The sequence below is a fragment of the Prionailurus bengalensis genome, chromosome A1, assembly GCF_016509475.1.
Source record: "Prionailurus bengalensis isolate Pbe53 chromosome A1, Fcat_Pben_1.1_paternal_pri, whole genome shotgun sequence".
In the NCBI taxonomy this organism is placed as follows: domain Eukaryota; kingdom Metazoa; phylum Chordata; class Mammalia; order Carnivora; family Felidae; genus Prionailurus; species Prionailurus bengalensis.
The window spans coordinates 222,699,274-222,771,362 of NC_057343.1; positions in this window are offsets into that span (position 1 = coordinate 222,699,274).

Genomic DNA, 72,089 nt, shown 5'->3' on the forward strand with positions numbered 1-72,089 from the left:
ACTTCATACACTTCTGCTCTTTGTCACATCCATTTGCCCATTTTTATATACCTATTAAGTCCGAAACTGAAGAGTTTAAGATGTTACCCTACATGTAGAGATAGACGATAGATAGATAGATAGGTACACATACACACAAATACACTAGCAGAAACACCATATACTAATCCAAGACAAAAGAAAAAAAAAACTTTTTATTTATTTCCAGAAATCCTAGGTCTCTTGCTGTTTCCCCATACCCCAGTCCTCTGTGGGGCTATGGAATAAAAGCCAAATGTACCATGAGTATACAGAGTGGTCTATACCACAGGGTAGACACTCCAAAATTGTGCATCTTGAAGCTTATATAGGTGCTGACACAATCCTCAACCCTTCTGGAGTTAAGAGAAGGAGCTTATCTTTTATTCTGAAATGTAAACAGACCTTCTTTTAGGGATGGAGGAGAAATTTTATAACCAAGAATGTAAACCTTGGCTCTCGAGAAATAAGAAAGGCTTTATTATACTTTGAACAGGAACAGATGTCTTTGGTGAAAGGAGAAAACAGATTCCATATATCTACCACCTTTAAAATACAAAGAGCAGATGGTACTGAGGGAAAAGAAAAGGAGACATTTTCTATCATTACGGTATGTAAATTTCTGTTGCTTAGGAGGTCTAGACCAAGCAGAAATACCAGCCAATCCAGAGAGGACTGTCTTACAATACATCTTATTAGATGAAATTTTTGTCTGAGGATGTAGATAGTGTGAGTCATACTCACAGTGCTATTATTTCTAATTTTGTGACTGATAACTGGAAATAATATTAAAGAGAGAGGAGGGATGGGAGCTTGGTGTGAAGCAGCAATCCGAATAAGATGTTTTATCCAGGCTGATTTTTACTGTTTGGCTGAGAACTCCTAACACCAGGTGCTGGAAAAAGCCCTGAGGCACAGCCTTATCTCCTGCTAAGACTCCACCTTAAGAGCCAGTGCTTAGGGCAGTTTCACTGCTTCCTGCAGCAGCTGTTGACTTCCCCACCCAGCAATGCGCCATATCACTGAACTGCTGTTAATAGGTATATGCTACCTTCAGAGAAAGCCTTCTTTAGCATGACTGTATTCCTCTGCATCTCTCTCCAGAACTGGTTATCTATGTGCTAAATTTTCCTCTTTCTTATGGGAAGTTCCTAATAGTGGCAACAGGAGTTAATACACAATATAAATTTGATGATCTCTGTAATGGTACCACAGCCTGCCTGTCTTAAACAACCAGAATTTATTTTCTCACTATTCTAGATGCTGGAAGTCCAAAGCCAAGATGGTTTCTCCTGAGGCCTCTCTCCTTGGCTTGTAGATGACTGGGTTTTTTTTGTTGTTGTTGTTTTGTTTGTTTGTTTCTTCTGTGTCTTCACTTGGTCATCTTTCTGTTCTTAGTTTCCTTTTATAAGGACACCAACCATCTTGGATTAAGGACTATACTAATGACCTCATTTTAAGTTAATTACCTCTTTAAAGACTTTATCTCCAAATGCAGTCACCTTCTCAGGTACTGGAGTAGTCTCCAGTACTTTATCATAAGAAGCTTGGAGAGATACATTTCAGCTCATAGCAATTTCTGATAATTTCTTCTTGTTATCCAACTTCACCAGTACCTGATCTCTCTTATGAGGTAAAACAGGGACTTTTAACCATATTTTGCTACTGCGTTGTAAGTCCATAATGTGAGTCCTTGCCTTCTTCTGCTGGATAACTTCCATTAAACCAATGACACATGTTCTGTTACCAACCCAGTTCAAAATTATTAAAAAATCGTTATTACTCAAGATTAGTTTCATATGTGAATGGCAGCGACTCCCAGTGAAATGTGGTATAAATAAGATACGCACTTCTCACTTAAAGTTTCTGAAATAGGGAGCACAGAATGGCTCAGCTCCGTGTGTTCCAAGGGACACAGGTCCTTTTTAATTTTGTTGCTTCTCTGCTAGTGGCGCCATTTCTGAGTTTGACATTATGTCTGCATTCCAACCATTGGGAAAGAATAAAGGGTAAAAGGGACTTTCCTATTCCTTTCAGAGACTATCTGTAGAACCTCCTACATGATCCTGCTACTTGTATTTTATTGGCTATATCGCCATAACAGAGCCACACCTAGCTACAAGGAGGCAAGAGAGTGTTGCTTTTCTTCTGGGTGACCAAATGCCCAACTGAAGAAGAGGAGGATGAATATCGTGTGTTGGGAAGCAATCAGCAGACTCTCACATACTGAAATTTATATGCATGTTGGAGAAGAGAGATTACCAATGATTATTCATTTTAATGTCATGTTGACTCAGAGAATTCAAGGAAATTAAAAGAGAGAATATAAGGTTATTTGAGATGACAAAAGCTAAAATAATAAAATTATTTCAGGTTGTGTGTAGACAGCGAGAGCGACTAGAAGAACGTTTATTTCAACCAGATTGCCTTAGTCCTCGTTGCCTTCTGATGCTGATCTCTTCAGCTCATCCCTGTACCTTTATTGTTCCTTTGTACACCAGAAACACCGAACAAGAAAATAACCTTCCCCCCCACCCAATAATATTGATATGGTTCTTTGTTCCAATGATATGTTGACAGAGATCCTTGGTGGAATATTTTAAATACTATTTTTTGTTTGTTTGTTTTTATAAAGAAAGATAGCAGAAAAAAATTCAGTGTAAAGAAACTCTACAGGGGCACCAGAGTGGCTCAGTCAGTTAAGCAAATGACTCTTTTGATTTTGGCTCAGGTCATGATCTCACGGTTCGTGAGATTGAACCCCATGGTGGGATCTGTGCTGACAGCGTGGAACCTACTTGGGCTTCTCTCTCTCTCTCTCTCTCTCTCTCTCTCTCTCTCTCTCTCTTTCTCCTCCCCCCCCCCCCCCCCCGCCCCACCACTGCTCAGGCTTTCTCTCTCTCAAAATAAATAACCTTAAAAAAAAAAAAAAAAAACAAAGAAACTCTACAAAAGGTGGGAATTCACCACCATCAATACAAACCAATCTAACTCTCATGAAGATGAATCCAGTAGAAAGTGGAAGATAGAAATGAAGTAAGATTAATTTAGAAGATAAGGGTTGAGATTAAAAACAGGAAATGAGTTAGGCCTCTCTGGGCACAAACCACATAACCTCACTATCTCTTCCTTCTTAGTCTCCTTCACTAGCTCATTCTCCTCTGACAGTATGTGAAATGCAGAGGTACTTCAGGGAAGACTCTCTTCTCACTTATTAACACCATTTGAAATATGATACCTCAAATAGTCTGTATCTGTAAAGATCATCTTTGTCTCACTGTCCCCTACATTTATTTTTCCAGGATTGGCATTTCCACTGATCTTTTACACCCATGTAACAAACTGCTTACCTGCCATTCTCACTCTAATATATTAGAGACTCTTATATTTAATATTTCCGACATAAATGATTGATTCTGAGCTCCAGATAACAAAAATATCCCATCTCTGTCGTGTTAGTTCAGGCTCTCAGAGAAATAGAACCCAATAAGAGATTAAATATGCAAAGATTTCATTAGAGAGGATTAGTTTCTTGTTGCTGCCATAATAAATGATCACAAACTTGGTAGCTTAAAGCAAAATGAATTTATTCTCTAAACATTTTGGAGGACATTAAGTCCAAAATCAGTGTGTTCACAGGGTCTCACTACCTGCAGACACTGTGAACAAATCCATTCATTTTCTCCTCCAGGTTCTAATTGCCACTTACTTCCTTGGCTTCCTTAGAATATGGCCACATCACACCAGTCTCTGTCTCAGTGGCCACATTGCCTTCTCCTCTTCTCTCTTTTTCTCTTCTATCTGGCTCAGATTCCTCTGCCTTTCCCTTGTAATGACACTTGTGCTTTTGGAATTAGGCCCTATCCAGATAGTCCAGGATTGTATCTTTATTGCAAAATCCTTATTGTAATTACATCGACAAAGGCTTTTTTTCAAAAATAAGTTAACATTTACAATTTCCAATGGTTAACATGTGGAGATGGGAGCCACTCTATTACCCATTACAGTCTACCCTCTGGCCCCTCAAAATTCATGTCCATCCAATACCTAACATCCAACACATCCCTCAAATTCCCAGAAGTCTCAACCCACTGTAACATAAACCCTAAATTCATAATATCATGTACATATCGTGAGCTTAAAAATAAGAATATATATATCATTTAACTCCTAAATCAGATATGAATAAGACTCTGATTGGGTATGGTACATCCAGAGGCAGAAACTGTTCTCCATTTGTAGACCTGTCAAACTAGAAAACAAATGATCTGCTTCCAAAATACAGTGGTTGGACTAGCATAGGATAGACATTCCCATTCCAAAGGGTAGAAATTCTAAGTAATAAAAAGGTCACCAGTCCCAAGCAATTTTTAAATCTAGCAAGACAAGTTCTATTAGGTTTCAAGGTCTGAGCATAATCATTTGTGACTTGTAGCTCCACTCTCTGGACATGTGTCTCCACCTTTTAGGGCTGATGCTCCATCTGTTTCTGCCGCAAAGTTGATCTTCCGTTTCCTCATGGGATGACACACGTTTGCAGCTGAGTAGCTCTATATTCTTGTTGCTTGCCTGTAGAATTTTGGAAGCCCAGCAGCTTTCTATCATATCCCCCTCTCTTGTTCCTTCCGGTTCACACTGGCAGTATTCTTTCTCAACAAATTTGTGTATGTCACAATAATCCAGACCAGTGGACAAGAGGGTCCTCCTCAGATTATTCCTGGATAATCTCATCTCTATTCCTGGCTTTTGCTAAAGTCTTTGAAATGATCCATCATTTATAAACTTTCAGCATAAGGCTGTCCAGCCACAATCTTGGATCTCTCTCCAGAAGTCCACTTTCCTGAGAGTGAATTTTCTCATTTTAACATTCTTTGCAAACTGGACAGGCCGAAAACTTCTAAAGTCTAAAAATGGCTGGTTAATTTTTGAACAGTTCCTTCCTCAATTTCTCTTTTTCTCTCACATTTTATTGTGAGTAGCAAAATAAGTAAGTAAACCAGGATGCATCCTCAACAATCTGGAAATCTCCCCAACTAAATATTCAAGTTTATCACTTAAAAGTTATTCTTTCCATCCGATAGGAGAACATAATCCAGTCAAGTTTCTACACACTATATATAACAAGGCTTGTCTTTCCTCTAGTTTCCAATTACGTGTTTCTCATTTCCTCCTGAGCGCCTTCCTGCAGTGCATTTAACATTTGATGTCCACCAATACTCTATTTATGAAAATATATTTGTTCTCTAAAGCATTACACACTTTCTCTGCTTTGCTCTGTAATTCTATCTAAACCTTCAGCAGAACTGACTTTAGCATCCATAGATCTACCAACTATCTTTCAAAAGCAATCCAGGCATTTCCTATCATGCTTCTCCAAAATCTTCCAACCTTTACTCAGAATCCAAGTCCAAAACCACATCCATATTTTTATATATTTGTTACAGGAGTATTCTGCTTGCTAGTACTAAAATTGGCATTAGTTTCCTGTGGCTGCTGTAACAAGCTACCAGAACAAATTGGCGGCTGAAAACAAGAGAAATCAACTTGCTCACATCACAGTTTTGGAGGCCAAAAGTTTAAAAATAATGTGTCATCAGGGCCTCATTCTCTCTAGAAGCCTAGTAGTGTTACCAGTGGGAGAGATTGCTTCCAGTCATTTGGAGGACTCCTCCCCCAAGTGGGAAGGGGGCATTTTGACTCTACTAGATTAGTACTGGAACCATCATGACAGCCTTTCTCCATGCAAATGCACTATAATGACTCTAGGGGTCACCCTGGGGCAGAGGTCGAAGACAAGAGTACGTGCTCTGCACCTTTGGCCCTTGAACTGTCAGGCCCAAGGTCTTGGAGACAACAAGGTAGGGATGTTGTGCCACCAGGCTTCCAATGTGTAACTTCTTTATCACCATCCTTTCCTCCAACCCATGTCTCTTCTCATTCCTCTTCAAGAACTTGGGACTCTGTCTCTGGATCTTCCTTCCACTGCTCCTGTCTAGCTTCTACCTAAAAGTAGATACCTAACAGTAGAAAATTCCAGTTTCTGTTGGCCACCAGAATTTCTGGTTTCTTTGACTTATAGCCACATCACTCCAATCTCTGACTTTTTAGTAACATCACTTTTTCCTCTTTTCTATGTCTTCTACTCTTCTAACTCATACTGTCTCTACTTTTCTGTGACAAGGGCACCTGTCATTGGATTTAGGACTCAGGTAATCGAGGATAATCTCCGTATTTCAAGATTCTTAACTTTTAAAAATCTGCAAGAACCTTTTATTCCTCAAAAAGTAATATTCACAGGTTCCAGGGAGTAGGACGTACAGATATCATGTACGTCATGATTTAATAGCCATCATTTAATACCCTTTTTGCCTGTGCAAGAGAAAATAGCCTACCTGCAGGTAGTTGCAAAAGTAATTTAACCACAGGCAAAATCTCTCTCTAATGGTGGAGGGTGGTTGAGAAGTTTGTGAACAATGTAAAGAAGATTTTCCAAACCTGTCTCTCAGTCACATGCGGTCTACTGATGTCCAGGCTCATACCAGCATCACCTCCCATCTAGATAACTGCATATCACTCTTCTTCCAACTCCCCTATAATCTAAATTATGTGGTGCATTTTTAATGTTTATTTATTTTTTGAGACAACGAGACAGAGTGTGAGCAGGGGAGGGGCACAGAGAGAGGGAGACACAGAATTTGAAGCAGGTTCCAGGCTCTGAGCCATCAGCACAGAGCCTGATGTGGGGCTTGAACCCATAACCCGTGAGACCATGACCTGAGTCAAAGTTGGAACCTTAACCGGCTGAGCTAACCAGGTGCCCTTGAAGTGCACTTTCTATGGTGGTTTTTAATGAATTCTAATTCCTTTCATTGTTCCACAAAGACCTGACTGAGATGAAGCCTTAGATACCTCTCTGATCTCACAACTGAAGCTGTAAAGTGATGAATAAGTAATGTTTCTTTATTTAACAATACTTAAATAGTGTTCATCATGTACCAAATATGGCCAATCGCTTTGAAAATATTAGTAATACTAATTTCATCTTAAAAAATTAGCTTCATTTTATGGATGAATAAATTGAGACACAGTGAGTTTTATTTTCTTGTCTGTTACAAAGCCAGTAATGGTGCAAAAGCTGTTGAAAGATAGATTCAGGGATCGAATGGATGGAGATCAACTGCCAGCTTTATCATTACTGAAAAAGATTAGAGAATGGAGTGTTAAGTGTGATATGCGGTTTCCTAATATTCATCTTAGAGTAAAATTAATCTACACAACTTCAGGCTTCTCAGCTGACCGGAAGGCACCCTCTATTCAGACAGGCTGTCCACGTTCCTCCCCCCAAGCCCTATTCAGTGTCTACCTTACTTTTCTGGACCAGACTAAATTAAAAGGTAGGACAAGAGACCTAGAGTGGTATCCAAATAAATGTTCCTTCACATGGAAACATGAGGAATGAAGAACTCATTTTATCACCCAACAATCCCCCAACTTGTTCAGTACCTCTTTGTGCCTTTAATTGTTGCCTCTTGCTGAATTCTCAAGTTCTACAATTAAATTCCCTTAAGTTTTGGTCCATAGTATTATTTTTATTAAAGAGAGAGAAAAAGAGAGAGAGAGAGAGAGAAAGAGAGAGAGAAAGAGCAAGCACACTTGCTGGTTTATAAAAAGTGGTTCTGTTTTTAAATTTAAAACGATATGTGTAATATGGACATACCTACTTTCTTAATTTTCCTGCTATTGTTAGTTTTACTTGATTGGATTATATTGGCCATGATATTTATGGAGTGACTATTTGAATTTTTATATGATTTCTTATTTTTAGCTCTGAACTGCACAAGAAAACCTCAGAAACATTCTTTTTTTTTTCTTTTTTTAAAATATTTGACCAGTAATAAACATTTTTATTGGTTATGTAGGAGGGATATTGACTCCATTTATAGTGTATTTTATGTTATATATTTACTACTTATGCATGTAGTTATAAAATATTCAATCCATGGGCATAATAATGAATCAATACAAAAGAAGAGCTCTCCTATTTAGGTGTAGGGTAAGAGGTGTAAATTCAGGGAAGTTTCTTGCCCATAAGGCTCAACATAATTTAAATAAAACAGGGGAGCTCAAATTTCAATGAGTTTTCAGAGCTATATGTACACTCAAATGGCTGGTATTCAATATATATTTGTTAAGCTGAATACTTAATGAATGTTAATAAATTACTTGGAGTTGATTCAAGTGTTTCTATTTCAATTTGCCTTTGGGTTTTGAGTAATCAGTTCCTACTATTTGGAATGACTTTCCTAGATTCTCCCTATTTATCCTTCAGGGTTCATTTTGAATGCCACGTTATATGAAAACATCCTTCACAATACCAGGCCCTCTTTCACAACACCACACATCACTTGATGGTAGAGAAAGGCACAATACTCTGGTCCTAGCACTACCATAGACTGAGATCACTCTGTTAATGGAGTTGTGATTGTCTATAATTAACTCTAGCATAGAGTTTAGCATCATCCCGGCCAAACAAAGTCTGATCCAACTCTGCCTCTTTAGTGACTAAACAATTTTCCACACTAACATTTGAATCATGTTTTTAAGGTTAAGATATTAAGGTTGCTGTTTTTTAAGTACCCACAGTTTGGGGAGCATAATGTATATTTAAGATTGTAGATTAAAAAGTACTATGCTGCAATGATTTATATATAGCCTCATGTGATGCTTTTCATGCAAGTAAGGTTTGCCCTTGTGTTCTTGGCCATGATTCTGTCTTTCCCACTGTTAATATTGCAACTGTCAAACCAGCTGCTGTCCTCGACCAAAAAGATATTATTTTTCAAACTTTAATAATCCACTTTAATAAGTGGATTTTGGGAAAACATGTTTACAGGTATATGCAGAAAAAGGCCAAATGATGTGTATCTCCAAGGATGCTGGAATATTTATGAATCTGTAGCAACACCTATATCTATGTTTTTATATATGGTCTTTAATATTTATTTTTTATCTCAAAACCAATTTTACAACATTATTTGTCATGTTATTATGTAGGTTTTTTAAAAAAATAAGCATTTTTTTAGGAAAAGGAATAGAATTTAAATTGATGTTCTTACCTACATTTCATTTGCATGCCAAAGAGTGCATTCCTATTCTTGTCTGTACTGATATTTCAAGCAAAACTCACTTTTCCTTGAATAAGAATGTTATTTGTCCTTTTACTTAAGATGAATTATGAAGACTACTTATTCGTCAAATGGAAATTAGAACCTCAGTATGACCATACATGAATTTCAAATTTCTAAGGATTCTCTGTGTGTATGTAATGTACACATATATGAAACTTGACAATACATAACGCATTTTGTAATATATAATCTATTTCAGGTTGTTCTTATCTATGGGGTTTTTTCCTTACACAAAAAGGAAAACGAAGTAGGAAAAAAGTGGCATTGCTAAGGTCATATTAATCTATAATAAATTAGCTTTAATGTGCCAAATAGTAAGTCCACCCCAAAAGCTCATCACTTTTCATTTTATGTATTCAGGTAAATGAGTCTGGGAGACAGATAGCCACCTAGGAGGACATCACTCTTGAAAGCCCAAATGTAGCATAAAGGAAATGGACATTAGCTGGAGCTTACAGTAATCTCAGAGGATCTTTATAGGTATCAGCTAAGTCATAAATTGACAAAGAACCTTGTTTGCCCTCCGCTGTCAAGAATCATAGGAAAAGATGTTTAAAATGCCTTGAAAAACTTTAATGGATGGCCATTTGTTTAAACTCCAGCTGTGGTACTTTGCTTGCATTCTTTCCTTTTCTTGGAAGCATTACAAATAATAAATATAAGCCCTCCAGCTATAGATTTTCATAGCTGCTCAGTGCTTCTGTAATCCCAAATATTGATCAAATTGCATTTAAGAGTTATCAGAAGAGTTATATTTAAGTTAACATTTAGATCCTTTCCCAAAAGCATTTTGTATTTAGGTGGTTATATTCTATGTAGAATTAAAGCTACTGTAATTTTAAGATAATTAAAAATTAACTCTATTTTTATGTAACATGACTACTGTAGATAATATGTTATAATTTTTGTGTTGTTATTGACATGCTTCAAATGGAGATATATTTAAAAAGACCTGATATCAAAAAATAATGAATGCAAACATTAAAATACCCTTTTTCCTTGTCTTGGAATTTGTAATCTTCATTAATGTACTTATCAGATTTTAACATGAAATATTTTTTAATCCCTATAATCTCAGGAAATTATGATTATATGTTAGACACTAAGTATTTTTTTATTCTCAAATGAATTGTCATATTATTTCTAAATGTTTAAACACATCTTAAAATAACATGATTTTATTTTTTTGTTAAAATTATAAATTATTATAAATTAATAGAAATGAGTTTTCTGATCTCTTTACCTATATTTGTTTTACACATGAAAATATACTTTCCCATTATATATATTTTGATACTAGAGGGTATAAAGTAAAACTTACATGGATGGAAATACTTATATTTGAAGTCAAATTCAAACCTCCTGCGTGTTCTGGAAATCTGATCTCACAGTGATGTCAACTTCCTAAATCCCTGTAGAAGTGACTCTTTATAGATACATGTAGCTCTTCGTAGATTCCAACTGTTGTTAATCAAAGTTAAATTTACTGGAATTACTGCCATAAAGAAGAATGTCATCCTGAACAGCCTGTTTCTTCAAATGGAAGAATTAGGTAGAATATTTATGGGATTGGTTTTAGAGCCTGGACTGGGGGATTTTAATACTGATTATGCAACACTGATCATTTGCTGCATTAAACAGAGGTTATCACACAATGGCTTTGGATTTGGATGTGGATGAGGTTAGGTTTTTGAACTGAATGTTTTGAAACAAGTTTTTAGTCTCATAAGCTGTTTAATTGGTTCATGTTTTATACTCGAGAAGCTGGTGGTTCTTGGACCAGAGCAGTTAAGGTTTTTGTTTTGTTTTGGTCTTGGGATTATTTAACACAAGGACAAAAAAAAATTCTGCTTTTGTCACTCAGCAGCCCCTCTCCCCAACTTGTAGCATTTTTTAACCTAAGCTTAAAGTATGACACCATAATGAAACAATCAGTTTAGATCTCTACCACTGTATAATGTATGTGTAATGTCTAGAGTGGTCATGTGGTAAGGTTTTGAAGGTAATTGCTCCACTATCTGTGTCGGGGTTTTCTGTTCTCTTTGTTGGAAGATCATTTTTTTGGATCACTTAATTAGCTAGCAGTTGCACAGACACATTGACTTCTCTTTCAGTCTCTCATTTGAGCATTACAATGTTGCACATACCAAGAGAAAGATTATAATCAGAAGTTGTAGTTCACGTCTAAGAAGAAGCCACGAGAGCTCAGTTTAAAGTACAAGTACATATCCTTTCCACCAGTCCAAAGAACACATAAAAGTCCATTTGGGAATATCAGCCAAATTACATAGTTTCATGATTTTTTTTTCTTTTGTAATTGTTTAGCAACATTGAGAGTAACAGATGACTCTGTATGAATGTAAATACAATTATATTAGTCTGAGGTAGCATAAACTTTACCTCAGATAGGCACTATTAGTTCTGTAATTGCCCTATTGAAACACTGCCTATCTAACTTCATGAATCTCTTTGATATTAAGGTCTTAGTGAAAAGATCTAGTTCCGCTATTCTCAGAACTATAGCATGAAGTACTCTGCTTACTTCCATGACTCATAAAACATGAAAAAAGAGCTTTGGGGATAGAAATTGACATTGCAAAATTTCCCTTATGGTTCAAGTTTGTGAACTCAAATGGAGTTGTTTTGCTCTTTAAAAAAAATGTTTATTTTGGAGAGAGAGAGAGAGACAGTGTGAGCAGGGGAGGTGCAGAGAGAGAGGGAGACACAGAATCCAAAGCAGGCTCCAGGCTCTGAGCTGTCAGCACACATCCCGAATTGGGACTCAAACTCACCAATCGTGAGATCATGACCTGAGCCAAAGTCAGACGCTTGACCAAATGAGCCACCCAGGCTCCCTTATTTTTCTCTTTTTAAGTTAGATTACCTAAAGAACACCCTTCCTCCTTCCCCCCACTCTCTCATTTTCAATTATGAGGAGGAGGTCCCAAAATAAATTGCAAGTTATGTCCTGAGATAGGCATCACTCTACGGAGATAACACACCCCTGTCCAATTTGTAGCTGCAGCTAATATACTCCCCTGACACAAACCCAGTGAGGGTCCTTAGAGCCATCAGTGATCTGTTTACAGTCAAAGCCACTCCAGCAAAACCAAAGATAGTTTAGGATTGGAAGACAACTGGTGGGGCGCCTGGGTGGCCGAGATGGTTGAACATCCCATTCTTGATTTTGGCTCAGGTCATGATCCCAGGGTCATGAGATCGGGATCAAGCCCCATGTCAGGCTCTTTGCTGATCATGGAGCCTGCTCAAGATTCTCCCTCTGCCCCTGTCCCCTGCTTGTGCTGCTCGCTCTCTCTCTCTCTCTCTCTCTCTCTCTCTCTCTCTCTCTCGCAGCATAAGAGAACACATTCTTTTATAGACAATACATTTTATTTATTATTTATTTATTTGTTTATTTTGAGAGAGAGTACTAGCAGGGAAAGAGAAGAGAGAGAGGAGAGAGAGAATCCCAAGAAGCTCCCTGCTGACAGCACAGAGCCCAAAGTGGGGCTCCATCTCAGGAAACTGAAATCATGACTTGAGCAAAAATCAGGAGTCAGATGCTTAACTGACTGTGCCACTCAGGTGCCCATACTGAGAATACATTTAAAACACAATAATTTTTAGGAATGCAACTTTTTTAAAGCACTTTTTATTTAAATAACTTAGGAGTATGTTAAAGCTCAAGGAGTTAATGAATATTTTTTGTGTTAAAGGGAACTATTAGCTAGGCACAGGAAAATTTGGCCAGTTTACAGAAAGGAAGCCCAAATTCTAATTTTAATTTCTATAAAAGATCCACTCAATATTTGTACTCAAGCCTTAATGATGACATTAAATTATGAATGATTCTTTTCATATTGAGTCAACTTTGTCAACACAATATAATTCATTGTCTCTCTTAAATTAATAATTGTGTATATTATAAACTTAAGCCAATAGAAGTCACATTTCCAAATATTTTACAATTACCACTTGCCCTCAAATTTGTCTTTTATGATATTTTTGGCTGTTAATATTTTTAATGAACCTCAAAATTCAAATATGCCTATGTATTTAAACATACAAAAATATATAGGTATGCAAATAGGTGGTGTAATTAAAACTTTTAATTTTATACTTAAAATATATCCAATTCCCTCACAATACTGAACAATACAATGTGTGTACTATATTGATGACTTTTCATCTTAATGAATAATAAGAGACAAAATATTTTATATACATATTACAATTTCTCTGTGAAAATATACATATTATCATTTTTAAACATAGTAATGAACTTTTTTCCTGGATACAAAAGAAACCCAGAAAGCAGGAAAGCAAGAATTGTTCAAATAACTCTTTCAAATGAACACATTTCATATCACTGTATTTTTTCAAGGTATATAAAAAAAATTACACTAGACAGAATTAAACAGGCAAGGAAGGCTGTATTTAAAACTGGCAATAGAGGTCCAGACTATTGCAATAGAGAAAGATTGCACTCATCTTGCTGAAATAAGGCAGGAGAGTTTTTAAGAACTGGGATGAGTTGGTAAAGTAATAGAAGAAGTTAGTTTAGAGGTTGATCAGTGTTGTTAGGTCATCTGTTTACTGATTGTTGCTTATGGATCTTAGCCTCTTTTCCTTTCACAGAAATTGGCAGATAGGGGCTCTGTCTCCCTTGATTACATTTCAAAGGGGTAATTCCCAGGCCCTTAAAGGAGACATTCCTGGTTGTTAAATCTGCAGGAGGCTAGGAAAAGATTTACCCCACTAGGAGGAAGAGGAGTAATATTCAACTGAAAGTTCTCTGAAGTAGAGAAGGGAGGTCAGAGAACCAGAATCATAAATAAACCCATCTCAAATGTAGTCAACCTAAGGGGAACATTAAAGCTATGTTGCAAAATAAAGAAAATGATGTAATATGTGTTTGTGTATGTGTGTATATAATGTATGATATATGTTACATGGTAATATATAACTATAACAGATTTATATAAATATATATAATATTTATATACTATATACTATATATTATATAGTTATACACTATATATTTTTGTATATATGTGAATATTTATATTTAAATATATCTGTGTCTTCATGGTCTATTAATCTTTAGCTAACCTGTATATACAAATAAGAAAGATGGGCCTGGGTGGCTCAGTTGTTTAAGCGTCCCACTTCAGCTCAGGTCATGATCTCTGGTTCATTGAGTTCAAACCATGCATCAGGCTCTGTGCTGACAGCTCAGAGCCTGGAGCCTGCTTTGGATTCTATGTATCCCTCTCTCTCTGCCCCTCCCCTGCTCTCTCTCTCTCTCTCTCTCAAAAATAAAAATAAACATTAAAAATTTAAAAAAAAAATAGGAAAGTTGAGCAATTTAAAATTATATACTGTAGCTAATATATTTTTTATCTTACTTGGAAATTATCTAGATATCCAAAGAATTATAATCTTATGTTAGTTTAAGTTCTTAAATTTGACTTAAGACCCTTGAAATAACAATTTAATCCAACATATTAAGTCTTTGTCATTTGTAACATTATAAGAATTCATAAGATTTCATTCACCCTCTTAAAAAAGACATTGCTTAATAAACGGCATACATTATTACAATTGTATTTAGCTTAACATTTTTTTGAAACAAATTTTATTTATTGCTATATTTATCCAATTTGTAGAAACAATGATAGCCTATGGAACCCATGAAACTCATGTAAAGAATTTTAAATATTAAAATCATTTAAAATAAAATCATAGTCTTATTACCTAATTATATTGTACTAACATAATTTTAGCATGATTTTACCATAATACAAAGGAAATAGAGTTGTTTTTAAGTTAAAATTCAGTCACTCTGATTTGCTCAAAAAGTCGTATATTAATCAGGGTTTTTGTATGAACTATCTTTGATGTAAATAAGCCTCTGTACTCATACATCAAAACTTTTGAAGACACGAATTCATGCTAAGAGCTATAAAGAACCAAGGCATTACCAAGCTCACAGTTAAATTCTTCCTTCTGAGCTACGATTTTGGTAATGGATAAAACTACCAAAGATAATTTCTTTGGAAACTGTAATATTTATCTAAGCTGCATATTCCTACCGTGTGCATATAGTAATAAACAAAGTTTCCAAAGAAAGGACAAGAGAGACACGCCTGGTTGGTTTTGTAGGTTGAAAGTGTCTGATTTTGGCTCGGGTCATGATCTCATGGTTCATGAGTTTGACAGCTTCACATTCTGTGTCTCCCTCTCCCTCTCTGCCCATCCCTAGCTTGTGCTTTCTCTCTCTCCCTTCCCAAAATAAATAAACATTACAAAAATTTAAAAGCAAAGATAAGAGAAAAAAAAAAGTGAAAGGATTTAGAGAGAGCTGTCTTCAGACACATTTAGTATGAAATAAAAATCTTATTTTCTCTATGCTTAAAGTTTGGGAGAAAGCATTCAGATGAGAGGGCATGAGGGTGAGTGTGTGTACTTCAAATAAGAAGTTTTGTGTTTTTTTTTTTGCTTATACTTAATCTCTTATAACCATTAAAAAAAATTTAACGTTTATTTATTTTTGAGAGACAGAGAGATACAGAGTGCCAGCCGGGGAGGGGCAGAAAGAGAGGGAGACACAGAATCCAAACAGGCTCCAGGCTCTGAGCTGTCAGCACAGAGCCCAACATAGGGCTCGAACCCACAAACCGTTACATCATGACCTGAGCTGAAGTCCGATGCTTAACCGACTGAACCACCCAGGTGCCCCTCTTAATTTGAAACGTTTCCCAAAATAATCAATGACATTTTGCATTTTTTGGTTAACTTCTTCCAGTTAGGGAAATATACACGTGAATTAAGAAATGCTTTTGGCCTGGAATATTTAGTTATTAAAGAAAATCCAAGAGAAGGAACTGCAGTGCTCAGTAAGAAAAGAGCCCTCATAAATTGAAATTTTATGACCAGTATTTTTCCTACTCTCTAAACGTGTCCTATACTTTAACCAAAGGAAACAATTTACTGATGTCAAACACACAGATAGATGCTCTCTTGCCATACCTTTGCTTATGTTCTCTCAAAATGACATCCCCAAGCATGACCTTCTGTATCTCTACTATACAATAGCTGTCTTAACATTCTCAAAATTCATTATGATTGACACGTTTTCCTAAATCATTTTGGATGATTGTAAGTTTATATCCTACCTGTGTAACTCATTGGATTGGTATTGGCACATTTGCAATGGTATTTCCGTCACTCTTGCTAACATCGTAGTCACTTTGTAGTAGTTAATAAATCTTCCCAGTCATAGTGCTAGTCTCCTGAGAGCAGGCATTCTTATTCAATTTCATATCCTCCATAATGCCAACACACTTTTGGTAATTATTTGTTCAATTATGATTAATACCGAATTTACCCCAAGACATTTGCAGTCTCAGTTCTTCGAAGTAGTATCTATTTTTAATATATTAAGACTGAATTCTGATTTTACTACATTTATAAGATAAAGGAAGGCTTTTGGTTAAAGATGGAAGCTCGTAGAGTGGCATACTAGCCCTTACTCTCTACTAAGACACTCATTACCATGTTTTATTAGTGTTATGAAGTAACTAGCAAGGAATTTAGAGAGGAAACCTTATCAAAAAAAATTTTTTTTTCTGAAGATGCAGTGCAGATGTACAAAGTAAAACTTCCCTAGAGGATCTGAGAAGTTTAAATCTTGAAACAGCAAAGGAAGAGAGACAAGAAGCCTCAAAATGCAACACTCAGTGATTGGTGTCATTGAATGCCTCTGGAGAAGTGACAGGGGCTTACAAGGATTAGTTGAAAAGTCATATATATATATAATCTCCATTAAATTCCTTGATTCTCTTCTTGACTTCATATGAAAGGCTCTCCCTACTCTGGGCAGAAGACTGAAGAATTCTTTGGAGAAATTTCTTCAGTGCCTGTGACTTAGAGAAAACCAAATATATTTGAGGGATAGGTGTCCAAGGTGAAAATAACAGGATGAATTAAAAATGTATACACTGAAAGTTAAGTGTCCCAAAACTATTACCTATCCAAAATGGGTAACTATGATTCAGAGTATAATATCTCCATAGGAAGAGTTTTCTACTGAGATTTAATCAAATTCTTACCCAGGGAAGAGGAGAAAGGACCACTGACCAGGACACCCAACATCTGAATAAGAAATCTAATAAAGGAAACTAGAGATAGTGTATGGGAATAAAACTGCAAAGAAAGAGAAATAAATAGAAGGACCTGGAAGAACGTGAGTTTTCACATTGGAAGAGGTCACTGCATGGCCAATCCAAAGGTCGAAAATAGTCTTTTCAATAACAAACAATGTCGGTTTACAAAATATTTCTAAAAGATCTTCTGAATATAGCAATTGTATTGCTTTGGAGATATTGAAAGGAAAAAAGTTTATGGACCAAGGGCATGGTTTTTAGTTGACTACTGCTTGAGTATTTGAACGTGTGCATGATAGTTTCACATATTCTGAGGGAAGAGTGTCAATAAGTACACTTTTATTTCTATTCAATTCAATTTTGATGAGCATATATAAGAATGTCACTTTACCCCAAGGGAAAGATAGAATAGATTGCAGTTGTGATCAACTACATCAATTTTTATTCTCTTATGCTAAGATCAATTACCTTCTTTTTTTCAATTCAAATGAACATTGTCATAATTTGTCTTCTTTATTATCATAGAGGAGGAAGAAAGGGGGGCAGCTCAGTGTCATATCCTCCAGCATCTCTTATATGATACCTTTTTGAATCTCATTTACATCTTTTATGAATATATTTATTGTACTGAGAGCCGATTACCTAATGTTGTCTAAGTTGTTCAAGGCAGTAAGCCAGGATCTTTCTAACTTATAAGCATATTGGTTCTGACAGTTAAGAGAATTTGAGATTTCTGTATTAATTACTCTGTTTACATAAAAATGAGCTTTATGTCATTTGTGCATTCTTATTATGCATATTTGCAAAATTACGGGGCAATTGCATGAATTGCGAAAACAGCAAGAGATGCCTAATTTAATTTAACAAGATGCAACTACATCATTATTCATATATCATAAAAATAAGATGTATTAGATTTAGAAATTATAATAAACTGTTAGCTTTAAGAACGTGTGTAGTTCTTAATAGGTATGCTTATCTGAAAATAATTATATTATGCAATATATAGTACTTTAAATTTTGTTCTATGCGTGTTGTGTCACATTATTACTTAGTAGGTGCAGAATACTGTGACAAGTCAGTGTTGAAAACATTTTATTACATTACACCATTTACATTACAAATACGTTATTTCAGGAACGGCATTTTGAGTTGATTCTATTCTTCTAGAGAGAGATATAGTAAAAGAGCCTTTGAGAATAAATAATTTAGAATGGACAAATAAATTTGGTAGGTGAAGGCTTTCTGAAGAAATAATTAGTATGGCATATGCTAAGAAATCCTCAGTGGGGATTAATCAGTTTATGTTAATGCTGCTTAAAGAATAATGATTTAGCCACCTTCTAAGTCTGTTGACTCAAAAGTTCCTTTATGCCTCAGCTTTTCTATGAGTTTATTCTTCTTTCCCTTTGTCCAGCTCTATATCTCCAATACAGTGTAATATTGCACTAGTATTAAAAATTTTAACATTTCTAAAGTTTGGGGGGGGCGCTTCACAATTTAATACACGTATCAAACACATTCTGCTACCAGAGCCTCACAACCATCCCTAGAAAGGTGTATTATTATTCCTAATACATTATTAAGGAAATAAATGAGGACCAGAAACTTAGAGTTGCACAGCAGATAAATGGAAGATTTATACTTTCAAGCACAGATCTGTTCACATTGATTTCAGTAAAATTCCATTATTTCACAGGTGCCACTATTTTTATTTCCCAGGCAAACATGTCATTTAATCATGTCAACCATCTGTAGATCAGTGTGTGTCTCGCCCAGTGGGTATCTAGAGTAACTTGAATGCTTGAGATATGGACATTTCGGAAACATTCTTTGTCTTACTATCTAGAAGTAGCTGGTATGCCAGTTTCATATCTACTGACCATATCTCTCCTCCCTCCTCCCTTCCCAATACACAGTCACTGAACATTAATTTTACCCCAAAACACTTTATCTTAGAATGTGATCTCTTTTTAAAAGTTGTATTTTGCCATAATTTGGCAGTTTCTTTCTTAAAGGCAGCAAAATATATATTTTTTAATGCTTTCCTAGGACCACACTGAGTTTCTTACTACAATTCTATAACCCTCCATGGCTTACTTTTCCCAGCTTCTGGACAACTATCTGTGTTTCTCAGACTGTCTATGACATTTACTTTAAAATGCTAAGTGTTTCTTTTTTTTTCTTTTTTTAGTTTCAATATGATACCAAACACCAGGGAAATCTATAAAATAATAGATGAATTTATAAGATAAAAGCAATCAGCATTCATTCTATTGTATTAGACTAGTTTTACAAGTATTTCAAGTTAAAGTTACTCATCAAGCAATAAATATAGGCATATATATATCATTGCACTTTGTGAGCTAGAAAAATAAATATCACTTCTAAAGAGAATTTTGGTAACTCTAAGTAGTAATTCCACACCAGGTGAATATAGATCAAATGTAAAATTCTCTAAAAGTATAATGTAATGCAAAATTTTATTGCCATTGATGTTATTCTTAAGTTTAAGAAATAAGAAATGTTATTGACTCGTATGAGGAGATCCTACTCAGTGGAATTAGGCAAAATGTATATGAGAAAAGTTCTTGGAGTGTAAGTACTTATAATCCTCCCTTTGTTTTTGGAAACTATATTAGTCATCATTTTAGGTGATTTAAATCCTAGTTTATAGTTCTTTATTTATATCTATCTGAACTAAAAGTTTATTTTTCTCCAACTCTATAAACTATATGATTTTACTTATCAAAACTACTTTTGCTATATATGTCTACTGTAGTTGAGTTATGATACTGCTTGTTCAGTTAATGGTAGCATTCCAAGACATTCATCATTAACCAAACCAAAAAATACTGCATAAATATTTGCAATGAAATAGTTTTGGGGCAAGCTGTAGTAATATATGTGATCTATATTTATCAGAGGAAAAGTATGAATTTTCAGAATGAGCAAAAAGTCCTTCACCTGATTCCCTTCCAGTACCTTATGCATTTTGTCTTGAATTTCAATAGCTTCTGAATAGCACCTGATTGTGTCCATACACCCAGTGGTTTTACATGCACACGTTGCAGCAACTCCATTTTGGGATGATAATGTGCAGGACCAAAACTCAAGGTGCTAAAATGTAAAGGTAAAACATGTTTTTGCACAAAAAGTTGTGGGCGGAACACGTGTTATTAATTATAAAATAAAATTGTCTATACCTTAATAAATATACACTCAAAAAGTGTTTTCTCCATTAGTGAGTGAAATAATGTTAGCTTTACGAATTAATCTTCACAAAACTTCCAGCAAACTTTTGCAGATTATCAGTGTGACATAGTACAGATTTCCAGATGCAACAGATCACCTTTGGTATTATCATGCTCACTAAAATAAGTGGAGCCCATGTGAGCTCTTAGTGCCAAGAATTTAGGGTGCCATTCACCCCTCCTCCCTTATGGTTTGAGGAGATATGGCACAAATGTCAGCAGTCAAATGAGAAGTGAAGTATGACTTCATTAAGTACTATTGAAAATGGAAAGCATCGCACTGGAAATTTGTCACAGGAAATGAGGTGTTGAAAGGAACAGACTGTATTGCAATGAAGATGCAGAGGGAAAGCAGGGAAATCACAGACCTTTCCCAGGCAGTTGCAAAACATTTAACTCTATTGGTTCACTGAGAGTCAAGCTTGTCACAGCTTTCTCTGATTGTCCCTGCTCTCTGTCAAGCTAGATGGCAATTGTAGGAGCATTTGGCCTTCACCGCCCTGAAAGCCATCTTATTCTACCCAGAAAACTCATTTTAGACTAAAGCTAGCATTGTTCATACCAGTAAACATAATAAAACTGTGTTATTGGTAACCTCATTGAGATACTACATATGCCATAGTTTTGTAAACTCTACCTACTCCTGAAAAAAAGTCAAAGGGTATTAGTGTTTCCTTGATATTTATTGAGTTGCTGCGTGAACTGAAACCACACATTCCCTTAGAAACATGCTGTATACTCACTTAGGACACAGCATTAAGGAAACTGGTAGGAAAAGTTTTGGAAGTTGTACCCTGAGGTCAGCTTATCATCTTTGGTAAAGTTTCATGATAGCTCTAGTGGTAAGTTATAGGCCAGTACATTATATTTAATGACTAAGCCAATACAAATATGAATTTCTATTTAACAGCAACCTAGTGCATCTTAACTGATTATATATATATATATATATATATATACACACACACACACACATACACACACATATATATATACACACACATATATATGTATATATATGAATTATTCAGTGTGTGTGTATATATACATGTTTATATATGTGTGTGTATATATATATATATACATATTTTTCCCCCTCCATTAGCATTCCAGCCAACCTGACCTAAGCCAGCATCATCCCTGAACTAGTTACTTGTAATAGCCCCTTTTCTTAACTAATTCCAAATTTGTCCTATAATTCATTTCTTAAATTGAATCCTGACTCTTTGTTAGGATGACAAATACCATATCTTGCCCCAGCTTAAAATCTACCAAAGGTTTTGCAATTATCTAAATATAAAAGACAGAAGCCTTAGCATCCCCCACAAAGTCCTTGTATGACTGGCTCATTTTTATATCCTCAACTCATTTTTCTGTACTCTTTTTCCATTTTCCTTGTTGTAGCCCAAACCATCTTTTCCTCAATTCCTTGAGGGTACCTGGATTCCTCTTGCAATAGCTATTTGGCACATGCTAATGTATATATCTGAAACACATATAATTTATTTTAAAAACCAGTTAACTTACCTAATGAGTAGAGCAGAGAGATGCTTATAAAAAGATTAATGTTCATATAGATTAACTACCGTATTGATAAGAGTTCTAGTTCAAGCCCTGGTCAAGGTAGCTGTATTTAAGACAAATTTGTAATTAAAAAAAAAATAAGCAGATGAGAACACATGGAAGACCTATAGCAAACTCCATTTCTTGTTTGAAAGAAGCATCTCAGGTTATTTTACGTTACTTATAAAGAAGTAAAATCATGTTATTTTTCAATTTAGAAAGAGAACTCTTTGTTAATTTCAATTATGGTGGTTTAAATTATTTATGAAAACACTGTTAAAATTAAAATAATTTCGCTTTGATTCAGCTTTTAATGTTTATATATACAAACATAAAGTGTGCTTGTACATTTATTTAAGATTTTTTTACTTTATATCACAGCTATTTTTGTGGCATTTCTCTGAGTTCATTGAATATTTCAGTTACATTCTTAAATTACCACCTACAATCAACCACACTTATTAAATTCTTTAGCAACTAAAAACAAAACTCTTAGAGATTATTTCAACCAGCAAAGACGTTTTCCTAATAGTAACCTGACCCATGTTAGTATGCTTTACCTTGAATTATTTGCCAATTAGATTTTTACTTCCTACTATCCTTTTTTTTAAATTTCTCTCCCATTTATTTATTATATTTTCCAAATAGAAGTCTAATTTGTGTGTGTGTGTGTGTGTGTGTGTGTGTGTGTGTGTGTGTATGTGACACACACATAGCATGGGACATCTCTTCATTAATCTTGAAGGCCTTGTTAATTGTTCAGTCTTCTTGTAGAACTTTTCCAATTGTTTTTCTTTTAGATGTTTTTTTTTTTCTTATGGATGGCAGAACAGGTCAGATTTTCTAGTTCTTGGTCAAGTCCTTCTTGTATACATACCTGTTGATTTATAGTTGCTTTCAGTTTGTAATGTTTCCTCAAGTACACTAAAGTTTCCTATTGAACCTCATCATATTTTATCTCTCCAATGAGTCTATAATCTTCACTAGTACAAATCTAGGCACATAAAAGATGGAAAGATGTTTTTTTTTCTAATTTTTGAATATTAAGTACTTTTCTAGTAAGAAAATACTTAAGTTGTTATCCGAAGAATTTGAGGAAAATGAGGATTCCATAAAATATTGACTTTTCTAAAAGAAATCCACATATTATAAATCCTGACCAAGGAATGTATAAATGATTTGAAAAATGTATTCCCTCCTCCAAACAAATGATTCACAAATTTATTTACATGACAGATTCTGTTGTTTGTCTACTTGGTTAAACATCACTCAACTGCACCGCTTTCTTGTTTGCTCACCATCATCAAAAGGTCAATGTGACCCAAGGGTGAAGGTTACATAACCCAAACAAATTATGGTGATACACTTTTTCCTGATGGTGATTGGCTGAAGAATGGCATGTGATGCAGTGAAATACACTTCTCATAAATTAAGGGAAAAAAAAAAGTGAGGCCTTTTGTGTGGAAGGGAGTTTAAAAATAATTTATTTCTCTTGAAAATGGACATAAGACAGGAGTACTTCCTTTTTTCAGCTCTTAATATTTCTTTTTCTTTTCTTTCTTTTTTTTTTTTTTTGTGAGATAGCATTTTGGTCCATGATGGTAGACTTAGACAAAACATTGAGGTGGACAGGGTAGATAGTAAATAGGCTTCTGATGAAATGATAGAATCATTGGAACAATGTTCCTGAGGAAATGTTTTATGTACAGTAATAATTCATGTTGCTTCAGTCATTTGATTTGGTATTTTTTTGTTATTATGCCTGAAGGTGTCTAAACTGACACAGTATTTTAAGGAACACTGTGATTGAATACAAATTTTGGTTAATAGTAGTTAGCGACTCGTTAATAGTAACAGTTTATTTATTCATTGTTTCACCTTCTAAGACAGGCAGTTCACATATTCAGACAGTAGCTATGAATGATTTTAAGTGTTTGAAATTAACACAGAGGACAAATTTAAATTTCAGTCATCAAATTCAGGAACTTGACTGTTGAAGATTTTGTGTTTGAAGATCTTAAAAGGATGCCCTTAGTAATCTGAGTTTATAGTAAGATGATGGCATCTCTTCAATCCTTCAAAGGTAACGATACTCTCATTTTGTGTAGCAGAATTGACTACATTAACTTTAGAGGACATTTAAGAAGTTAAGTGAGGTCGTTGCCTATTTTCTCCTCTAGGGTTTTGACGGTTTCCTGTCTCACTTTCAGGTATTTCATCCATTTTGAGTCAGTTTTTGTATATGGTTTAAGAAAGTGGTCTAATTTGATTTTCTGCACGTGGCTGTCCAGTTTTCCCAGCACCATTTGTTAAAGAGACTATCTTTTTTTTTTCCATTGGATGCTCTTCCCTGCTCTATCAAAGATTAGTTGGCCATACATTTGTGGGTCCAATTCTGGGTTCTCTGTTCTATTCCATTGGTCTATGTGTCTGTTTTTGTGCCAATACCATACTGTCCTGATGATTACACTTTTGTAGCAGAGGCTAAAGTATGGAAGCCAATTTGACAATAAATTATTAAAAAAAAGTTAAAGCTGCTTCCTTATAATCAGAAATCTTAAAGGCATGTGTTGATTTCTTTGTTTACATTTTTTTTAATGGATCATAGAGGATATTACATTTGATGATGCTTTTTTGGTAATTTTTTAGGGAAAAAATAGATCCTAAGTGTATTTAAAGAAATACTAATTTTTCTTTAGAGTTATTACAGTTTTCATTAAATGTGCTTTACGTATTAGAAAATAACATCATATTCTTTCCTAAAAGAAATTTAAGCCAAAATGTTTTATTAGCTTTAGCATATGTACCAGAAGACAATTCTTGCCCCTAGACATTTAACACAGGTTTCATACCTGATTACAGAAAAAAAAAGAAGAAATAAAAATATCTCAGGAACTATTTTAAAACTTATGTTCTGTAAATGATATAAATATTTGACAAAAATAAAAAAAAAATTAAATACATACAGTAAAGTTCAAATGTTTATGTAATTACTACTAATAATGAATATATATTTGTCTTTAATTTCACAAATCTTTTATATTTGGCTCTATGTTTCTGTAGAAATAGGAGGCCGAAGGACTTATGTTTCACTTTTTTCATGTAATATCAATATAAATATTTGATTTTAATTAATTTCATATTTCTGGTGATAATTCATAAAGAAAAGGCTGATCTCAATATGCATATATAACTCATGTATTTATAGGGAAAATAATGTATTAATCTGCATTATTTCTAGAAATATTTGCTTTTATGATATAATGTATGAAAACAGTTGTGGGTAGAAATCCAGAAGGAACCCACAATATTGAACACATTTTACATTTGTTGAATCCAAGAAGCAAAATCGTAACATAAATTTTATAAGCATTTATAAACCTTCAAGTAGGTGAAAAAATATAGGTGAATCCAAGAATAGCAAAAATGCCGTAGTATAATCTCTATTTTCAGAGAGGAATGGATTCCTGTGTTTGACTGATATAAACATTAAAATATGAAACATAGAGGCACCTGAATGGCTCAATCGGTTAAGTGTCAGACTCTGGATTTCGGCTCAGGTCATGATCTCACGGCTTGTGAATTCAAGCCCCCCAGTCAGGCTCTGTGCTGACAGTGGGGAGACTGCTTGAGATTCTCTCTCTCCCTCTCGTTCTCTCTGCCCCTACCCCTCCACACATACTCTCTCTCCCTCTATTTCTCTTAAAATAAATAAACATTTAAAAAAATAAAATATGAAACATAAATACATAAATAACCCAAACAGAGGTAGGAAGATGTGATAACCTCTGTACCCGAATTATGGAAAACTGTGTAACACAAAATATGACTGAGGTTCCTGGATGTTCTCTGTTGTCACAAAGTATCTGCTTTGAGGTTAGATTTACCATAGGTTTAAATTCAAGTGATACAAATCTCATTCTGAAGCTGTCACCACCTAATGTGTGTTTTATTAAGTATTTGTGGGAATATGGAATACAGTGAGGGAATGGGTAATACCTAAGACAGCAAACTTATCAAATATCCCTGCTTTCCTGCTTGTCTTCCTGATAGTGAGCCTCCTTTTCCACTGGCACCTCAGCTCTCCAGCACTTTCTTCTGTCTGCCCAAAGGAAGGACATAGACATAATTAGGTCAGTGAGATCACTAGGTACCTGAGGCAACAGTAGGCAGAAAGGAGGACAAGGTGTTAGAAGGACAAAATAAGGTTTCACTGTGTGAAAAGATTAAAAGCAAAATGAAGCAAGTATGCAAATAGGCAAACAAAAGAGCTTAATAGTCCCCTCTAAATTATTTTCTAGAAGTAATTCATTTGGAAATATTTTTCTGGATGGATGCATTGAATATTATTTCAGGCTGCTTCAATTAAATGTAACTGCTGGATGCTTGTTGAACAAAGAGTAAAGTGTTCATGCCCCATCCCCTGTCCTTTTTCTTTTTCTGCAAATCAGTACAATAGTTTAGACTATTATTTGGTTTATTTCTTTAGTTTCCACTTCGCTCTTAGATACTGAAGTTAACTGACAGAATGATGATGGTGAAGCATTTTCCTTGAAGTGGTTAAAATAATAGTTACAAGGGAGTTGCTGAAGTTCTGTAGATCAGTCAATTTTGAAATCAAAGTTATGCTGGATTTCTTCAAGAAGAGAGCTTTTCTCCATGGAGTTTTAATTAATCTGGCCAGTTAACTTTATGCATCTATAGGAGTTTTCTTCCTTTTTCTCCTGTTGTGACATTTATTAGCATCTACTTATCATATGCTTATTTACATTTATTATTTATCTCCTTAAGGCATATAAACTCTTTGAAAATGACATAGATATCTGATTCATCTTGTGTAATCCAGGAGCTGGGCATGTAGTAGTCATGTAATAATAGCATTGAATAAATGTCTCTCAGTGAAAAAATCACTTTCTAAATATTAGAAACCAAATGTACCATTGAAAAACTAGAAATAATAGGATTTTACTAGAATGGTAGCATTTATCAGCTAGACCCAATTTCAGGAGATATTTGAAGAAATTAGATCCTGAGGTTCACTTTTTTTTCCAATTAATTTTCCATTGATAAGGAAAAATAAGATCCTTGCCTTCAAAATTGTTTATGCTTGTACACCTAGAAAAATACTTATTGGTCATATCTGTTACTGGAGGGAGGAATACACATATTAATAAATAAACTGACACACCCAGCTATTGTATTATACATGCAAATATTTGAGTTTCAAAGTTGAGTAAATTAATTCACATTGAAGAAAGGGAGTCAGTTCCACTGGTAGTTCACATTTTAGTTTGAAATGTTGCTTAATATGTTTGTATTTAGGAAATAAGTTTTTTTTTCTTTCTATTGTTGCTTTCTCTTCTTGGTGAGTGTTTGCATTAATGTCAGTGTAGACAAAAGTTTGAAATACTTGAATTTTACTATTGACCAAATCTCATCTATTGTAAGCACTCCATTTGATGAAGATATACTTGTTCAAATTCTGCCTCATTGTCACATTCACAAAAGCGATTCACCAAATTCACAGACCAAGTTCATAAAAGCATTACATAGAGATGGGAGATGATAGGGCAACATTAATGAAATACTCTTTTTATAAAATTCTCTGGAACCATCCATTCATTCACTTAGTTCCTGAGTAGTGACTATGTGACTAGCACTCTTCTAGGTACCAAAATGGCTACGTCACATTTCTGCCCTTTTGATGGTTATGCTACAGTTGTGTCTTGGTTAGATCCTCCCATTTTTCTACACTTACTTTCTCACCTGTAACCTTTTCTACTAACGTAAGTCTCCCAATCTCCTGCTATCTATTGCCACATAGGATAACTCCCATGTGTAATCCCAACTGCCAATGGTTTATCACAAATCTATCATGAACTAGTAAGTGATTTCCCAGGAGATACACAAAATTAAGTTGTAAATCGGATCTCCTTGTTTTATGTATGATTCACCTAGAAACCTTTTGAGTTACTATTTTAACTCCTTACCTACAGTTTATTAAAACAGTTTTTCTTTTTTCTTTCCATCACTCCTGTTTAGGGTGCATGGGCTTCCCTTCTTCCTCTTGTCTTTATCCCTCCTTCCCCATCCTTTTTAACACATAATGGGAAATTCTGAAAACAAAACAAAACTATACAATTTCATTTCTTCTGGGTCATGCAATACCTTTTTGGCCCAAAGTAAAATACTCTTAGCCTTTAAACCTTGACTGCATTAAATTAGAAACAACAAATACATTTCTTGGTATCAGTTTCAACACCTGTTTATTGCTCACCACAGACCATGAGCATGAGGACAGTGTCTTTATATAGCCACAGGATAAAGGCACTACTTTTGAAAACCATCTGAGAAAAGAAGTATGATGGTTGGTAGAATATGAGGAGCCTACGAAGGCATATTTATTTTCCTTTGTCTAATATGCTCTCTTATTATCTAATAATAGATTATCAGTATTTACTTGGTTTGATTAAAGATGTTGCAAGTATTGTCTCCAATTCTACTCAATATATTTTAGCTAAATCAACATCATATTTTTGGTTCCCAAAAGATGCATTTGTTTAGAGTTTTAGATCTGGTCTTGTTTCTTTGAAGGATTATTTAAACAACAGATGTGTATGTAGGCATATAAATGCAATGCTTACAGGCTGAATGTTTGTGGCTCCCCAGATTCATAGGTTGAAGCATTAAAGCCCAAAGTGATGGTATTTCAAGGTAAAGCTTTTGGGATGTATTGAGTTTAGATGAGATCATGAGAGTGGGGCCCTCCTAATGAGATTAGTGACCTTAGAAGAAGAGGAAGAGACCAGATCTCTCTATGTCTTGTAAAGATATAGGGAGAAGTTTTCTGACTGCAAGCCAGGAACAGGCCCTTCCTTGGCTTGGATCTGCAGGCATTGGATCTGCTTGCACCTGGATTTTAGACTTCTTAGCCTCCATAACTCAGAAATAAATGTCTGTTGCTTAAGCCATGGAGAATATGGTATTTTGTCACAGCAGTTCGAGCTGAGCAAGAGAGCGATGAAGGTTTTCTGCTGTTATGTTCTTCAGCTTCCCAAGGACATCTTATCTTTGGGGGGAAAGAAAAAAAAGCAAGAAAAGCAAAAGGAGGAACTTATTAAATCTCAATGTTTTACATTTTTAGAGATAATTTTAATCAGTAGAGAGCAACTATGAGAAAGGTTTTTTAGAAGAACAGAAATATCTTTTTCATGCCTTTTAATCTACATCACACATATATTTTTCATACTTTGCCTATAGAACAGGCCCAGTTGGCATATAATTAAATGGTTGTTTTCATTCTCTAAGATAAGTGTTTCTCAAATGAATTAACTGCCATTTAAAGATCAAAATATTTAATAAAAATGTAAATACACCTGGAAAAACATATGCTGATAAAGGCCATCTGCATTTCTCCATTAACTTTGCATATTGACAAATTTAAGAAATTTGTAAGGATATTTCCATTATTCATTTACAGACTCAGTTAACTGTTACATTTTAATTACTTAACCTTAGTTATCAATTTTCTCTTCAGAGTCTCTATTTTTTTTCATTTGAAAATACATATCTATTACAAAACAGATGAACATCAGGGAAGAGAAGCAAAAATAAAACAAGAACAGAGAGGGAGACAAATCATAAGAGACTCTTAAATACAGAGAACAAACTGAGGGTTGCTGGAGGGGAGGTGGGTGGGTGGATGGGCTAGATGGGTGATGGGTACTAAGGAGGGCCCTTGTCAGGTTGAGCACTGGGTGTTATATGTAAGTGAAGAATCACTAAATTCTGTTTCTGAAATTATTATTACACTATTTGTTGACTAACTTGGATGTAAAATTTTTTAAAAATAATAATACATAATAACAATAAAGAAAACACCTATATATTTAACTCAGTGTTTCATCTATTTGTATATTAAAATTTTTAAAAATGTATTTAAATGTCTTCTAAGTACACACATAAATGCACAGAAATATTGTTTTAAATAATATGTTTATCCTCTACATTAAATAGCTACTTTGTCAATTTGGAACTTTGTGAACCATCATCAATATAAATAGAACTCAGCGATTCAATTTATACAGACTACCATTAATGTATTTACTGGCATAGGAAAGCAGCATATTATGATCTTGCTTAATCAGTCCTGCTGTTACCATGGGTGGCACAGATGACATATTTACTTAAGTCGTAAATGAACTTTCTCTGTTAACATGTGTTTCTCTTTTCAGTCTCTGCTCAATTCACTAATTCTGTACAATAGTTGGAAGACCACATGGTATTTTATTTGAGAAAAAAATAGGGTATTTTTATTAATATTTGTTTTGACGCATTTGTGTATATTATGTTGCCAAATTACCCAGATTTGTGACACTCCAGATAGTAAGTGAAGTATTAAACATAGAATAGACCTGGAGGAGGAGTTAAGATGGCAGAGTAGTAGGAGGGCCTTATGTTTGCCTAGTCCAAGGGGAATTCTACCAACCATTTAAAGAAGAGTTAATATCTATTGTTTTCAAACTGTTCCAAAAATAGACATGGAAGGAAAACTTCAAAATTCATATTACAATGCCAGCATTACCTTGATTCCAAAACCAAAGACTCTGGTAAAAAGGAGAACTACAGGGCAATATCCCCGATGAACATGGATGTAAAAATTCTCAACAAGGTACTAGCAAATCAAATCCAACAGTACATTAAAAGAATTATTCACTGTTATCAAGTGGGAGCCATTCCTGGGCTTCAGGGCTGGTTCAGTATTTGCAAATCAATCAACATGATACACCACATTAATAAAAGAAAGGGTAAGAACCATGTGGTCCTGTCAATAGATGCAGAAAAAGCATTTGACAAAATACAGCATCCATTTTTGATAAAAACTCTCAACAAAGTAGTTATAGATGGAGCACATATCTCAATATCATAAAGGCCATATGTTAAAAATCCACAGCTAATATCATCCTCAATGCGGAAAAACTGAGAGCTTTTCCTCTATGGTCAGGAACAAGACACTCTCACTATTGTTGTTTACCATAACACAAGGAGTCCTATTTTCAGCAATCACACAACAAATAGATATAAGAGGCATCTAAATAAGCAAGGAAGAATTCAGACTTTCACTATTCACAGATGACATGACACTCTATTTTGAAAGCCCAAAAGAGTTTACCACAAAATTGCTAGAACTGATACAAGAATTCAGCAGCAACATGGGATACAAAATCAATATACCCAAATCTGTTGCCTTTCTATACACCAATGGTTAAGCAGCAGAAAAAGAAATTAAGGAATTGATCCAATTTACAATTGCAACAAAAACCATAAGATACCTAGGAATAAACTGAGCCAACGATGAGAAAGGTATCTACTCTAAAAACTATGGAACACTTATAAAAAACTGAAGAGGACACAAAGAAATGGAAAAGCATTCAATGCTCATGGATTGGAAGAAAGATATTGTTAAAATGTCTACACTACCCCAAACAATCTACACATTTAATGGAATCCCTATAAAAATAACACCAGCATTTTCACATAGCTAGAACAAACAATCCTGAAATTTGTATCGAACCACAAAAGACCTTGAATAGTCAAAGGACTCCTGAAAAAAGAAAAGTAAAACTGGAAGCATCACAATTACTGACCTCAAGCTATATTACAAAACTGTAATAATCAAGACAGTATGGTACTGGCACAAAAATAGACACATAGATCAATAGAACAGAATAGGAATCCCAGAACAATATGTTCAACTAATCTTCCACAAAGCAGGAAAGAATTTCCAATGGAAAAGACAGTCTCTTCAGCAAATGGTGTTGGGAAAGCTGGAGAACAACATTCAGAAGAATGAAAAAGGACCACTTTCTTACATCATACACAAAAATAAATTCAAAATGGATGAAAAACCTAAATATGAGGCAGGAAGCCATGAAAATCCTAGAGGATAATACAAGCAGCAACCTCTTTGATATCAGTCATAACAACTTCTTACTGGACATGTCTCTGGAGGAAAGGGAAACAAAAACAAAAATGAACTAATGGAGGGGTGTCTAGGTGGCTAAATCAATTAGGCATCTGACTCTTGATTTGGGCTCAGGTCATGACCTCCTGGTTGGTGGTTCAAGCCCTGCCTTGGGCTCTGTGCTGACAGCACAGAGCCTACTTAGGTTTCTCTCTCTCTACCTGTCTCTCTGCCCCTCTTGCTCACTCTCCCTCAAAATAAATAAACAAGCTTAGAAAAAAAAAATGAACTATTGGGACTTCATCAAGATAAAATCTTCTGCACAGTGAAGGTAATAATAAACTAAAAGAAAACCTATGGAATGAGAGAAGATATTTGCAAATTATATATTTAATAAAGGATTAGTATCCAAAATCTATAAAGAACTTATCAAACTCAACACCCAAGAAAGCAAATAATGCAGTTAAGAAATGGGCAGAAGGCATGAATAGACACTTCTCCAAAGAAGACATCCAGATGGCTAACAGACACATGAAAAGATCCTCAACGTTACTCCTCAACGTCACTCATAATCAAGGAAACACAAGTCAAAACTACAATAAGATATCACCTCACACCTTTCAGAATGGCTAAAGTTAATGACACAGGAAACAACAGATGTTGGCGAGGATGTGGGAAAAGGGGAGCCCTCATACACTGTTTATGGGATTGAAAGCTGTTGTAGCCACTCTGGAAAACAGTATGGAGGTTTCTCACAAAGTTAAACATAGAACTACCTTAAGAGCCAGCACTTGAACTACTAAGTATTAACCCAAATGACACAAAAATACTGATTTAAAGGACACATACACCCCTATGTTTATAGCAGCACTATCAATAACAGCCAAATTATTCAAAAAGCCCAAATGTACATCAACTAATGAATGGGTAAAGAAGATGTTGTATATAAAACAAATATGACAAATATATTAACAAATATACAAGGAATATTATCCAGCCATGAAAAAGAATGAAGTCTTGCTATTTGCAATGATGTGGATGGAGCTATGGTGTATTATTCTAAGTGAAAGAAGTCAGTGGGAGAAAGACAAATAGTATATGATTTCACTCATGTCTGTAATTTAAGAAGCAAATCAGATGAACATAGGGAAAGGGGGAAAAAAGGGAGGGAGGGAAACCATAAGTGACTCTTAACTATAGAGAACAAACTGAGGATTGATGGAGGGGTGGTGGGTGGGGGATGGGCTAAATGAGCAATGGGTGTTCAGGAGGGCACTGGTGTGATAGTACTGCGTGTTTAGTTTTAAACAGAATAGTACTCAGAGCAAAGCATGTGTAATTTCTTCTTTTTTTTTAAGTTTATTTATTTTGTGAAAGAGTGCGCGCACACACACGCACACGCGTGTGCACACACACACACGTGCGTGCACGTGCACAAGTTGGGGAGGGGCAGAGAGAGGGAAAGGAGAGAATATCATGCCTGCTTTGCACTGTCAGTACAGAGCCTGAAACGGGGCTCCATCCTACTAACCTAACCGTGAGATAACGACCAGAGCCAAAATCGAGAGTTGGCTGCTTAACTGACCGAGCCACCCAGGCATCCCTGAATGTTTTCTTAGTAAAAAGTTACCCTATATGTGCTGTTTGTACTTAAAACCTTAAATTAAAACCTGACTCATTCTAATATCCTAATAAACTTGATCCTTCTTTCTTTGTACTTACATCTGCTTGGTAGATTGTTTGTTTGTTTGTTTATTTTTTTTTTTTTTTAGGGACAGAGAGGGATAGCACATGCATGCATGCGTGTGTGGGTGTGTGAGAGAGCTGTGAGAGGGCAGAGGGATAGAGAGAGAGTGAATCTTAAGCAGGCTTCATGATCAGCAGGGAACCTGATGCCAGAATGGATCCCATGACCCTGGGATCATGACCTGAGCCGAAATCAAGACTTGGATGCTCAACCATCTGAGCCACCCAGCTGCCCCTGTCTGGTAGATCTTAAAATACCTTTAAAGACCCCAAGTCAAAACTAAGTGTGTCTAGGGGCGCCTGGGTGGCGCAGTCGGTTGGGCGTCCGACTTCAGCCAGGTCACGATCTCGCGGTCCGGGAGTTCGAGCCCCGCGTCGGGCTCTGGGCTGATGGCTCAGAGCCTGGAGCCTGTTTCCGATTCTGTGTCTCCCTCTCTCTCTGCCCCTCCCCCGTTCATGCTCTGTCTCTCTCTGTCCCAAAAATAAATAAACGTTGAAAAAAAAAAATTCAAATCTAAGTGTGTCTGTTATAGACATCATATTGTTCCACCTGTTTTTTGGACCCTAACTGATATAAACATGTACGATTTTCATGATTGCTATTATGGCAGATGGGTCTTCTGTCATGTTATGCTTAACAGATTGACTTCTAAAATTTTTCCCTGATACTTCCTTTGATATATAATTGCTGTTTATTTTAATTTTCTTACTCTGGTAATAGAGGAGTATGTACTGTATATTTGTATATCTCAATAATAAGTATATACCCATATTTTTGAATTCATAAATTTAAAAACCCAAACATTATAATGTCTCCCTTTGCATTTTTATAGAGATTATAGTTTAACAACTTTTATGTATCAATGAATATTTTGACTATGTTTCTAGTCAGTAATAATTCTCTTTGAGTTAATTATGGTCATTTATATTTTCTTCCAAATTAAATAATTTCTTAATATTCCCTTCTGTATTTTATGAATTGATGCTTTTTTTTCTTGATTAGACTTGTATAGGGGTCTATTTTACTGCCTTTCCAATTGTTTTACCATAAAACTCTGATTCTTAGATCTATTATTTAAGTCTACAGCTTTTTCTTTAAAAATGTATTATATTATTTTCTCCTTTTATTTATGTTGTTCTATCCCTCTTGCTTTCTTTATGTCTGTGTGCTCATTTTCTAACTTCTTCAGTTCCTATACATATTTCATTAAAGGCTATAAATGCACTTCATAACAGCTTTGCCCTCAGTCTCCTGAATTTTTAATACACAGTGACCTGATAGTTGGCACTGATATTTAGAGTGTTAAATTTCCTCTTTGGCCAAAAACTAATCAAAAATAATATTTTTTTATTTCATTTAATTCACTTATTAAAAACATTTTATTATTACTTACTATTTCATTGTGTATGTTTATAATGCATGATCTGCTCACAATTTCTGTTTTGTGGAATTCATAAAAGTTTGTTAACATTTTAAGATAATCTGAAAATATTGTCTATTCTGTTTGTAGGTTAGAGTCTGTTTTCTTTCTATCACTCTAAATTCATCAAGATTGTGTAAGTGCTTTAAAAACTCAATAATGATAGTGGCTTAATTGAAGTAATGAAGTTTATATCTTGTTCCTAAAAACAAACAAACATATATACAATAGACGTGAAAACACCAGCCGTTGTCAAATTTACTCAAGCAGGCTCATTCCTTCTGCTTTTAGTATTAAGAAAATCTACCCATTGGGGCTCCTGGGGGGCTCAGTCAGTTAAATATCTGGATTCTTCAGCTCAGGTCATGATCTCACAGTTCATGGGATAGAGCCCCATATTGGCTCTGTGCTGACAGCATGGAGCCTGCTTGGGATTCTCTCTCTCCCTCTCTTTCTGTTCTCTCTCTCTCTCTCTTTCTCTCTCTCTCTCTCTCTCTCTCTCTCTCTCTCTCTCACTCAAAAGAAATAAAATAAACCTTTAAAAAAAAAGAAAGAGTATCTACCCATCGATGGGTATATAGATAACTTGAGAAAACTATTGATGTACCATTAGAGAAAACTATTAAATGCTTAAATTTGTCAAGGCACTTTAACAATATGGAAAGGCTATAGCTAATAATATCTATCATGTGTTCAAAGCCCATATTTAATGTAAATGTGCACTAAAATACCAAAGTAAAGTACTCCTGAATTTCCATATAGTTAGATTTTTTTTACCAGAAAATACGCATTTTAATTAGGAACAAATTAGGACAAAGCCCATTGTGATAACTCTCTCTTCCATCCATCTGTCTATTTTAACTTCCAAATATGTCTCATACATAAGATCCAATATGAGTTTTGTATTTGTTCTATACCTGAATGAGAAATTGATCAATGTTTACCTGTTAATAATAAACATATGTTTATTAATTACTTGCTGACTCATATGTCCTGTGGGGAATGGAGCAATTTCTTGGATCAATCTAAAGCTTTTTACTTGAATTAGTATGACAGTAGTCTGTCTCTCCCCTCCACCCCACCTTTAATTATAAAATACAAAAAAGAGAATAATAGGCTTAACTACAGACAACATTGACAGTGATATTTCTCATTCCCTCATTAAGCAGAGGAAATTTTTATATTAATCAAAGTCTCATTTTTCCACTCATGATGATGTTTATAATTTTATGCATTATGCTACATTCTATTTGCAATATTGAGTTTATATTTGATAAGAAATTTCTGTGAGCAACTTCGAGATCTATGCAATCTCTTTCAATATGTCACTTTAAAAATAGTTGTCAAGTACCCACCTAGATAAAAACAGAAGTATAAGTAAATACCAGAAGTCAGAAATAATTGGCTGTAGCCACAAGAATAAATAATGCACTCATCTCTCATGGGAAGACCCAACCTAAACACTTTTGTAATTCTGCTATTTTTGTCTGTTTCTGCCATTCTCACTCTTGGCTTATCAGAAATAACTATATTATCAGCATGTCGTCTTTTAAATAGTAGAAGAAATTCAAATAATGTATCTATCTCTTTATACATAGATACTAATTTAGAAAAGGCCCATTCAGCCAAAGTCTTCCAACTGTTCAGAAATCAGTTTAAAACTATCTCACCTGAAGCTGTTTTTAAATTTTTTTAATGTTATTTATTTTTGAGAATGAGAGAGAGACAGAAAGACAGAGACAGAGACAGAGTGCAATCCAGGGAGGGGCACAGACAGAAGGAGACAGAATCCAAAGCAGCCTCCAGACTCTGAGCTGTCAGCACAGAGCCCAACACAGGGCTCAGACTTATGAACCATGAGATCATGACCTGAGCAAGTCAGACTCTTAACTGACTAAGCCACCCAGGTGCCCCTGAAGCTGTTTTCCTTAATTATTTTAGTTGCTATTGGTATTTCTTTTTTCCATTAGAAGCAATGTTTTCTTATACTATGATTTGACACATATCGAATACTGTTTCTAGTTATTTTGTGTACAGTTCACATCTCTGAGAGAGTCACTTGGTCCTTAAGATCTGAGATTTCATCTCTTCATTTAAATAGTACTGAAGTTTTTTTACAGTGTTGTTAATGAGATGTGTACCAAGATATGCTTGGAGTTTATCATGGTTTGACACTAATTTGCAATTTGATCTGAGCCAATATACCAATATTTGTAAATTATTTTAGACTCAGTCTCATATTTGTACACACATATGTGTGTATATTCTCATTATGTGTGTATATTCCCATTATATACACACACACACGTACATAATGGGAATAGTTTCCTAGAAATTGCTATGAGGATTGCTATATGGGTAAAGTGCTTAGTATAAATATAAATATTTTTGTTTTATTTTTATTACTAATTTTATTACTTTCATTTCCTAAATGTTATCATCTCTTGATAGTAGATATTTAGTAACTATTGTTAATTAATGATGGGTATGTGTCTATAGTTGCCCAATATAGGTAGTGCTTTATAATAAATAAACACCATCTGCTTATAGGAAGGAAAAAATAGATGGCATTAATATTTGGTACTAGATGTACAAAAAGTCATGTGACTTAGTTTTAGGCAAGCCGTCTTAATGGTGGCAGATGACCTCCAGACAAAGTTAGGCTCCAGAGAGTGAAAGAAGGAGATGGGACATGAGTGAGGGATGGATAGCCGAATATATGAAGAGCATTGGAGTGATGTATTAGGAGACTAGATCATTAGAATAAGGATACACTAATCATATCACTAATATGATTAATGATAAAATGGTCAAAGGAAATCTAGCCATGAGCAAATCCTATGTTCAATTTTGACTTGTTGGTTTTCTAATGTGTAACCTTCATCCGTCTCCCCAGATAGGTAAAGTTTACTATGTATCAAATATGAACGTTTTTATGTATTTGTCTGGAAACTCTAAATAAATGGGGTTAATATAGACAAATATTATATGTCAACTATAAGAGGGAGCTCAGCAGTCGCTGTGATTCAGAAATTTGAGTGACCCTGAAAATTGGTCAGTCTGAGCACCAGTAAACATACTGTGAAGGCCCACCTGAACTACTACAGGATTGACATAGGAGATTCAAGAAAAGTCCATCTAAATCTGAAAGACAGTGAATTCAGTTGATATTCAGGATATATATATATATATATATATATATATATAGAGAGAGAGAGAGAGAGAGAGAGAGAGAGAGGGAGAGAGAGATAGATATATGTCTATATATATCTACATATAGATATATATAGATATATATATCTATAGATATATCTATATATATCTATATATAGATATAGATATACACACACATATATATATATATAGTCAAGTATATATATATATACATATATATGAAGTATAAGTATATAAACTATAAGTATATAAGTATATAAATAGTCTGAATGATAAACATATTTTAAAATGACAATTTGGTTGATTTAAGTAAGTGATATAATGAGATCTGTGTTCATCTAAATGTTCTATGACTACCTTTTTCTAACTTTCAGTGTCATATATGGAAAGTTTTAAAATGTGCATGGTTTTATTGATTATTATTAGAGGCTTTCTTATTTATGCAATATTACTATTTCCCCCCTCCCAAATTTTCATAAATAGCACAAAATGATTTGCTTTGATTTTACTAAGCTTAAAAAAATTCCTCTCTGAATTTGGCTTTTGTTTATATATGATCAGTCTTAAGCTTTGGGCAGGAATGATTTGCACTTGACCATGCTGAAAAAGTTGTTTGACCATTTTACTTTATTTTATATTTGGTTAAATTAATATTAAAGGAATGATGAACGGTTTGCTGATTTGATGGGACATCCTCAGTAAGTGTGATATGTAAACTGATAGACTGCTTAACAAAACAAACCAAAAGTTATCTCTGTACTTTATATGAAGATATTCACTAATTTCTACTCTGTAGTCAGAGAATTATGGTTCCTTTTGAACTATGAGTTGTGCCTATGTCTGTTTCTGTGTATGTGTCTGCATCCGTATAGGGTTGTGTTTGTTGCCTGATTCAAACTATGCTCATGTACGCCATCCTAACGCATCCAGTGAGGTGCCAAGAATGCCAGAATTGTAGCAGGTCAGGCACTGGATGATAATCTGGATAAGATCTGGAACCAGGATCTTTTTTCTCAGGACAGCTTTTTATGCACATTGACATGGAGTGCTCGTGTGGATTTAGGTAGAAAAGTCAGTTCACTTAAAAGAATGCTGCTACAGGGGCTCCTGGGTGGCTCAGTGGGTTAAGCGTCAGACTTCGGCTCAGGTCAGGATCTGATGGTTCGTGAATTTGAGGCCAACATCGGGCTCTGTGCTGACAGTGTGGAGCTTGGAGCCTCCTTTGGATTCTGTGTCTCCCTCTCTCTCTGCGCCTCCCCTGGTCGTGCTCTGTCTCTCTCTAAAAAATACATAAACATTTAAAAAAATTTAAAAATATACTGTTACATTTTTAATTAAAAAAATACAAAATACAGTTAAAAAAAAGTCTTATCTTTTTCAATCAAAAGGCTGGGTGGATTCCAGGGTTTAATATATGAAGTTCTATAGAAAAAAATACCTAATGACTTAGCCAATGTTTATTATCATTTAATTGCTTTTATTAGGAGTTGGGAATATCAGGACTCGTCCTAGGTGACAATTTCAGTTCACTAAAGGCTAGCTGTATTCTGATTTCCAGTGTTGCCAAAACACATTTAAGAGGATTATTACTGTGGAATGAGAGAATCCCCCCTTGGCTGTAAATTACCTGCAAAGTGGAAGATATTGCCCATGTAATCTACTTCAAAATGCAAATTTATTTACTAATGAAAGTAATTAGGATGCCCAAATGGAGCAGATATCTAAAATCATTTACAGGGGCGCCTGGGTGGCGCAGTCGGTTAAGCGTCCGACTTCAGCCAGGTCAGGATCTCGCGGTCCGTGGGTTCTAGCCCCGCGTCGGGCTCTGTGCTGACAGCTCAGAGCCTGGAGCCTGTTTCCGATTCTGTGTCTCCCTCTCTCTCTGCCCCTCCCCCGTTCATGCTCTGTCTCTCTCTGTCCCAAAAATAAATAAAAAAAACGTTGAAAAAAAAATTTAAAAAAAATCATTTACAACAATGAAATTATCTATACCTAAAATGAATACCTGGCTATAAATCATTATTTTTATAGGTTTATATGGTCATGCAAGACAGCATGCTACATGCATTGAATAAGGGCAATTGGACTGAGATGTCTATGGTGTGAGTCCCAGCTCTGCTGGAATTTGGATGGCCTCAAGTCATTTCCAGTGATTTGGACTCCTCCTTGGTAAAACACTGATATTCCTTACCCCGGTGATAAAGATCAAGAGAAATAATGCTAGTGAAACTAAAAGTCATAAAATATTACATAGATGATATCTGCTTAGGACTATGAAGTATAGTGGAAAGATGAAAAAGTTTTTAAATACTTTTATAAGCATCTATAAACATCTATTTCTTTTTGTCTCTTAAAAAATATTTTCCCCAATGTAACTCATCCGAAAGTGTTGCCGTGGGAGTTGGCTGTAGCCCGCGCTACTAAATATGAAATAATATCGCTCAATTTCAGTGTTTCTGCCTCCACCCTCAGTCATCTAATATGTCCTGGATATCCTTCAGAGAGCTTTGCTAAGAACCAGGACTGAGAACAGGTGATGTGTCCTGCTATCAGGAGTTCTCTTCTAATTTATATGTACTTTCTGAAATAGTCTGCTGTCTTCCATCTGAGTGTTCAATCATCTAAATGTGGCAGATAGCGAGTTCCCCAAACTACTGATTCAGAACTTCCTTTTCCCACTATTGGTGATGGTGATTGTGTTAGCAGCGGGCAGGGAGGGGGCAGAGTGGAAGATGGTTCCAGGATAGAGTTTATTTCCTCTCAGCAAAGATTTCTTCAGTCCTTTGAGGATGCCCAGCTGCCTGGGTCTCTGGTGCTGGTATACTGAAAAATTATTTCTTGCCTTATTTTGTCCAACCCACTTCCACTTTTTCCTCACCTACTCTCTAGGAAATAACAGTAAAATCATCCAGATTTGCCTTTGACAACCTAGGAGCAACTGCTCTGGATTCCTGACTAAGGGAACATGCCCCACTTTCAGATCTCAGACTCACATCAAAGTTCAGTGCTTTTCAAGACTTGAAGGTGAATTTCATCACTTACCAGAGGGATTGACTCATTGGTTTCTCCTTTGTGTTAGTGGTTAGTCATGGGGTAAAGGCGTCGGGATCTGCAACTTTCCATCCTTCAAATTTGTATTTCTTTGTAAATTACTTCTGTTTCCATTCAAGCAATCCACATATTACCCATATGCCAGAATTAAAACATGTGTTTTCTTCTCAGAAATAGCTATAATTTATTTTTTTTAATTTTTTAAATGTCTACTTATTTTTGAGAGGGAGACAGAGAGAGAGTGGGGAGGGGCAGAGATAGAGGGAGACACAGAATCTGAAGCAGCTCTCCAGGCTCTGAGCTGTCAGCACAGAGCCCTACGTAGCGCTTGCACCCATGAACCGTGAGATCATGACCTGAGCCAAAGTTGGATGCTTAACCAACTGAGCCACCCAGGCACCCCGAAATAGGTGTAATTTAAATGTGTGTCACTAAGATAGGTCGATCTTCAGTAAGTAAAATCTCTACACATCCAGTGTAGTGAAATTAGAAAATTTAGATCAGCAAATTTATAAATCAAATACAGAAAATAATTGTCAAGTTTTGGTGAATACTCTTTTGAGACTTTCATTTTGCATATATGTTTATATTTTCTTACAATAATAATGAGTTCTGATAGTATCCACAATTTTGAAACTTGTCTTTGTGGTTAGTAATATATAACACCTATATATTAAAACTATTAAACTCTTACATAAGAAAGTATCAATTTTAAAGGTTGAATAAATCCCACTGTTTGTATATACCATAATACTTTTAACCAATCCCATAATGCGGGGACTTTTATGAACTATCCAGTTCTTTTGCTTCTGTAAGATCATGTATTTGTTCCTATAAGTAATAATTGTTAAATATAGAAAACTGTAAGACCATACAGGTAAGACTTAGGAGTAGTTAAATTAGGGTCTTATGGCAGATTTCAGTAAGTTTATTCATTCCCCAAAATGATGTGGAAAATGTTTGTGTGTGTGCATTATAAGTGATTTATTTCTAGAAAGGAATTCTGTATTTCATCAAATTTTTACAGATTTTAATAATCAGTTATGTGACCTTATGATTCTAGAAAGAGCATCTGATTGATATAAGCAGGTCTGCATTATTGGGAAGACCATAATGATGGGAAGCTTCAGATGTCTGTAACAACTTTTAATTTCCATCTGTGTCTTAGCACTCCTGAATCCTGTCACATACTCCATCTCTCATAATAAATGAGGACCTGTTTGGTACCTAGCCTTGTTGTGTGGTTTTCAGGACTGATTTTTAGTCTCCATGTTATGATACCCGTACGGATTTTGATCTATTCCTAGTCTTTTAATCCTCAGTAAATCGTTACCAGTTCTCACCATGGGTGGACTGATCCAGTAGTTTTGAAATGTCTATCTGTAACTAGTTCCACTTCCATTTAGTGGAAGTCCCAGATGTCAGAGGGGAGAAGAGGTCCACATTGATCTGCACATCGTGTAATCATTTCACAAAGAGCGCCACCTCCAGTGTTTGTTACTTTTGAAAAGAGAAGCAGATGCAAATCTGATTGTCTTCTGTGACATCCTGACCATTAATGGTATCCAGAACTTGATTTTATTTCCTAACTCTTGGTGAGGAAATCTATGGGTAAGATTTATTACATTGTCTTCTAGCTTCTGTTTTTTTCTCTCATTGGTATTCTTTACAGGGCTTATAAACTCAGCAAGTCAGCAGGCTAATCCTGTCAGATTTCAACTTTTTCTTTTCTCTGTAATTCTATTGCTACCGGAAAGCAACTTCTGCATTGTAGGTTTTATTTTTTTCCCTTCCTTTTCTTTCCTTTTATTTTTTTTTCTTTTATAATTCTCTACATCACTGTGTCTCCTAACACTAGACAACATATGAGAAGAAAAAAAGGTCAGAAATATGAAAAGAAAAGAAGACAAGCAACTACTAACACAAACTACTGAGTAACAAAAGACTAGCAGACAAGAATAGATTCAGTTTTACTGCCGGCAAACACTAGGTATAAAATAATGCAGCTTTCTGAAACTTAAAGAGAGAGCCAGATAATAGAGGGAAAAATCTCCTGGATTTCTGAGTACAAGAACAGGGCTAAAAATATGATCCCAAACACCAACCAGACCTTTAAATAGCAAATATTCTGATGAATTTCATTTTAAAATATGTGTTACTTGATAATCTAGAAAGTAAACAGGGGCATCAGAAATCAAATTTAATATAGTCGTGGGATAAAATATATTGTTTCATTCAGAGAATTCTGCCTTTCTTTCCCAAGTGACATGTTTGCTGAATTATTTTCTTTCCAATTATTACTATCTATGTCATTGAATCTGGTAGTAAGGAAAGATGCTATTTGTCAAAAATAGTCTAGGGTGCCTGGGTGGCTCAGTTGGTTAAGCATCTGACTTAAGCTCAGGTCACAACCTCGCAGTCCGTGGGTTCGAGCCCCGTGTTGGGCTCTGGGCTGACAGCTCAGAGCCTGGAGCCTGCTTCTGATTCTGTGTCTTCCTCTCTCTCTGCCCCTCCCCCATTCATGCTCTGTCTCTCTCTGTCTCAAAAATAAATAAACATTAAAAAATAGTCTAGAGCATTTCCTTTCTACCACATGTGTGTAAATAGTAAAATTCTAAATTGAACATATTTTCGAAAATAATTTATACACAATAAATGGCTGAAAAGATCTTTGCCCTTGTGGACTATATATATCACTATGTGATTGTAATAAAATTCTACAGGGAAACTGTCTTAAAATAATATTTTATATGAATAATAAAGGCCATTGCTAGTATTCTGATTTTTACAATGATGCTCCAAGTTTGATTTTTGCAATGTATGTAAATTGGTAAGAAATATATATAGAGCCTAGAAGACTTGCATTTTATTTATTTTTTTCATATTTATTTATTTTTGAGAGAGAGAGACAGACAGAGACAGAAACCATGTGTGCACAAGCTGGGGAGGAGCAGAGAGAGTGGGAGACAGAATCTGAAGCAGGCCTCAGGCTATGAGCTGTCAGTGCAAGGCCTGATGCAAGGGTTGAACTCATGAACTGTGAGATCATGACCTGAGCTGAAGTCAGACGCTTAACAGACTGAGACACCCACGCACCCCAAGACCTGCATTTTAGACAGTATGATGGCATCCTGTTAAAGTATTAATTACTTAATTTTATTTATTTTTTTTAATTTTTTTAAACTTATTTATTTATTTATTTATTTATTTATTTATTTATTTATTTATTTTTGAGACAGGGAGAGACAGAGCATGAACAGGGGAGGGTCAGAGAGAGGGCGACACAGAATCCGAAACAGGCTCCAGGCTCTGAGCGGTCAGCACAGAGCCCAACGTGGGGCTCGAACTCACGGACCGCGAGATCATGACCTGAGCCGAAGTCGGCCGCCCAACCGACTGAGCCACCCAGGCGCCCCTAATTACTTAATTTTAAAAGGGCATATGACATACATTTTTGAAATTTATTGTTTTTGATTGAACTCCCCTTATCCTCAAATGAGAACTAATAAGCTTGAGTCCATGTGATAAAGCACCTATTTTTTATTTCATTCCTGCTAAGCTATTTCAGTTGGGTTAATTAGCGTGACAGAGAACCAGCTTTGCTTCACCTGTCCCCCTCACCCCCCCCCCCCACCCCTGCCATCACTGCTGAAAGCTTGACTATAGCCTACCTCATTACTCAGTTTTTAATTTGTTTCCATCATCTATCAATCTAATGTACCTAAAGAGCTGGGCTTATTTATTTCTAGCTTTGTGTTTTTCTTCATTAAAAAAAATCACAATTTCCTTTAGGAAGCTCTTATATTATAGGATACTCTGATATTTTTGTGCGGCTTTATTGCCACTGGGGTTTTATAGCTACGTGGGCACGATATACCACTGTGTAAACAAATGAAGCTGGTTGAAGTTAAAAATATTACTCTTTTAAGCCAGGCTTTTTGCTTAAATTCCTTTATCTTGAGCTTCATATTAAAAACGTGTTTAACATGTAACTCAGGCAAAGGCCCTTTTGAGAGTATAGTGTAATAGCTTTTATAACACACCATGCTACTCTGTGAAAACCCAATTCTCTGTTTAGAGCACCTCACCATTACCTACAAATGTGAAACCTAAAGCAAGTTAATTTGATAATTCGATAATAATAAATTAAGTTAAAATTAGATTTAACGTTGATTCACATTTTGACTGTCTTGTCTGCATACTTAGCTACTTGTCTGTCTGCATTTTGATTTTCAACTTACTACTTCTGTGAATGATTATCAGTAATCGTACACACAGAAGTGGGGGAATATCAAACAATATTTGACAGATAAAAATTAATTTAATTTTTTTCTTTAACTTATTTTAGTAAATAAGGTCACATTATGTAATATTCAGTTAAAGGTTGGGCAAACCCTGAGAAGATGCTTGGAGATTGAATAAAAATGTACAGCTGGATGATTTTATGATACTCAAGTTTAAAAGAGAAAAGTAACCCCTTTTTGCTTTTCTTCAAAATCTTATTCTACTCATGAGTTTACTTCCTAGCACATCGTTAACTGTGCAGTTCTAGTATGACATACATTTCAGTGAATGTAATGGTACTACCATTATGTATAAATACAACAAGGTTAAGCCCTTTTTTTAAAAACAATTTGTAACTTCTTCAATCCTTAAGAATAATATTTATTAATAAAAATGTTGGTCAGTTTATAAGCGTAAGTCTTATTGTGATACCTATAATTTCTTGAATAGAATAGAATCGAAATCCTAGTAAATCAAATGTCTGGAATCATCGAGTTCACTATTTTCTATGTATTTTCATCCATCGTTGAAATTATGATTTTAAGCAGAGATAACTAGGTAGTTCAATTTATTTAAACCAAATTATTTGAGAGCTTATAAAGTGTAAATGTATCTACATGCTAATTGTACCCTGTATTAAATAAAATAATAACGAAGAGCCCTTGTTCTTAGGAGTTTCACAGTCTAGAGACCTGTGTACACACTCATTTATTTGCTCATTTAGTTAACTTTTTAATGAGCTCCTGGTTCACAAACTCTTTAAAGATTAGGTTTATAGGGATTCTAAAACAGTGACATGCAAATGAAAATGCAAAGTTTTAGGAAAGTAAATAAAATATTTGGGGATGTGCAAATCATCCATCTTGTCTGGTGTAGTAGGAGCAGAGAGAGATAAAAAGAGAAAGACTTTTGAGAGATGCCTTGAATGTCAGGCTAAGACATCATATTGACGTCATATAGAGCTAGGAGAGGGGAATTGAAATTATGTGGAAGAATCGTATTCACTGAGGAAAATGTAACTTAAAAATTTGAAACCAAAGGAGTAAGACCTATACACAGAATTGAACTGTGAATAAGGCGTATACAAATAGAGAAAACAAAATTATAAATTCAGATTGATAGAAATTCAGGTATAATATACTTCACACCATTAACAAGAGATTGCCATTCTTTTAATATGGAAGTGCCGCCACACAATGGTCCCATCTAGAGGAGACAAAGACGTTTACTGACAGCCTGCTGTTTGCCAGGGTCTATTCTGGCTATACTTCCTACATTGCCATCACTGAAATGTAAGCCCAGGGAATCATCTGGTTACCTACTGCTGAATTGTGTGTCATTGATAAGTGCCTAGCATAACGGATGTCTCATCTATATCTGTTAAATAAGTAGATTAATTCAATAATTCAATCCACATACTATCCTGCTAAATCTATATCAGTAATACCAGTTTACAGATGAGACAACTGAAACTGAACACTCAGGGTAACAGAGCCAGCAAGTCCCAGATGAATGATTTGATTCCCAACATCCTTGCTTTCAAGTATGAAATTCTGTCTCTTCCTGGTTGTATATGCATGGTGTGTGTGTGTGTGTGTGTATATATATATATATATATATATATATATATATATATATATATAATCATTCAATTTTATTTAGTCTATTCCTACACTATATAGTCCCAAGAAAGAAAATGCATTCCTGGGTTGAAGCTTGAAATAGTAAGCAGACCCTAAGTAAAAATGAAAGCCTTTTTATCCTAATCAAGTTAGTGTTGCACTGACTTGGTTCAACAGACAAAACAACTTTCCACACCAGAAATAAATGAAACAATACGTGATTTCAGAAAATTGATGGTAACCTCTATGCCCTCCCTAATGTTTCAGAGAGGGGTTGTGACTCTCTCTCCTCCGCTTCAGAAGCTTTCAGGCTGAAAGGAAGCCGGGAGGGTTTATTGCAGCAAAGTGACAGGAAGCAGGGCTATGGGCAGCCAGGTGAGATTGTCCAGATCCTTACCCTCTTGGAGCTGTGGTGGTTTCTCCTGCCTATAATCTCGGTGCCAGAGTAGACCACATTGTCCAAACAGCCTCCTCCACAATCACAGCTTTCAGATTTTGTCCCTCACCACAAAGTTCTCTGGGCATGAGCTTCAGTTTTGGTTACTGGAAGAGGAAGCATCCTAAAGCAGAGCCAAAGCCCCACGGGCAGAAAGCTTAACCCAAGTATATGACCTCCCCCTCAGAAAAGCTACAAGCAGTGCCAGTGCCAACAGTAATACTGATGGCACCACTACTACTACAAATAATGCTACAGATGATAATACTCATAGTCATATGAATGTGCAGGCTATAAATAAACAATAATAGCATTAAATATTTATCCAGTGCCAAATATGGCTCTCATATCCACCATGTGTTTTATCTTTTGGAAATAAGCCCCAGGTAGATCGTAAGCTCAATTCATAAATGCAGGAATTCCATCTGAAACTTTTTTTCTGTATTAATCAAAGTGAGATAAGCAGCAACTGGAGATGGGAAACTCAAGTCCACTTCTCCTCGATTCAATTCTTTGTTGTTGTTGTTTCCTTCCCAGTTACCTAGAGGTGATCTGAAGTATACACACTCCACTCTGTAGTGAGTAACATTTCAAAGAATCATTAAGACATAAAACTCCCCAGCTTTAAGGGTTTTGACTTTCCACTGACCTTTTCCAGCAGGTTGTACTATACATGAATAGATACCTGTAAAAAGAGCTCATAGTGGGCAATCGACCCTTGAACAACATTCAACTATCAAGCAACGTCAAGGGCTCCTGTAGTGAGTGCCATGTTTCATGTTCAACTTTCCTGTGATGCCCCAATTCCCAGGTTGAAATTTCCTGCACAAGATATTTTTAGTAAAGGTTTGAAGTATTATTTTTATATAGCTAAAATCTCCGAATCTATAACTGGGGATTGCATTCACGTACTTTTGTGTGGAAAGTGATATATCTGTGACATTTCTAACAGTAATTTAGGTGGTGGTGTCTCTCAAAGTATGTGGAGCTAATAAGAGGAATAGTTTGTCTTCAATTTGGACCACAACAAACTAATTACTGAAGTTGATTTAAGGATAATCTGGGGAGACAATAAACTTGTTGTTTTAGAAGTTCTTTAAGAAATTATGTAAATAAACTTAAAGATGAAAATGATACCATTTTCGAAAGTGGAATAAAAGGGATTTGGCAAACTAGGAACAGTTGATTCATGTTAATCTAAAGTAAATTTCTAGAGTGTCATATTTTTTTTTAAAGTACGTGTAAAAACTTAAGGTAGAATCCAGTAACCACTGAAGCCAATTTTGGTGTCAGAAGAACATTATGGTAAAAAGTTACATTCTCCTTTTTGACAGAATTAGTAGACAACACAATCTTGAAATTGCTGTGGTTATGTGTAGAGTGTATCTTGATTTCAGTACCTTTGACAAAGTTTCTTTAATACTTTCTTTTGAAATATGGAAAGATGTGAATTTACAATTAGGTGATTTTAATTGGTTGAGCAAGCATGCTCAAATGGAAGCAATTTATAAAATTAGGTCATCAATCAAGTATTAATAAAATATATGTATTAGATTCATGTTTATTAATGTTAAATAATACATTTAACATTTGCGTTAGCAACTTACATGATAACAACAGTATAGATTTAGGAATCTGTAGCTGACATAGATCTGGTTAGGAATCTGGTGCCTTGGCTTTTAGAATTGTGATGTAAAGAATTTCTCTAGATTAGAACGATATATCCTATTTAATAAGGCATAAGAGATATTTCAACATTAAAATTCAAAAGGACCAGGGAAAAGACTAGTTTAACAGCAGTTACTACTACATGCACTAGTATTCATTGACTGCAACTCATGAGCCAACAGCATGATATGAATAAAAAATAGACGAAGAAAAGAAAAAAGAAACAAAAAAAATAATAAAGTCAGGGGTGCCTGGGTGGCTCAGTTGGTTGGGCATCTGACTCTGGATTCTGGCTCAGGTCATGATCTCATGGTTCATGAGTTCGAGCCTTGCATAAGGCTTTGCACTGACAAAGGAATCTGGGATCCTCTCTCTCTCTCTCTCCCCCACCCCTCTATCCCTCCCCACTCATGCTGTCCGAGTTTCTCTCCCTCTGTCTCTCAAAATAAATAAATGAACTTAAAAAGAAAACAAACAAACAAAAAAAGTCACTTGGGCTGCACTAATGAAAGACTGTCAGAATAGGAATGCTAGGGACCTTTTTACAACGTCCTCAACACATTAACATTAGAGTATGCTCTTAAGTTCAACGTTCTGTCTTATTCTGAAATTAGCACATTTCAACATCAAAATTAGTAAGGACAGTGGTATTTTTAAAATCTGTGCCAATTAGAGAAATGAGTCATCTTGGGAAAGATCACATTAAAGAGTTTTGATAACTTAAATAAATGACCCTCAGACTATGTAGTGAGGAAACAATAAAGAGAATTTTAAATTTGGGTGATACAGGCACACACATTCACATGCATACCTATTCCAGAAGGAGGAGACAGCACATTGGCTTGTGAACTGATTGTCACTGGTAATATCTACAAAGGTCAATGATGCTAATGATACACTTACATTTATATATATTATGACAGAGTCAAAATAACCTTGGCAAATGCATGTTGCTTTTATTTTTTGGCTTATTGAGATATATTTACCTAATAAAATTATAATATATTTAAAGTGTACAATGTGATGATTTATATATGTGTACGTTGGAAAGGATTCTGATCACTGAGTTAATTAACATATCCATCACCTCACATATTTGCCATTTTTGGGGTTAAGAGTACTTAATTTTTACTCTCTTAGCCGATTTCAGTTATACAAGACAGAATTATCAATTATAGTCATCATTTTACATATTAGATCCTCAAACTTTATTTCTCTTATATCTAAGAGTCTGTGCCCTTTACCAACCTTTTCCTATTTCCCCCACTCTCCAGCCCCTGGCAACCCTCAATCTATGAGTTCAGCTTGTTTTTGGATTCCACGTATAAGTGATGCCGTGCTGCATTTGTCATTCTCTGTATAGCTCATTTCACTTACCATAATATCTACCAAGTTCACCATTTTCTTGCAAATGGCAGGATTTCCTTCTTTTTAAAACTTGAATAATACTCCTTTGTATATAAGTATCACATTTTCGTTATCTGTTCACCCATTAATGGACACTTAAGTTGTTTTAATCTTTTGACTATTTTGAATAATGCTAGTATGAAAATGGCAGTATAGACATGTTTTTGAGATAATGATTTCTCATTTCCTTAGATATGTACCCAGAAATGGGATAGCTGGATTACATAATAGCTCTAATTTAGTAGATTTTAATTTCTTGAGACTGTATACTGTTTCCCATAGTGGCTGTACCAGTTTACATTCCCATCAACAGTGTACAAGGGTTTCCTTTTCTTCACATCCTTGCCAACACTATCTCTGTCTTTCTGGTGATAGACCTCCTAACATGGTATGAGGTGATATTCCACTGTGGCTTTGATTTACATTTCCCTAATGATTAGTGATAATGATATTGAGCACCTTTTCATGTACCTGTTGGCTACTTGTATATCTTCTTTGGAAAAATGTCTATTAAAATCCTTTTCCCTTATTTTATTTATTTATTTATGTATTTTTTTGCTATTGAGATGTACAGATTCCTTGTGTATTATTTATATTAACACCATATCAAATAGGTGATTTGCCAATGTTTTCTTGCATCAAGAAGGTTGCCTTTTGTTTCATTGATTTTCCTTTGCTGTGCAGAAACTTTTAGTTGGATGTGGTCCCACTTGTATATTTTTTTACTTTTGTTGCCTTTGCCAACTTTCAAGGTCAAGTCCAAAAAATCATTACCAAAACCAGTGTCAACGAGATTACCACCTATGTTTTCTTTTAGGATTTTTACCATCTCAGACCTTATGTCGAAGCTTCCAATCCATTTTTTGTATGCTGTGAGAGAAGGGTCCAGTTTCATTCTTTGGCATGTGGATATATGCATTTTCCCTCTCACTATTTATTGAAAACATTATCCATTTGATGCATATTCTTGGTGTCTTTGTCAAAAATTAACTGTATATGCACAGGTTTATTTCTGGGCTCTCTATTCTGGGCCATTAATTTGTGTGTCAGTTTTTATGCCAATACCATCTATATGCTCTTGAGAGCTTTGTAACAGAGTATAAAATAAGGAAGTGTGATGTCTCCAGTTTTGTTCTTTCTTAACATTGCTTTGGCTATTTGGGGATTTACTGTGGTCTTATAAGAATTTTAGGACTATATTGTTTTATTTCTTTGAAATATGCCCTTGAGATTTTGATAAGGATTGCACTGAATCTGTAGATTGCTTTGGATGGTATGGATGTTTTAACAATTTTAAATATATTAATTATTTGTAAATAATTATTCAAATCCATGAGCATGTAATATCTTTTGATTTATTTGTGTCTTCTTCAGTTTTTTTCATCACTGTCTTATGGGTTTTAGCACAGAGATCTTTGATCTTTATTAAAGTTATTCCTGAGTATTGTATTGTTTTTGATGCTATTGTAAACACAACTGATTTTTCTGTATTGATTTTGTATCCTATAACTTTGCTGAATTTGTTTATTAGTTCCAATAGACTTTGGTGGAGTTTGGGGTGTTCTATATAGAATATAATCTCATTGCAAAGAGAGACCCATTTACTTATTCCCTTACAATTTGAATGCCCTTTATCTCTTTTTGTTAACTTATTGATCTAGCTAGGACTTTTAGTACTATGTTGAATAAAAGTGGTAAGAATAAACATCCTTACTTCTCTCATTGGATGTATTTCAGTGCCATGTGTTTGAGTGTGCTGATACTTTCTTCCACTTGATATTTAGTGTTGAATCCTTCTCTTGAATTTTTCAGTTCTTAAGTTTTGACTTCTGTTTGGTACTTTTTAAATATTTCATTTTTGTTGAAATTCTTACTTTACACATGCAATTTTTTCCTGACCTAGGTGAGCATCTTTTTAAGTGTTGCTCAAAACTCTATATTGGGTAAACTGCATATCTCCATTTCATTAAGATTGGTTTCTGAAGATTTATTTTATTCTTTTTTTGGAACAGATTGTTTTATTTCATTTTCCTTAACTCTTTGTGTTGGTTTCTGTGCATTAGATAAAACAGCCACCTGTCTTAGTCTTTAGACACTAGTTTTGTGTAAAAGATGAACATCAGTAACCATCCCAATCCAAGCTCCTGGTTGCCTCTCAAACCTTTGTGATCATCCAAGTCACTGTCTCATCACCTTTGTACTTAATGGCTCCAAGTAGTAGAGTATCAGTTAAGATCCATCAGTGTCCCAAATGGGAGGCTCACAGTAGAGACAACAGGCCTGTTAGAAGCCAGATTCCCAGTAAGCAACTGGTAATGGATACAGTCAAACCTATGCAGGGAAGACTGAGACAGCGTTTTGCTGAGCCCTGCTGTGATAGCACCCATGAATGCTTGCATGCCTGTTAACTACTTTTTTGTGTACCTCATACTGTGGGACTCATGAGTGAAAGCCACATTGCCTTTCGGAGGTAGATGATCTGGGGGGCCCATCCCTCACATGGTAGCTTTAACATTTGGGGTAGTTGGGGTGCCTGGGTGCCTCAATCGGTTAAGTGTCCAATTCTTGATTTTAGCTGAGGTCATGATCTCATGGTTTGTGAGTTTGAGCCCCGAGTCAGGCTCAATGCGGACAGTGCCGAGTCTGCTTGGGATTCTCTCTCCCCCCCCCCCCGCCCCTCTCCTGTTCTATCTCTCTCAGAATAAATAAATTAAAAAGAAAACTTAAAAAAAGTTGGCATGGTAGATGTGTGCTTCATAGTCTTCAGTTTTAGGGAGAAGTTTGGAGTTGAGGGTTCTCCCATGCATCTACAGAGTTGTGTTAGGTTGAGTTTATGGATAGAGTATGTCTCAGCCTTTTCTTCTCGTGTTTATGTGGGTATTTTTTCAGTCACTCAATGTATAGGAGTCCCTCAACTAGTTTCTGGATTTCTCTCAAAGGAAACTTCTCCATGTGCATCTATATATTAGGTGTGTCCATGGCAAGAGAGAAATTCAAGAGCCTCTACATCGCCATCTTAGTCCAGAGAAGAATTTCATGCTGTTTAAAAATGAAGCTTTAGAGTGCAAAAAGTTAAGCTATTTTCTCGTGTTCACATATCTAGTAAGCAACTGTTCCATAACTATCTCATCTGTAACTCTTCTTTACTAGTATAGAGCTCTCATGGCAACATGACTGTCGGCTATGGGTGATTCTTGCTATAGATGAAATCTGAGTCTCATGTTACCTTAAAACCCTATAATGAATTGAAACATTTTAAATTGTATTGTAGAATAAGTGGCCAAATTAATGTCATTATTGATTTTCGGATTAATAACTACATGGATATTGTCATTGTCTTATTACTGATCCACATTCTTAGTCCTGATATATGGCATTTTCATTAGTGGGGTAAAAACAAAAGCAATATTCAGTGTTTAAATTTTTTTTCTAAAGTGGCTAAAATATGGTTGTGGTGTAGGGATTTAAAGTGATACATATATATAATGCAACAAGAAAACCACTACTGTTTCCTTGGGGTTCATAAAAATTATTGAAAATATATATGGTAACTACACATTTGTAAAGAAGCTATCTTGGATGTCAAGGACCTGAAGCCCAATTTTTGCTTATGATAAGGTAATTAGTTTTGGATGGCTTCCTCTAGACATTTTTCCCCACTCATATTAGAACTTTATATCCTCCAACCAGAAGACCATAATTTATTTTAAAGCCTTCAAGTTGTTTTTCAAGTGATTTCCTATAGTTAGCCTATCCCAAAGTACCACTGCTTTGCATATGTACAGAGTATGAACAGTTTCAGCTTGTGATCCTCTTGAATGAAATAATGACACAGTGCATTAAGGAGAAAATTAACCTACAACTTATGCCATGGTAAATTGAGCAATTAACACTAGATTTTTGTGTTAAGAGAGACTTTGCTATTGCTGGATATTCCTGAAAAAATTGGAAGTCACTGTCCAGTATGTCCAAGATGTGTTTTAAAAAGACTGGATATTTAATATGTATGGTTTGGCTTTTGACTGACCCATACTAATTCTTACCAAGGAAGAGGTATGCAGCTTGTTTTGTCCCTTTCATCATGCTTTAATCTGTGTTTTGGATGTGTGCATTTGTGTGACATTTCTCTTTAAACTACTTTTTTAGATTTATTTTTGTCTGATTTAAAATTCCTAAAAGATGGATGATGAATGGAGGACAGAGAGTACATAGAACACTTACCATTTTGCTCTATATCCTACCTTGAAAATACCAGGTGATGTAGAAATTTGATAAAAATCAGAAATAGCAGGGCTATTTCCTGAAGTCTCAACAACAAACAATACTAGACATTACTGAATGCTGTGGGATTTGTTCGGGCCTATGTTCCTACAAGACTGAAGAGAGATAATGTATTACTGAAATCTCTGATACACACTATAGGATTTCTATGAGTTGTATAGCTGGTCTGACCATCTTATGACACAATAGTGAGTAGAACAATCCTCTTCTTCCCTTCCCCAACCCCTGTCCCCAAGCTCAGCAGTGATTTCTGTGTCTCTGTAGAATGAAAAGATTTGGGGAGGAAAGCACTAAGATTACGTGAAGAATTCTGGGTTTGGTTCTTGGTTCTATACAGAGGTGTGATTGCCTAGGGAGTGAAAATATCTTATCAAAAAGTTTTTGATGTAATTAAAGGTAAAAGCTGCACAACTTAAACAACTATTATCTGAAACAGCCCCCTTGGTATTGCTCAGGATATTTATCACCTTTACTCAGTAAATATACCATTGCTGCTATTTGCCTGAAGTAGTCACAGGGAGATGAGTAAGTGGGAACTACTATAATAGCAAATGAACCTGCTTTCAGAAAAGCTTGTCTTTATAGCTTTTAATTGTGGATCCACAATGAGACCATGTTTTTTTTGTTGTTGTTGTTCTCTTTGTATCAGGTATTAATATGTCCAACAAGGTCCTCTTTACCAGAAGCCCAAAGGGCATTCCTTGTAGATTAGTTTTGCTAGCTCTAAGGCATGTTCATTTATCTCCTCAGTAGCTATTCAAATAAAACATAGCCTGTATCATAAGTCTGACCATTGTTTATATTGAAAGATTATCTATCTGCTTGCTTTTATGGACAGAGAGAGACACCATGATTTCTAATGATTGAGAAATTCAGCAGTTCTTAAAATGGAACAATTTACTTTAGCTGAAACTCAAAAAGTATACATGTTGTAGAAAGAATCATTCACACTGATTAATAGAATGTTTTCTTCAGATCTTTAAGCTAAATGACAGGCTGCTTAAAAATCTGGACACAAAAGTTAACCTCAAATAAAATCTCTCATTTATATCATAATTATAAGGAAATCAAGGAATTGACTATTGAGACCCAACTGATTCTGAATAATGGTTTTCTTGGAAAATTTTAGGTATTTTTCTTTAGTATCCCAGGTCATTCTGAAGAGTAAATAAAACACAGACACCAACCCTTCCGTAAACAGAGATGGAAAAGCTCTTAGTGACTTTAACTATTAGCATCTGTAATAGTTTAAAAAATTTACAAAATTTTGCAAGACTAACATACAAAATAGAATTATTGTCTACGGAATAACTGACTTAGCTTCTCAAAAAAGTCCTGGTAAGAATTCAATAAATATTTGGGAATGAAAGAAAAACTAAGTAAATGAGTACTTTCAAATAAATGAAGATCCTGTGAAGAACATTTTCTAGCTTTGAACTTAGTAGAGTTTGAAAAACACTATTTTAAGAATATGTTATTATATTAAAAAAAAGAATATGTCATTATAAAGATACCACCCCATAAGGTTAAAGAAACTAGGTCTGATAGGGAAAGCTGAGGGAAAAAGCATTTTTCTTAAGTTTGCTAATGCTTAACATACATACACATTTCAAGTAGTCCCAAGAAATTAGTTTAAAAGGCACTCTATAGATATAAAAATTCTCTAAATTCATTTCAATGTATTTCCTTCTACTGAGTGTTTAACATAGATGGGCAGATGATGTCTTTCAAATAAATATATATCCATACACGTGCATCTATATATACATGTACACATATATGTTGAGAATATAAGTGATGAATAACTATAAATTTAAGTTTTAAGGAATCCCAGAATATGGTTTAGAAGAGTACTTTATACGTATATGTTTAATGTCTCTCTCTCATTCTTCTGCTCTTTATATTAAAGGGAAAATAAGTGCTCAATAATGTCCTGATACTGGCCAACTGTTTTCTTTCCTCTGTGTTTTGAGGACCTGATGGAGGCTTATGATTCTAATTTACGAAAATCATTGAATTATATTTTACTTTTCAAAATGAAGTAAAACCAGAATCCGTTTTTTTTTAATAGGTTTATTTACCTCGTTTTTACTTTGCATGTTCTCTGGATCCAATTTCTTCCAGGCTTATGTTCCTTAACGATTTCTTTCTCAGAAATCATTAGTTTCCTCTGCTCCTTCTCCTCACTCTCCAAATTAGCTCAATCATTTCTCCTTAAAGAGAAACAAAACAAAAACAACCCCAAAGCAAACATTTATAACTAACACTCACCCTGTGTGTCGGGCATTTACCCTGAGTTAACTCACTTAGCTTTCACAGTAATTCTATGAGATACCTGTCATATTACCTTCTTTGACTGATAAGGTCATTGAAATACAGAGAATTTCAGTAATGCTCACAACACTAAAATTGTCAGAGCTAGGATTTGAATCCAGGCGCAGGTGCATTTTCTGTTTGTTGAGTCATTTAACTCTGTTTTACCCAAAGCGGGGAAAAAAAATGCATACAAGGTTCCTTTCCAGACTGTGCTATTTTTATGCTGTGCTATGAAAATTTATCACAAACTTAGTGGCTTAAAACAAGAATCATTTATTATGTCACAGTTTCCATGGGTCAGGAATCCAGACATGGCTTGGTTGAGCAATCACAAGGCTGCAATGAAAGTGTCATGGAACATTGTTTCTTTCTAAACTCTGTCTTCTTACAAGGTCATTGGAGTGGGAAATTCCTTTAGTCCTCTTTGAGGCCACTGCTTTTTTGCTGGATGTCAGCTGAGGGCTGACCTCTGGTCCTAGAGGCCACATTCCTCTATTACTTCCCCTATATGTGGTTTTCCATGGGCCCCCTCCCAACATAACAGTTTACTTTGTACAAGCCAGAAGGGGATTTCCCTCTCCAGTCAGCTCACATGGCGTCCTGTGCCGTAAGGTAATTACAGAGTGACATCATCTGCCGTATTCTATTGGCTAGGAAAACACACAGGAACGTAGGGGAAGGGAATTGTATGAAAGTGCAATTCATTGCGGAATGTCTTGGAAATTTGCCCGACACCCTCACCTCTCTACCCCCCAATCTTTGGGCCTTTCTGTTCCCTTGTTACTTCAGCGTCTAAAGGAAGAGGCTCTGTTTGCAGTCTTGGATGCTTTCAACCTCTCTGCAAGTTTCATCCTATTTAAATCTGACCCCGACTCTAGTGTGGTAGCATGTTCTGTTTTGTTTTTAACCTACATTCTTTTTAACCTTCCTCCAGCATTAATTTTGTGATATTATTTGACCACCCTAGAGAAGTGATTATCAAGGCCAACTTTATTCCAAATTAAGTGTTAATTCATTGAATCTGGAATATATTAACAACTCAGTTTTATTGGAAAATATCTCTTTCTTTAAATTCTCACTTTTCTTATGCTATTTTACCTGCCCTTCTACCTTTTCTTCTCTGTTTTCCTTACTGGCATCTTGGTGTGGATTCAAGTTACCTTCCGAGTCTCTGTGGCTTCTTACTCTTTCTACTTCCTTGGAACATTCCATATGCAAGAATTCCTACAATCCAATCCTTAAATCCACATTTCTTTAAAAGCCCACAACAGGGGCACCTTGGTGGCTCAGTCTGTTAGTGTTGGACTCTTACTTTGGGCTCAGGTCATCACCTCACGATTCGTGGGGTCCAGCCCCGCGTCGAGCTCCGCACTGTGTCAGCAAGGATCCTGCTCAGGATTCTCTCTCTCCCTCTTTCTCTGCCCCTACCCCATGTGCTTGCTCTCTTTCTCTCTCTCAATAAACAAACAAACAAACAAACAAACAAACAAACAAACTTAAAAAAAGAAAGAAGAAAAGAAAAGCCCACAACAAATCTGACCCAAATCCAGTTCAACACTTTCTCTGTTAGTCTCCCTGGGACCTTCTCCTCTCCCTTAACATTCTTTGGCTTCTATTGCCAGATGTAGATATTCAAAGCCTCCCTTTGTTTTTGTTTTGTTTTATTTTATTTTGTTTTATTTTTTAAAATTTTTTTTTCAACATTTATTTATTTTTGGGACAGAGAGAGACAGAGCATGAACGGGGGAGGGGCAGAGAGAGAGGGAGACACAGAATGGGAAACAGGCTCCAGGCTCTGAGCCATCAGCCCAGAGCCCGACGCGGGGCTCGAACTCACGGACCGCGAGATCGTGACCTGGCTGAAGTCGGACGCTCAACCGACTGCGCCACCCAGGCGCCCCTATTTTATTTATTTTTTTTATATCTATACGGACACCAAATCCAATAGTTCTACCACACAAATGGCTGTTCAGTCTTTTTTTCATATCATTCAGTCACTTCTCTCACTTTTACATATTTACCTATAGTATACATAAACACTATCGTAAACAGTGTTAAGGATTTTTTTCCACGTGTAAATATTCAGTTTTATCTTTATAACATGAACACAAACAAAAGTCTTCCCCAGTAATCAACGACTGGATGTATGGCTCTGTAGGATGACATATTGGCATGGTACATCTGTGCGTTACCTTTTAATAAATGTGTGTAGAACAAATTTATGTACAGGCCTGATATGTCTTATAGAAACAAGATTTAACAATATTGTTTATTAAAACCATTTGACAATGATTAGTAACACCAACAGTAGTAAAGCTGAAGAGTCTAATCACGTATTTGAAGAAAAATGGTTTAGTAAGGTAGAATCATTGACTTAAGTCTCAAACAGGAGTTTAGGAGTATAGAATTTGTGGGCCTCAGTGTTTTGGGATTTGATAATCTGTGGAAAGCAATGCCTGTTAAGCCTTTTTCTTTTTTGTGTGTAAACCCAACCTCCCACTCCCATTTCCAGATGCCACAAATTAAGCCATGGTGACTATATTATTAGATTAGACACTCATGCTTTTTCATTACAGTACGTAAATCTATCTTCACATGTACATACCGCCAGCTAGCATATTAAACCATTATAATCTATTTACATTTATTACAGAAACGTATTTTTGGAACCTATTTATCAGGTTAGAACTAGCAAAACCTCTCAAGGGCAGGTCCCAGGACAAGATAATTTTGCTTAAGTAAAGGCTGCTAAAATTTTGAAATCTGATGTGTAGCCTGGAGAGAAGAGAGTGACCCAAAGAATTTTAGCAGGAGATGACTCAGCAGAATGGTAAGACAGAGAAGAGTTACAGGCTTTTAAAACTTGAGTGGCCATGGAGTAACAAGAGGTTAAAGGAAAAATCTCTCTCTATTCCTTTAGTTTTGACTAGGATCAGCCTTCTATGACCTTCCAGAGGAGTAACTTATTTTACACGGATAAAATCTTGAGAATATACAGAAAGTGTCAGTCTATTTTATGTAAATTGCCTCCGAAATGCATTTGCAATTTTTCATAGAAAACACACTTTACACACATATAGACACATATATATTTTATCTCTCAGTCAGTGGTCCTCTGGGTAAACCTCCATTTTAATACAAAATAATAAAATACTGACAATTCATGAAGAACATTACCATTTTAATGGTTGCCACTTTTTTTTCTTTTTTTCTTATTTTTATAATAGAAAAATGACTGTGTGTGTGTGTGTGTGTGTGTGTGTGTGTGTGTGTGTGTTATGTGAAAAAATGCAATTCTTCCTTGGTAGGTTGGTAGGTTTGGAGACATTACATGTTGACCTTCCATTTCACAGGAGTCCCTGAGAGTGGGACAAAGCCATTTGACCTCCTGTGACACCAATTAGACATTTCTATTGTATAAATGTCTCATGTCAACCAGAAAAAATATTTTTCTCTATTCTTTTGTGCCCTTTACAAGAATGATGTCCTTCCTAAAAACAAGGAGAAATAAGCACTGTGAAATGAAATAGTCACTTAATAAAAAAAGATTTTGTTTTTCCCTCCTCAGTGTATTTTTTTTTCTCCTTACTAATCAAAAAGAACAAGATTCGAAGATTTCTTAGACAATATGATTTGCTTCAACTCTTTTTCTGCTTTCCATATCTGGAAATTATTTTTACAATGAGACTTTGAGATGATGTATACATGGCTGAATAAGTAAAATGCAACCTATGTTACGGTGTCTTCAATATTTTGAAGAATATTTTGAAGAATGAAATCTTGCCCTTTCATATGATCAGTATCCATGGCAGAGGTAGAAAAATGACTTAATATGCAGTATATTTTCATTGTCAAATAGAGACACAGAATTTGTCGGCTTTACACATGCAGTTTTTCAGAACTGAGAAGGAAACATTTCTCTCTTCTGTCTTTTACTTGCTATACAGTTCAGTCTTCCCAGGACGGTTTGGGGCATATATTTGATACAGTGTGTTGTTAGATGCCCAGTATGTTAACATAGTTATTGTTTGTAGTTAAACGTGAGTTGTAAAGCCAATTGGGAAATTAAAATCCTGCAGGAATTGTGTTTTATTTTCCTTTGTTTCCAAATACTGACATTAAGAGGGAAAAGGGAAAAATTTCCTAAATGCATATAATATTTTGAAAAATGTAATATTTCACATTAATACATGTGATAATAACTACCTGCAGTTGGATTTACTACTGCCCATTCCCTTCTGGGATCATCTTCAGTATAAATTTCTCATTCATTAATCCAATTTATTTATCCTGATGAGTTCTATTGCTTGTGATTACCTCTCTTTTGGGGTTAATTACACAAGTGCAATGCTGCACTCAGACTGGAGAGTAGGTCTACCTTACTAGAGTACTGATCAATAATACTGTAAATTTAGATCTTTCAATTTTTTTGTGTGTAGTTAATGTGATATGATAGAAATATAAATTTAGATTGCTTTCTGGATGCAACACATACATCTTCTATGTAAAATCCTCATGATAAAACTCTCATTATTTGTATTTACAAATACTATCTGAATAGACTTTTCTCTCCTTTTAAAACCAGACCTTTCAATACACTTGCCAGCTTTTTATTTTGTTGTGTTGGATTATGACTTTTATTTACTATGTAACATAAAATGAATACACGTTTGAACTCAATCAAAAGAAACTTTATTTATTTATTTATTTATTTATTTATTTATTTATTTATTGCTATAGCATATATTTTAACATTATTTGTATATAAATACATGAACAATTTTTGGGTTTTTGCCAAATTCTAAATGATATGTTTTTAGGCCATCGGCAGGTATAATCCTCCTACCCAGAAAAATAACACAACCATTTTCTTGCGGGTTAATTTCTGCTGCTGAGGCATGTGCCCTGGTTTTCACTGACATTGAATTATTACCTACAGCTATAAATCTTGAGTCAATTTCCTATGAATGGCATTTTACAGGTACAGGGTATATTAAGCCTGCTTCCCATTTAGATAATGGTCTTCCCACCATGCTTTATTAAGTTAGCTAGCTTCAGTTTATGTTGTTTAATGTAAACTGACTTCTAATTTTCCTACAAACTGCTATATTTGATTACAAGCTATAGTGAAAGGAAACCTCATTGTCAGATTTGGGATAAAGAGACTTCCTGTGTTCTATTCTTAAAGAACATATCAGACAATGAGGATCTAAAAATAAATAAATGGATATATCCAATGACAATTATTTCAAAGTCCTCTTTTAAGCTGAAAATAAATGATAAATATAAATATACATAAATATTTTTCCTGCTACTTAAAGTTACACAGTCTAGATAAAACACCTAAATATATTTTATGAAATAAAACTATTTGATTATTTATTGCAGTATGAAAGTTTAAAGTTTTCTCATATATATTCTCTTTTTTGTTAGATTAGGGCTTGAGATCTGCTCTTAGTAAGAAGTAATCTATGGATTTGATAATTTGGTAATTTTTCAGAATCTCATTTACACAATTCTATGTTATACATTTCAACTTATAAGGATTACACTGCTCCTCCATAAATGAGGTTGTATAAACCAAGGCTAATATAAAATTTTTCATATGGAAGGGAGCCTGGGAGGTTCAGTCAGTTGAGCATCTGAGTCTTAATTTCAGCTCACAGTTTGTGAGATTGAGCCCCGCATAGGATTGTGCACTGACAGCATGGAGCCTTCTTGGGATTCTCTCTCTCCCTTTCTCTCTCCCCCTCCCTGATCTAGCTTTCTCTCTCTCAAAATAAATAAATAAACATTTAAAAATATTTCATATGGAAACATAAACCTAGATGATCTCTTTCTCATAAATGATAAATGGTTTTGCTTTACACAAAAATGTGTGTTGTTTTACCAATAAGCTAGTAATTTCATAATCATGAACAAAATGGTGGAATTTACTGAAATATTTCCTGACTTCCTATTTACTACTAATTTTGTGGTAAAATTTGTATCTCTGATTTTTCATGTCATGTGATTTCTTCACAAAAATGAAGGAAGAAAATTTCCTTATTATGAGATCATCATTGCAAGAATTGCATTCACTCACACAATTTGCTCATTATTGTGCATTTTGTGCTCTGTGTTGAGAAAATAAATGCATTTTATGCTTATGCAAAATTAGCAAAGTTATAAAACAATACTTAATTTGACTATTGGAGGGAAAGTTACAATAATAGCATGTTTAATTTTTTTAATGTTTATTCTTGAGATAGGGAGAGAGAGAGAGAGAGAGAGAGAGAGAGAGAGCGAGCGAGCAGGGGAGGGTCAGAGAGAGAGGGAGACAGAATCTGAAGCAGGCTACAGGCTCTGAGTTGTCAGCACAGAGCCTGAAATGGGGCTCAAACCCATGAACTACGAGATCATGACCTGAGCCAAAGACAGATGCTTAACCTGCTGAGCCACCCAGGTGCCCCAATAATAGCATGTTTATTTGGGATAAATTATTAGGAAGTTTGTATCATATTTGTAAGTTTGATGGGCCTCATGACTCTTTGAGGTAAACTATCATATACATTTACAGTTGAAGAAATGAAGGATGCAAAAAAGCAAGTAATTTATCTACACTTAAAGCAATGCTGTGGAATCTGGACTCTAGACTTGATTTTTAACACCTTTCTGCCGCCTCTCGTCTCCATAATTTAAAGCACCAACAAACCAACACTGAATCTTGTATTTATTATGATGTAATTCCCTGTCTTCTTATTTTAATCGTATTTCATTATTCCTTCATTTTCTGCCTTTCCTAGATCTTAGACATACAGACCATCAATAAAATGGCGATATGTTTCTTGATTCTTTCTATAGAAACCCATTTCAAATTTAAAGACTTAACCATTATTTTCCATGTTTCACATTAAGTAACTTATGCCAATAAACATAAAATATATATCTTCTATTGGGGTTTCTGAAAATAAGTTATTGTTTATAGTCAATGGCCAATAGATAAAATTGACTTAATTTTTTTGTTATTGTTAATGAAAACATCAGTGTCGTGAACCTAAAACTGCTCTAAAAAAAAACCCTAATGGAAAAATTTAAATATTTTTACAAGAATACCAATATACCTAGTTAAACTTTTGTATTTAACATAATTTTTAATTGTAATACATGGAATCATGTGTTGATTGGAAGTAGATCTAGTTTAATTTCAAATTTTTTTTTACGGGAGGAAGCATGATACATTTCTGATGAGTATAGAACTGTTCTAATTCTGAAATGTTTACAAATTTGAGGCTGAATGCTCCATTGTATTAGTTAAGCTTTCTGAAGTGATACACATCTCATGAATGATAAATCATCCTGCCATCACTGATCAATTACAGATGTGGCTGCATCGCAGCAAGCAATTGCCTCTTGCCTAAAACTGATTACTCTTATTACCTGACAAGTCACTTCACAATTTTAAATGAGAACTGAAGACCAAATATACAGATTGGTTGCACTCTTAGTGTGATTGATAAGGATTTAATTATAAATCATATTTTAATTCAGTTATTCTGTTCAACCAAGTATAACTTATGAAATTTAATGTATAAAATATTAATTTACGCTATAATTGAGTTTGTAGTTTTACAAGGGCTCATTGCCCCAGAATGCGGTGGGTGACATCAAAAAAGATAGCTCAGTAACCTGCCCGGTGAATGAGCCTAATAAATAAATCCTGCATCATCAATATAAAAAGTCTGTGTCTGCAGTTTCACTTCTCATCAAAGTATAGCAGAGACAAAACCAAAACAAATCTGACTTCAAGTTCTTTAGAAAGACAAATTCAAAGTTAAAATGCATGTGGACTTAATAACGGATTTTTCAAATGGTGTGTGTCTCAGAGAAGTTATCATCATCATCATCATCATCAATTTATGTTTATTGAGTTCCCACTGTGTATTTGGCACTGGACCAGACTGAGCAGAGGAAATAATGATTTGAAACATTTCTAGAGTCCCAGCCATCAGAGTATTATTTCCTGCATTCGTAAATAACATTAAAGCAAAGCAGATAACCATTTATATTTTCAAGCCCAAATACGTTTATGAAACTTTGAGTATTTTTTTAAAAGGATTTTTTTTTCTGCTTCTGATAATATTTTCTTTTAAAGAGTAGCCTTAACTTCATGAGAAGAATGCTAAGCTGATGCCTTGGAGAATCTTTTGAAGGCATATTGTTATGCTTCTCTTTCAGCAAACCTAAATGGCCTTTTTAGTTTTCATTGTCTGCTATGGTTTTTAAGTGCTTTTTAAGTTTTCCTGACTCGCATCCTACACAGGAAGCTTCAGTGAATACGGAATGTGTGGTTGCAGTCAGGAAAATCACACTCATTAAAATGATATTCTGAGGTTGCCCATTTATTTGCTATTTATGAAATGCGTATCGAATTTGCTTATTGTATAAAAGTCAAGGACTGATTGTTCTGTCAGAACTGGAGACACAGCTTTTGATCTGAAATTTAGCTCTCTACGTTCTTCGTCTGTCCTATCATCATCATGAGGATCTTCTTATTCTGAACTTAACCTATGCTTGCTTTAAAAATAGTTTGCTGCTTGCTATTCTAGAGCAGGAGGGATATAAGAATAAAAGACCTGCACTGAACTACTAAAAAAAATTAAGTTAACAATTAGCTCAGCCTACCCACCAACAAAATGCTATTGAAACATAAAGGTGCAAGGTAGTGATGCCTTTAGTATTGAATTTATTATTCTGTGAGATGGTAATTTTCTTCTTGTCCCCTATCAGTTGTATGGCACTTTTTACTAAAATCACAGTTTCATAGAATGAGGGTTATTTTCTTATGAACCTTTGGTTCACATTTATTTACTACTTATTTTGTGCAAGCTAGTATGGAGTAGCACATAAGGATTGGAATAACTTCCTTGCCCTCTGGGAAATTATTGTACAGTTGGACTGTGATACACTGCATTACTATTATTCAAAATATGTTCTGACCCTCCCTTCAAGAATAATAGACTTACAGCATCTTACGAGGGGCTCTTCCAGCTGGAACCCAGAATGAAGATAGTGACCTGTGATGGACATGAGCTCTAAGCAGGAAACAGCCCTTTGTTGTTCAAAGCCCAAGAGGTTGTAAATTTAGCATAGCCAATGAATACTGGGAGGAAAGTCAAAGATCTCGTGTAAAATGTTTAACCTTAAATCCCTTTCTGATACAGCATCAAATACTAAGTACATATATCTTCTGTAAATAAATATCAGAGATTTGATTTCTGGGGTTTTACTTGTTTGTTTGCTTGCTTGCATTTTACCTAGGTATGCTCTGCTTTAAGAATATTCAGTTTATGATAATTCTAATTTATAAATAAAAACTTGGGATCTTTATTTGATAAAATGCTGTATTGACTTATTTTAAATATAAAAAAGCCATTCCATTTTTAAAACAATGAATTTGCATATTTGAAAAAACCTGCAGCAAAAAATTGGACAACGCTTTTGCAATTTTCCCATTCCAAGGTAATCAAACAAAGTGACTTTGAAGGGCGCCTGTGTGGCTTAATTGGTTAAGCCCCTGACTTTGGCTTAGGTCATGATCTCATGGTTCGTGGGTTCAAGCCTTGTATTGTGCTCTGTGCTGTCAGGGCAGAGCCTGCTTTGGATCCTCTGTGTCCCTCTCTCCCTGCCTCTTCCTTGCACATGTGCATGCATGTGTGTTCACTCTTTCTCTCTCAAAAAATAAACATTAAAAAAAATAAAGTGACTTTGATATATAACCTTTCTTAGTTATTTTAATAATGTATGTTAATTTTATATCTCCTCTACCTGAAACATAAAGTCACTTATGGTTAATTTCTACACTTCTAATATATTATGTTTTCTGTCTCTTCTTAGGCATCAATTGATTCTATTTACTGTACTTTCTATTTTTTTCTCACTTTTCCACTTTCTTAGGTCCCATGTCAGAAACTGATCATGGAAAACAAGTCTTAACCCTTTCTCTTGGGTCAGAATAAGGGAGGATCAAAGTGGCTTTAGTTCTGAAAGAGTTGCTTTAGTTTAAGGATGAAGACTTATGAATATGATACTCCAAATATCTACCCACTGCTCAATAGATGTAAGCCTCAGTATGTCTCAATCTCCTTGTCTCTCCTCCTCCTCTTTTCTTCCTTCTTCCTCCTTCTCCCCCTCTTTCTCTTCCTCTTTCTCCTTTTTTCTGTCCCCACCTCTGCAGGAAATCTAAAATGATCATAATGAAAGGATGATGTTTTATTAGTCTAGTTCACATATCCTTTGCTTTAGTATGAAATAAAAATTAGGGGTGTCTGGGTGGCTCAGTCGGTTAAACATCAACTTCAGCTCAGGTCATGATCTCACCACTCGTGAGTTCGAACCCTGCATCCGGCTCTGTGCTGACAGCTCAGAGCCTGGAACCTGCTTCAGATTCTGTGTCTCCCTCTCTCTCTCTCTGCCCCGTTCCTGTTCACACTCTGTCTCTTTCTCTCTGAAAAATAATTAAACATTAAAAAAAGAAATAAAAATTAAAATGGAATATTCACAAATTTAGTCTACACATGTCTGAAGAACATTTTATTAGCTGAATCACAAGTTTCTATAAATTTCCATTTCCATAATTAAATTCATGATGTTATTTAGTTCTTCTGATCTACCATCATACTCAGTTATCACAACACTGTCACAACACAGGATCCCTGTGAAGCCAACTATACTGTTTTGTTTGTTTTTAATGGAAATATACTTGACACACAATGTGACATTAGTTTCAGGAGCACAATATAGTGATTGGGCAAGTCTACACTCCATTTTATATTCTTATAAGCTGAGATGTTTACCATTCCAGGTAGAAAAAAAAACAAATGTCCACAGATTGCTGCTAATATCTGTATAAAGTCTTTTGTCTTTTATCCCTTCCTTTCCCACATAGGACTTTGATCTTGTGCTATTTTCTTAGTTCTGTTGTCTCTTTTAAGTTGTTTTTTTTTTATGTTTATTTCTTTACTTTTTGAGAGACAGAGAAAGAGAGAGAGAGGGAGAGAGAGATAAAGAGAGCAAGTTGGGGAAGGACACAGGTGGAGAGAGAAATCCCATGCAGGCTCCTTACTGTCAGTACAGAGCCTGATGGGGGGCTCGAACTCATGAACTGCGAGATCATGACCTGAGCCGAAACCAAGAATCGGATGTGTGTGTGTGTGTTTGGGTGTGTGACAAAATGTCTGTTTTCTTCTGAAAACTGAGGTTGTGGGGAATTAGTACATAACGTTTTCCTAAATGATGTTATATTTTTCTAGGCCCTCAAAAATACAGGATTTTCACCAGAGCAGAGACATCTATACTGATATTATATATATATATATATATATATATATATATATATATATATATATGTATGCGCACACATACATATACATATATATGTATATATTTTTTATATTTATATAATTTTATAATTTATATATAAAACCACTAATGTTTTTTCCTGTTGGATATATATTTTTATGATTGATTTACATAGGCCTGAATACCTTCATGTATAATTAAAATAGTTTCACCATTTGAGAAATATGTCTGTGCATATACAGATGTATATGCCTACAGAAGCCTGTATGTATGGACAGACAGGGCAAACTGAAAGAGATCCCTGGTAAGGGAAACAGCAAGGTTGGCCTTGCTGGTCCCCTGTAAGAAAATCTACCCTGACTAAAAATCAAATCTGACATAGCCACTGAAGGCCCGAAGGCTGAGAGGACAATGGCTTCGGGTTCAGTTTGAAGCCTATTACTTCAATTGCCTCAATCCATGCACATTAAACTTTTGTGAGCATTCACTGGAGAAGAAAAAAAATTGTAATCCTTCGGAGGTCGTGCAATCTTCAGATGGAACTTTGATAAGTGATACTCGTATAATAGGACTAAGAGAACCTCCCCCTACACATTTCACATGGGATAATGAACTTGGATTCTGAGCCGACAGTTTCATGCAGCAGTGTGCACGCATTTCCTGAGTGGTAGGTCAGCAAACGGAGCTTGCTAGCCCTTGCCGGAGGCAGCCTGAAAAAGGCAAATTGGCCAGGTTTATTAGCGCCGTGTGAGATCTTTGTAGACCGTAAACCACCAGAATCAAAGGTAGCTGTACGCACGCCTTAACAAGAATCCCTTTGTTCCCACTGGCTAATGAGACCTAAACACAGGAGGACTGGTTTCTAAAGTGACTTGATTTGACAAGTCCGCTTGGCCCATAGAAGTTTCTCTCCTGATTGTTTTCAAAATGAAGACTATTTCGGTCCTTTAATTTCCTCCAAGCAACCGAAACGATTCTTCTCTATTAAGGTATTCCGGACTTAGTAAATTAAGATGGAAAAAAGGAGGAACTTGTAAGGACAGGTTCAGAGAGTGCAATATTTGCCTTAGTTTTTTGGATGATGATGAGGCTGAAACACTGAAGTGCAGGTCTAGACCAAACACACTGACTGAAAGTGAGTTTTGCGTGTGTCAACACACTGGTACCAGTCACAGTTGCCCTAACTATTCTCTTCAATTTGTGCGTATAAACAAAATCTAAATTTGGATCTGGCCACTTTGCATGGGGACGTATTGTATCATTAATTGTATTATAATTATGTTAGCACTATTAATTGCATGAACAAGGGTTATTTATCACCCAAATGCTTATTATCCTTTGAGTTTCCTGTAGCTACAAGGCATAAAATAGGTATTTTTTAAACACTCTATAGGTATCCCCCACTTGTTAAATTTGCCTTGAGCCACTTTGCTCTTATGAAAGATCTTCATTAATACCTGTTTTCACCAATTCAAAGAAGCTCTTTCCTTTTACAAAAGAAGGTGAAAAAGCAAAAAATAGCATCCACTTTTGTTTCTCAAGGAGGCTTTATAAGGGCCGCGTGCACCTTGAACGGCGAGGGTGGCGCCATCTAGGTCCTTCCTGGCGAACTACACTTGGCATCTCCGTGTCAAGCCACCATAGTTTGAAGTGTGTATGTAGATGAGATTCATCTAGATGTATTTTGCCCATCCATTAGTAAAGTGTGTCCTAAAGTATCAGAAAAAGCTAAAAGAGGTAATTTTTTGGGTCTGGGAAAGTTAAAAAAATGTTTCCATTAATGTAAGTTAATGGCAGTTGCTTCTTTGTTTTACACCGTTTTAGCTTACAAAAGGTTTCATAGTGGGGAACCTGGGTTACTCAGTCAGTTAAGCATCCTTGATTTCGGCTGGGGTCATAATCTCCCAGTTCGTGTGATCAAACTCCATGTCCAGCTCTGTGCTGACAGGGCAGAGCCTTATTTGGGATTATTTTTCTCTCTCTCTCTCTTGCTCGTGCATCCTCTCTCCCAAGCTAAATAAATAAACATTAAAACAGGAGAAAAAAAAAAAGGTTTCATAGGAAAAGTCTACTTTCAAATGGTAGGGGGACCTGTATATAAAAATTTCTCATTCTGGAGCACCTGGGTGGCTTAATCAGTTAAGTGTGTGACTCTTGGTTTCAGCTCAGGTCATGACCTGACAGTTCAAAATAAATAAATAAACTTAAAAATTTTTTTCATTTTATATATATATTTTAAAGTGAAAACAACTGGGGGCTCCTGGGTGGTTCAGTCAGTTAAGCATCTGACTTCAGCTCAGGTTAAGCATCTGACTTCAGCTCAGGCCATGATCTGGTGGTCCGTGGGTTGGAGCCCCGCTTCGAGCTCTGTGCTGACAACTCAAGAGCCTGGAGCCTGCTTCAGATTCTGAGTCTCCTTTTCTTTCTGTACCTCCCCCACTTGCACTCTCTCTCTCTCTCTCTCTCTCTCAAAAGTAAATAAACATTAAAAGAAAATAAAGTGTAGACAACCAGCATTGTATGGAGTACTTATCCAGATTACATTCAGTTCAACAAGCACTACAAATATATGACATTCCATGAATTTCTCTTCTTGGTATTTGTGTTTATAATACTATTTATTTGTATATGTATATATACATATATGTATATACGAATGTACATGTATGTATATACGTACATAAATATATATGTATATATAGTGGATAAAGATTTAATTTTCAATTAAATGATGCAAATAATGTGTATTAAATTCACTTTCAGAGATGACATCTTCTGACTTATAATCTCCATAAGCTTTATCCCCCTTCTTCCTTTCATTTCTCATTAAGTAAATCAAAACCCATACAAATACAGCCTCATCAGATATCTGACATATAATCTAAACTCTCTGCATATGCTATTTTTTCTACTATGATAAAGGGGTAAATGATTTTTTCTTTTACATAAAATATTAACCCAGAGATGTCTGCTTTCATCCACTCAAGGACTCAAACATGTTGTATACAAACATACTGCAAAATTAATATTTTCCTTCTTAAATTAAAAAAAAAACTTATTTAATCCCAGTGACCTCAATGACCACTCATGTTTATGATCCTTCTTTACTTCTACGTTTTTTGTTTTTGTTTTTTTTTTTTGGAAGGGTATCTGCATTCTCTAGGTTTCTATTCCATTTCATAAGTTGT